Raw genomic sequence first — 70595 nt, 5'->3', positions numbered from 1 at the left:
TTCGATCGAGGAGTAAAATATGTTGATGTGGCGTTAGGCGCACTGCTGACTTCTTGATCTTGCGATTATGGCCGAGGAATGAACACATCTTGACCTTTGGGTTCTAAAGCCTGTAGACAAGGCTGCTAGTTTCTTTGAAGTTCACAAATTGTCGGCACTAGGTTCGGTCTCAGTAATTATATTCGTGAGAGTATAAGTACGCCGAACTGATACTAGACTGTACGGACACAAATACTTGAAAGAGATAAATGTCTTGATTGTAAATATAGTTCGGCCATCGGAATACCGAACTCTAAAATGTACTTACGAATATCCAATCATAAAATAAAACTCAGCTTTCAATGTGCAGAGCCTAGTAACTTGGTAACACCTCACTTTGCCGAGAAGGCTGATGAGATGACCCTACCAACAAGGACTTAGAAATCCTTGTTGACCGGGACTTAGATAAATAACCAGTCGGTCTCGAAGCAGTGTTGTCTATCCAAACTGAAGTTGCTCCTCGGTCGGCTGATTTTACGGCTCCAATGCTATCTATCCAAACTGAAGATATCGCTGGTTGCCTTCATAATGTTGTCTATCGAAACTAAAGATGTATTGGCAAGAAGAAATGGGGAGGGAAAAAATCTCAGGGTTGTTGAGAAGCTTTGCGCAGGGTAATTTATGTGTTGATTTGAATGGGCTTTGAATGATGCACTCCCCTCACTAGTTATAGCAGCGAACCCCCTTATGGCCGAACTAGAAATTTACTTGGATTAGAACTCCTCAACCCAATCTAATCAGGTTTCACCCAATTCTAACCCCTATAGGATTTTGAACCAAGCTCCTTAACGAACTAGATTCATCCCCTAATACTAAGCATCCTTAGCTTTAAGACTCCTTGTTGCACTAGGGTTCGACTACCTCACCCTTATCTAAACCAATCCTCTTCGTAATAAGATCCAACCTTGACTGGACAGCCCATGACAAGATTCTAGATGAATGTTACTGGACCGAGAACGACTCAAAGCTCGGCCCAAAATATTATTTTGGGCCTAAACAAATGTATAGAATGTTAATATAATAAGCTTATAAATTCTCTCACGTACAAGTTTATTTTTTCCTAAACAAGCGATATTATCTCACTAAGGGGGTGGGGGACTGGACTAAGGCTAACAATGGGCGAGCCATAATAATATGGTTCAAATTCGTTTTTGACGAGAATCGAACCTACGATCTCTAACTTACAAGTGAAGAAGAATATGATTGGATTGTAATATTAAAGAGTCACGTACAAGTTCATATCACTAAACCGGGCTTTTCGTATTTTGCAAAGGCATAAAGCAAGCGAAGCCCAAAATATTGCAAGTTGGGGCCGAAAAAAGCAAACTAGGAAACTTCGGCCTCACCCTCAGTGATATCTCTGAGACGCGGACGCGAACGCGAAACGCGTGTATCGCAAGTCCAAAACGCACAAAAGCTCGAGTCTCTTCCTCCGATCAAAAACCCAAACCCTAGAAAGTCAAATTCCCCCCAAAAAAATCCCCAAATTCCATCATGGGAAACACCGAGAAGCTGATGAACCAGATCATGGAGCTCAAATTCACCTCCAAGTCGCTCCAGCGCCAGGCCAGGAAGTGCGAGAAGGAGGAGAAATCCGAGAAGCTCAAGATCAAGAAGGCAATGGAGAAAGGCAACGTCGACGGCGCCCGGATCTACGCCGAGAACGCGATCCGGAAGCGCACCGAGCAGATGAACTACCTCCGCCTCGCCTCGCGGCTCGACGCCGTGGTGGCGCGGCTCGACACCCAGGCCAAGATGTTCACCATCAACAAGTCAATGGGCAATATCGTCAAATCGCTCGAGTCGTCGCTGGCCACCGGAAACCTCCAGAAGATGTCGGAGACCATGGACTCGTTCGAGAAGCAGTTCGTGAACATGGAGGTTCAGGCCGAGTTCATGGAGACCGCTATGGCTGGCTCCACCTCGCTTTCGACACCGGAAGGTGAGGTCAATAGCTTGATGCAACAGGTTGCGGATGACTATGGCCTTGAGGTGTCCGTTGGCCTGCCTCAGCCAGCTGCACATGCCGTGCCCGCCAAGGAAACCGAGAAGGTCGACGAGGACGACCTCTCCAGGAGGCTTGCGGAGCTCAAGGCTAGAGGTTAAATTAGCAAAGCGATCAGCTTGCATTGCGAATTAGAATATATATGATATGCTTTTGTATTTGTATTCATTGCTAATTATGAGTTATGGCTCGTGTTGGAACAATTTGCAACTTGATATTTGTGTATATTTAACGAATTTGAATTCGCTGCCATATACTACTACGGGGATTTTCTTTGCATTCGAGTCACTGTTTGTATTTCTTCATTATATGTATAATAGCTAAGTGCTGTGTGCCTGTGCTTATTGAGAATGAGCTTACAATTTTTTTGATTGAGTGAATTGGCCGATTGGGACTGGTTGGTGGATCTTGGATGTTGCTGCCTTTTTCTGTTTCGCTCGGGGAGAAACACCATTTGCTTAAGTTGCAAGTGCTGTTTGTGATGTGATATTATGAACGAATTTCTTTATGGGCACAAGGATTTCGATGTATGATTTCTGATTGTTGCTCACGGGCACTAGTGTTTCTAGATACTTTGGAGTACATTATAATTTCTGTTGATTGGAATTAGGATCAATGTTTGTTGAAATACATGTATGTTAATTGGCTGAATTAGCTTTTAGTCGTCTTATGCACTATTCAGGTTTTCTGAGGAAGGATGTGTTTTGATATCTGTTGCTCCATTTTGTGCTTAGTGTTTTTGACTATGATCATGAACTTTGACATTCTTGATTTTGGCGTATAAAAGCTTATATGTAATTGTACATTACAGTCAGAACTTTCTTCATGTTTTATGTCTGTTGAATCTGTTGATGCATTGCAATTTTTATGTCCTTGGTTTTTTAAGACATCCACCTTATTTTATGGTAATTAATTATTGCTTGTAACAATCTGGCATGAAATGGTACAGTGTCTTGAGAGAATGTCGTGCTTCGATGCTGATCCATGCACTTTTTTTCTGAGTGAACCTTTGTTAGTTTGTGTATATGCATGAAAACTAGTGATAGTTGCTTCATATTAGAAATGATACCGTCGATGAGTAGTTTCTCATGGATGTATGCTGGTTGGTTTGTAATCTGTGCGACTCAGATGCATATTTACTATCATGAAAGTTGGGCAAGAGCAAAGCTTTCTGGTCTGGAATTTATTTTCTCACATTCTGCAATTTAGTACTGCATTCAGATGAATTGCAAGATGTGATTTCGTTCTTGTGTTTATATGTTGTGATTTCGTTCTTGCATTTATATGTTGTGATTTCGTTCTTGCATTTATATGTTATGATTTTGTTCTTTCGTTTACATGTGACTTCGTTCTTGTGTTTACATGTTGTGATTTCGTTCTTGAGCTTATATGTTGTGATTTCGTTGCGGTTTAAGATTGTGGAATATGATTACCATCTTGTTAGATGTTATTGTTAGTCTTGTTAAAACACTCATTACTATCATGAATTGAATTCAATGGAGGTTTGTGTTTATAAAGGCTGATGGGAAAGCCACCTATCTAGTTTGTAAATTGTTCATTTGTTCATTTGTTCAGTTCTATTTGTGCATCTAACTAAAAGCATTTGAAATAACGTTAAAAATGCTTATAGGTTAAGGATGTATCACTTGCTTTACAGAAGCACCTCCAGTTTTCTTTTTTTCAGAAAGCACTTGGATATTTACTAAAAGTTTGAACGTGTCTTTGCTTCTAGTAAAAGCACTTTATATCAGAAGTGATTTTTAGAGAAACGTTTTCAAAGTAGACCTGAGAGAGCCCGCCTGCTCTGCAGGGGTTGTCCAAAAATCCAAGTCATTATTGGATCTGGGTTACACGTTTTTGACACGTTGTCTTATGTCAAAGATTATGTTTGCTAAAATTCTCCCAAGTCCGAAATTATTTGACTATTCAAATTAAATTTAGTGCTTATTTTTGTACCAGTATTCATTTATTTTCTTCAATACAAATGAATGTTTAATGATTGTTTAACACAAATCATTAAAACAAATGATACCATCCACAAAGGAAGTGGGGAAATGGATCAAGTCTTACAATATTCCAACTATAATAATGTAGTTTAAATTCGCCTTCAGCGAGAATCAAACCTAAAATCTCTCACTTACAAGTAAAGAGGAATATCACTAAACCGTAATATTAAGTGGCAAATGTGTTAATGATTTTATATTTGTTTAATTTTGTGCAAGGATGATCTAAGAATGATGTACAAAAATATACACAGTTCAAAGTAGACCTACAAAATAGGTGTCAAAATATTTGTCAAAAACGTATGTCTCTGGATTCTAAAAGCAAGAAAAGAGAAATGCAACTGAATTATCTGGATAGCTTAAGTATACATGAAAACAATCAATCAAAAGCAGAAAGACTAGCTTATAGTTATACATTCAAAATCCTTTAGTCTTGGGAGCAGTCGTTTCAGTTTCTCTGGTGCCCGAAGGTAACCAAGCTCCCGAGCCTTCTGAAACTCTTCTGAACTCTCCGAAAGAGTTTTGTAGGGGCAGGGGATACATGAAACCCAATGGCATCTATGTACCAACCATTTCTTCCCTTCAACCCAACAATTTTTCCTCCTTCAACGTTGTAAGTAAACGTTGTGCCTTCCTCTATCCCAAATGGTCCGAACGTTCTTCGATTGCTCTGAAATTTAAGCGAACGGATGATAGCTGTGCCGCCGTACGCCAACAGACAGTAGTTCCCAGTCACACTGACTAGGTGCTCATCCGGATACTCCAACTTTATCTGCAAGGCATGTCTTGAGTTCAAATCTTCATGACAATACTTGTCCAAATAAAATGAAAACTACGAGCTGCGAGGCAGACCTCCGCGGTCTGAGTGCCTCCGCGGCCTCCATGTGCATCGGCTTTGACAGGCTTGCCGTTTTTATCATACACCACGGTGATGGAGTCGATGCATTGGCCATAAACAACCGTGATTTCTCTCACGCCATTGTAGATGCCGTCGTCCCAAGGAGTTCCACCATTTCCTCCCCATGGTCCCACTACCGTGGTCTTCCTCTTCCCACCTTCCTACATAAAAAGTTACACCAGTTTCCTTGTTTCAAAGTACGTTGAAACAAAATCATAGTTTTAATAGGTAAATAAAGTTGATGATCAAGTGCATAACAACGTAGAAAATGGTGGAGTCGGCCTTCCTCTTTAACCGACTATCTTTTGGATTCAAACTCTTTCCTATTCTTTTGTGACGTAGATTAGAATAGTAATATCGCTTGTAATAATAAAACAAAGAAAGCACAACAACAAAGTAAGAAGTAGATGTGGAAAAGAAGAGCTTAATGCTTACCTTTGTGCTTAACGGAAGCATGATAAACACAGAGAAGAAGTAAGAAAAGAAGGCTTTATATAGAGAGAATATGTGAAAGAAAAGAAGGGGCTTCTTATTGAGAGTATATAAACACACACAGGGACAGATATATGGTTAAGGTTAGGGGACGCACACTTTTGACACCCGCTTTTACGGGCCTCACTTCGTAATGTATTTTAACGATCTAATCATTTATCTTTAATGTTTTATCTTTATCTACTAAAGTCACCCAAATCCTAAACATATGATCGTTAGAGTAAATTTAGTGTTTCTTTGTAGATCCATATTCATCTATATTCTTCACCACAAATGAATGTATTAATAGTTTTGGATTTGTCTAATTTTTTGCAAGAGTGATCTATGAGTGATGAACTAAATATAGATCGTTCGGATCGTTCAAATACATTACAAAGTGGACCCTATAAATTGAATGTGAAAACATATGTTAATTGGTGAGTGCTAAGTATGGTGGGGGGATAGTATCTGATTCTATTCAAGCAATTCTAGCAATACGCAGGAACTCGGAATCATGCTTTTGCTTTATACATTTGAGAACGGTTGTGGTGGTCATCACTCTAGTCAATATCGCTAGAAAAGCATATATTTGAATATATCTTGGGATCCTCAAATCGTGTTTGTTTATCGTATATTTTGCAGTCAGTTTTCGTCGAGTACTATTCATATTTAATTTTAAATAAAGTATTTAAAATAATTTCTAACCGCACGATATACGACGAACGGATACGATTTGAGGATCCTCAGGTTCCTCACAAAGAGGATCCGGAGAGGATCCTCATTCGTAAAAGATTTCAAGTGCAAAAATTAGCACTCTTAATTACTGAGTTACAAACTTCAAGTTCTTTCGACCGAAAATGATAAACATATATATTTTTCCTTCTCCTACAAACTTTTATCTAATTATGTCAAATTTTTTTTTTTTTAACAAAATTATGTATGTTTTTTCCGTTTAATTTTACTCAATCGATGACCATAAATAAAGAGAAAGGTGTAAAAGGCTAAGAAAACGTGTGTTAAAATCAGCTCGATTCTTTGCCAAAAACAAAAATGAGATGAAACCATGGTGACCGTAATAGCATCTAAATTAAAAAGTGCCACTTGGTGGACATCTAAAGTGGATGACACTGAAATCGAATTAGGTGTTGGGGTGATGCTAGAAAGACTATTTTTCAGATCAAATTTTCTAAACCACATGATATAGCGATTGATACTTGAATTCCTTGTTTAAATCATTAAAAATAGAACTTAACCATCAATTGTCACATCATGTAGTTTACAAAATATAGTCCCCCCAACATTTTCCTTAGTTGTTTACACTTCATATATATATATATATAGTCCCCCTAACATTTTCTTTAGTTGTTTACACTTCATATATCATGTAGTTTACAAAATATAATCCCCCTAACATTTTCCTGAGTTGTCTAAAGGAAGGAGGTGGGCTAAGTCTCATAATGGGCTTGCATAATATGGTTTAAATTTGCTTTTGACGAGAAATGAACCTAAGACCTCTCACTTATAAGTGAAGAGAAATATTACTTGACCGTAACACTAAATGGCAACACCATGTGTCACTTTCTACACCAAAAATAAATAAAAAAAATAAAAAGAAAACAAGAATTTATAATGCTTTTACCTAGAGATTAAAGATGAAAAGCATAAAATAATATTTCAAAGACATTAAATGTGTTGCTTTTTGTGTAAAAAGTCACACACAACATTAGATAAAGTAAGAAGGTTCAAATGCAAATGTTAGTGCAAGGGTTGCTAGCATTTCTCTTGTTCTACATTTTGGAATTGTAGATATCTCGGTATATTGTGAATGTGATCCTGTGGTGCTAAGTGTAGAACTTTTTCCGATTCCTATCCCTCTCTTCTCCACTTTCTGATTGTAGGCATCTGGGCTAAGTAATTCCTTGACAAAAGTAACATTCAAACAGAATAATCCCCTTTACACAAACCCTATCACCGCTTGTATACAACCACGGAGAGTTGTTTACCGTGAGGTTACAAAATAGGGTTACGTAGCTCAGCAAATCCCAATCGTCAAAATTGACGGTATACCTTGAATCCTCCTCTAGGAGCTAAAAATCATCCTAGTGTTGCACTGTTTCATAAGAACGAAAACCCCGGCTTCTTGTTCAAAAGTTCTAGTACGGGATACAAGCTTGTAACTCAAGGAGGTAAAAGAATCATTTACAAGATCCTACTTTCGTATCTCCCTCCCCTAGGATTGCTTGTATAACAAGAAAACAATGTTAGCTCTCGAATCAATCAATAATAAAACACTCCAAATATTCAACACTAACATAACCAGAGTTGCAAGTGTGCTTTTGTAGTTTTGGAAATCTCCACCTCTATTTATGGGAAGATAGCTCAAAAATAACTAAACTAAATGAAAAACTTTAAAGGATGACCGCACTCGTATAATCTCCCCAGAAAAATAATCTTCAAATTGGATTCCAAAATGAATCAATTCATTGTCACACAAAAGTAAACTTAAAGCTGAAATATAAGTTTTGATATTTAAAAGTTAAAATGTAAACCTTAGCGGGATGCCTCCTTACCATCTTTGTCAGATTTCCATTTCAATCTAAAACAAGTGATCTCATTAACCCTTGGATGTGACTTCAACCAAGCCATCCATGGAGCAACGTGTTTGGTCGCTTTCAAGTTCACCATCCTGGCGTCCTTTAAGAAGTGTCTCCAACACTTATTGGTTGAATTCATACTTGTGCAGCAGGTTGGATCCTCCTTTCTGGTAATCTTCTCACGTACCAACTGTAGTTCAAGTAAAAACAACGGCCGAGAAAACAAAATGTCACTTTATTCTTTGATGGCTCAATCTCACTCTACATGGTGGACTTAATTGAAGGATCCATGATCCGAAAAAGAATCCACAGTATGCAAATTGCGGATAATGTAATAGGTTAGCAATTAGCAAAATGGATGCAAGGAAACTACCATACCTTGAGGAATTCACTGCTGGAAGACGACACTATAGATAGGGTCTCCAGCTGCCGTTTCTGCAATGAACTATCTAATAGTTCTTCGGTACCCACTGATGATTGGATTAATTCAAATTTGAGACCACAGTTTGGAGGAAGTGAAATTTTTCTAATATTTTCGTGGATGATGACATTCTGGATTGGACAATGAAAGCATGTAAGATAAGATAAATTAAGAGAAGCAGAAATGAGTTACAATTGTTAATAACAAAAGGAAATTACCTTATTGGTGTAAACAACCAGTTTAAAGGCTCTATGATCCAACTTTCCAAGAAATTCTCGCATCTTAAGAAACCATTCAGGCTCAGATATGAAGTTTCTTACTGCTGCAAATGAAAGCTTGGCCTCCTTCAAACTTACAGGATTCAGAAAAGAAAAGGGCATTTCATCACCTTCATACTCAAATGAAAGAAGATTAGGAGTATCAATTTCAACATCCGCTAGTTTCTTGCAACCTCTTAATACTAGACTTTTCAGCCGATGGCTTGCAATTCTTATATTTTTCAAGTTGAGGCATTTATGTAGATCCAGTTTCTCCAGGAGAGGAAACTTAAAGAACCGATCACGAAATTGGTTGTCTGTCATTCTACTGTCCTCTAATGTCAGTCTTTTAAGAGACTCACATGCAGCCAACTTAATTTTGCAGGACATGTATTTCTTCCCGCAAAACCAAAATGTTTCAAGACTTGGAGCTTTGATTTCAATCATCGCTAGTCCATGGCAGTAGTGTACTTCAACCCTATAAAGTTTAAGGAGACTTGAAATCTGCAGATTATTTAACCCCGAGCAAAGTATGAGTCTCAAATCGTTAATTAGAGGGCAGCTGGTAATGAGATTTATAATTATTGATTCATCAAAATGGATTTTTCGCAGATACAGCTTTTGCAGATTAGGAAGCTTTATATTACTGGAAGTATCCACTCTACAGCCTTCTAGCCTTAATCCAGTTATGGTTTCCGAAGCAAAGACATTCCTAGGCACCATGTAGCGACCGCATATTTTCTTGTGAGCATGGAAACCAATCTCTTTTGTTTTATTTTCAGCTGCAAGTCTAATCCATTTTTCAATACGATGAGGCATATCTTGATCAAACGAGTTCACATGCAGCACAAGCTTATATATACCCAAATTACGGTCAAAGTGGCTCTGGAGAGATTTGTCAACAAACTCCTTAAACATCGCATTGCATTTCCTCTTATCTTTAACTCCCTCTGGTTTTTGAAACTTCCGCTGATCGAATGCCAAAACAGAGAATGAGGTCCACAAGTCCCTCCACCTCTTTGACAAGGTACTGGTTCGAGCGGCATCTTTTGTACTACGAAGGAGAGACAGGATGAGATGGATCACAGTTTCGGGCAAGTGCGAGATATAATCCACGCACTCAACTCTTATCTCCACACCATTCAAATTTACGGTCCCTTTCGTTTGTTTAAGCTTAACATTCTTGTCAATCATGCTTAATTCTCCTCTCTTTCTTTTTCTTTCAATTCCAGATGCTTCTGTACACAAATCAATACCTAACGCGCCAGAGACGCTTTCCCTTTTCCTCCTCTTCCTATCACGAGGTACTCCTAAATTTTTATGCAGGGCTCTCTTCAACATTATCTATCAACTACCTGAAAGGGACCTGATTGAAAATTATTTATCTGTTATCATCAAATATTTTATCTCCTTCAAAAAAAAAAAAAAAAAAAAAATTCCAATTTCCACAAAAAAAACTCAAAACACAAAGACATACATAGAACATGATTAAATTACTCAGCAAATAAAACCCAGATTAAGTTACAAGAAAAAAAAAATTAGGGTTCTTTCAAGAAAAACAAGCGACAAGAAAACAATTTCCACAAAAAAAATCAAACCACAAACACATACATAGAACATGATTAAGTTATCAGCAAATAAAAACCCAGATTAAATTACAAGATAAACAAAAATTAGGGTTCTTTTCAGAAAACAAGCATCAATCTTGGACCTGGAAATTGGATAGAAAAACAGATGATCGCCGTCGAATACCAATTGAATTTGAGCAAGGAAGATAAATTGAAAGGAATAAGAATTGTGAGGATGGAAATACCTGGTCCGGCGGTCTCCCCAAGAATAATCTGTACGAGAGTCGGAGTGTGGGTTAGGGTTTATACGGTCCTGCATCAGCAATTCAACCGGCATGGTGTACTGCTCGACTTCTCATCCGCTCTCAATTACGTTTCCACCTGTTTATCTTTATAGTTCAGGGATTTTTTTTTTTTTTTTTTTTTTTTTTTTTTTTAATTCACTCTTATGGAAAATTTTGGGAACGGCCCATTATTAATAGCCCACAACGAGTTTTGTACCTATTTTATTTTAGGATTAAATACCTAAAACTCTTTCCAACTTTTTAGTGTCAGTCCAAATTAGTTTTAACATTTTTAAACATTCTAAACTAGTACCAAACTTATTAAAAATGTCACATCCGTTGAGCCTTAATTACTTTTTCTTTTTCTTTGTTTTTTCAAACATGGATTATATTCAAACCCAAACTCGATGTACCATGGACAATATTAATATTAGTTGCCTCAAAATCTAAATTTGAAACATAAATTATATAAAATGAAACCCAATGATCAAATAGGTATTGAATTGAATTGAAAATTAACCCAAATTGAATTGCATGAGGAGGGCAATCTCTTAACGGAGAAGAGGGTTAAGAATTCAAATATGGTTTCAATGAATTGTTTCTACTCATGTGATTTCCTTATTTGCCGATTCTCGGCTCGTAAATCTTTCAGTTCTTCTTTGCAGGCGATGAAGATGGTGGTCATCACATCATGGCAATTCACACCATTTCAGCAAAGTCCATGACTTTCTTCTTGATGTTGGCGGCTTGAGTTGTAGGGTGGAGTTGGTGGACTTGCATTAGGTTTGGAGGTGATAGCATGATGCAGATGGTGGTAACCGTTGGTTGGTGGAGCCTATGCTTCCATGACCTTCTATGGATTTTGGAGACAAAGTAAGCCTAGTTAATGTAACAAATTTTTAACTGAGGCTTAAGAGATGTGACATATCCAATAGGTGGCATACTTATTTGGAATGTTAAAAAATGTTGAGACCAATTTAGAATAACACTAAAAGGTTGAGGGGTTTTAAGTATTTAATCCTTTATTTTATGGAAATTTTTTTGCAAATTTTTTTTTCTACTTTTACACACTTTTGTTTATATTTAATATTTGGTAATAATGAATTAAAGAAAAGTAAGATAAAAAATATGCAGTGTGTAAAAAAAAATAGTGTGGGGAAATCCATTCCCAGCATATATGGGCAGGGGCTACAATTTTGAAACCCAACCATGCCTCGACCCATAGAAGTCTTTAGGTTTGAAATGGTTTGCCCCAAACTTGTTTTGAGCCTAAAGTTTTAGGGGTGAATTGAGTCAGACAAACTCATTATTGACCATTATTCTTAACTTCGTTTTCTCTTCCCAATATTGTTTGTACATACATACATACATACATACATACATATATACTGAAAATAGAATTTATTATTGACTTTTGAAAACTTACAATTGACTAATAAAATTTACTGAAAGAACTTGATGATGGTGCTCGTAAGCATCCTTCTTCTTTTCTAGAATGAGAGTGTAATATTTGATTTCTTTGAATACAGTGTGAACTCAAAGAAAATTTGAACTGGAGAAAAGAGATGGAAATTAACTTGTTTTCTTTGCCTCAGAGACTTCCTCTTATAGACTTGGAGAAAAGAGATGGAAATTACCATTTTATGGACTCACTCTATTTCTGACTAACTAGTTTTGTAAAATGTAATTTTGCTCATAGTTTAAAAGTATTTTTAATATAACTTGTAGAAATTTTATTAAAAATTCATTTTCATTGCACTTTCTATTGATAATTATGATTATATTTAGAAAGCAAAAAATACAATGAAAACAAATTTTAGAAGAAATCACTCATATCTAAGTGGACATAAGGGAATAGGATAAAGCCCAAACCACACCATAGACAAAGGGGCAAACGACCCAGATTATATTCAACCCATAATTTGCAAGACATTCAACATCTATAGTTGCAAGGTCATGAAGAACCCGTTTGGGGGCCAGCTAGGATAGGTTATGACCAATTAAAATGGCTACAAATCTTAATCCTTGTTGGATGAAACAAAGTGTAACATGGACTGGATTCCGGATCTTGTACTTGTGTCCAAAATAGCAACGGCTATGTACCCGACCAAAGACATGGGTTATGAGTCTTGCAAGCCTCTTTTTGCGAATGTGAAGATGTAATCTTTCCCTTTCTTTTTTTCCTACTTTCTTCTTTGCTATGGTTCCTTACCTTATCTTCTTTTCCACTTTGTCTTCATGAAATACTAATGGATCTTTGTAATTCACATAAAACCCGAATCAATCTCAACCCAATAACCACCACAACATTTTGGTTGGCATCGGACTTTGCACCTCATTCTCACTAGAGAATTGAATTTTTTTGTCGCCACCAAACCCTAACCAAAACTAGGCAACACCAGCTAATCTAAAATCAAATTTGTAGGTTTGAAAGGGCCATGGATTATGGGTCGCAAGCAGGGTCTTGGGTGGATCGTCGGAGAATGACGTCATGGGCGAGTAACGAGCTGGGTGTTGAGTACGTCGTCGTAACAGCGTCATGAGCGACATGACGGTGTTGAGTGTGGGTCGTGAGAAAAATTGCCACTTTTACAAAGCAAAAATAGCAAAAAACTAAAAGTCGACCCGGATCCGACATGGCTGATAGTTTTAAATCCAAGCCCTATCTGATTGAGTCAATCTACACCAGACAATGGACAAAAAACCCAACCTATCAAATCTAATCCTAACCTAACAAGTCCAGAATAATTCATGTTATCCTGTCTAGCCCCCCAAACGTGCTTGAAAAATCTAAATCATAAGTTTAAGGGAGAGTGTTCAAATAAGATTTTAAATGATTTTGAAGGAGTTATAAATCTATAGAAATTCATTAATTTTGAGAGAGTTTTTGAGACTTCACATAGGTTTCAGTGAATTCTGTTTGGAATTTAATGGGGTTTGTGAGTCTTTATTATAGGCTTTACTGTGCTTGCATGTATTCTCATGAACTTTTAATGCCTTATTTAATGGGCATTTCACTAGTTTTAAAATTTTGAAATAATGGTAGGCCATCATGTGTGATGTTGGTGGTGGCAGTGATAGAGGTGGTGATGGAAGTAGCGGTGGGGATGGTCGTGACAAGGAAGGGTGGCAGTGAGGACAATGGTAGTTTCAGTGGTGATGGCGATGATGGTAGGGTGATGGTGAAGATGGTGCTGGAAGTGGTGGTGGTGATGGTGGTAGTGATAGTGGCAAGTTGTGTCATGGTGGTAGGGTAGTGACGGCTGTGACAAGGTGGTGATGGGGACAATGGTTGTTTTAGTGGCTATGGCGGTGAAAGTGGTAAAGTAATGGCATCAACCGTGATGAAGGCAATTGTGGTGGTTGTGGTGGTGGCGACATGATGGGCGTGAAAGTGGGATGGCATGGTAGTGGGAATGGTGGGTGGTGGGGGAAGATACTAGTGATAGTAAAGATGGTGTGATTATCCCATAAGAAAGGGAAAAATAAAATCCATCAAAATCTTGAAAGGAAGGCATAATTTGTCATGGCCTAAAATACACTACAAATTAACTAAAATGTACCAAAATCTTTCACTTTTTGAAGTACTTTAAAAACTTTCATAATAAAAAAGTACTAAAAAAATCTACCAAATTAATTGATTGCACCTATACTTTTATAGATTTCTTTAGCATCATTATTGAATACACTAGAAAAAATATTTGGACTTTACTATGCGGATTGAATGTATTAGTTGAAACAAGCATAAATAATTTTCACATAAAGTAAACGAAATTGGCGGCATGAACGGAATGATATCCTGAAATGTTGCTTAGTAAATTCAACAAGATCATGAATGAACATAGGAGTCTTCAAATAATATAAGCAACATATGGTTGATTGGGGCTAGTAAGATCAGCAGTTTAGTTTTTATATAGATTCAATTCAGCTAATGTGAAAAGGCATTGTACAACTAATTATAAAAGCCATGATCGCAAAACATACTCTGTTTCCATAAGAAACAAAAGCAGCATGTAGTTTACATATATTTTGTATGTGCAATCAACATGGCAAAATACATATCCTACAAGCTATGTACCTGTTTCAGTAGTTAACAAAAAAATATAAAAAGTTTTATGTTCAAGTCCCAACAGCTATTACAAATGTTTAAACCAAAATATATGCAGATTCCCTTGCACCAGTTGATCATGAAGACTTTGGCAGTTTATTTCTTTTAAGAGTGGACATCATTCGCACTACAACAAAAAACATAAACCATAATTTAATAACTGTCGTTATAATGGGTGCTATTTAGGCGTGTGAGCGAAAAACAAACTGTAATTTCCCTATCTTTCATTTTTTTAGTCTGAAATCTGCTTTTGTGCGTGGCTATCAATGTTTTGTCTGTTGGTTCAATTTTGGGGACAACCAATTTGGTGAATTATCCAGTAATTATGACAAAATTCGTTGTCTCTGCTTATTCCCTACGAGCCTTTTTGCCATGAATCAAGGTACAAAGGTTAGAGAGATACGTGATAAACACGAAAAAAAAGTGCTAAACAGTGATGTGAAAAGATTATTCAAGCCTTTTTTATGAGTAGCAAAACATATTCATTATACCCAAGAGAGGCAAGTATATCAAGATTTACACATAAGAACATTAATTGAGAGGAAAATTTCACCTGTTAGATTAGTTCGGTTGATTAGGGAACAACACTCTCTTCGAACTCTTACTAGACGTAACTTAGTGGGGTTGCTAATTTAATCGTTGCAAGGGCGTCAATGGGGTAAGGGTTGCTTCACCCATAATCCGTTTTCCTGTGGTGGCAGCAGGTGTCTGTGGTTCAATTGAGGTAATTATTGAGTTTAAGGGTGCCTGGTCTTCAAGCAGTCCATGACCTATGAAGTTCGTTTCCAAAGTCATTGTTTTGATTTCCAAAATGGACTTGAAATTTTTTTTTTTTTTTTTTTTTTGCCAACCAATTTTTTATTAGATTTGACGATACTCCTTGGTTAAATCGAATCCAACAATCGTTGCATGGCATGCGAAACTTGCACTCTGTTATAAAATTGCATGATTTTCAAATCATTAGAGACATTTAAGCATCATCTCGCAAACATGAAAGTATAAACAGACAAATAAACAAACCATAGGGCGTTTTTTATGAGCAGCAAAACATATTCATTATACCCAAGAGAGGCAAGTATATCAAGATTTACACATAAGAACATTAATTGAGAGGAAAATTTCACCTGTTAGATTAGTCCCGTTGATTAGGGAACAACACTCTCTTCGAACTCTTACTGGACGTAACTTACTTGGGTTGCTGATTTAATCGTTGCAAGGGCGTCAATGGGGTAAGGGTTGCTTTACCCATAATATGTTTTCCTGTGGTGGCAACAGGTGTCTATGGTTCGATTAAGGCAATTATTGGGTTTGAGGGTGCCTAGTCTTCAAGCAGTCCATGACCTATGAAGTTCATTTCCAAAGTCATTGTTTTGATTTCCAAAATGGGCTTGAAATTTTTTTTTTTTTTTTTTTGCCAACCAATTTTTTTTCAAATTTGACGGTACCACCAAAAGATCTTCATACTCGTCGTCTATACCAGACTGTGGCAAGAAACACCAAGTAGCTTTTTGGCTTGCTTTCCTATCATCAAGAAGTAGAGTTGGTTCGTTCATTTTGAACCTATGCAAGAGAAGATGATACTATGTTAGTCAGTTAAGTAATCCACAGTTGCAAGGAACACCATATTTATCGGAAAAAGTTATAAATGATGTAAAAGAACATTACCATGGTTTAGGTAATTTTTTTATGAAACCATGCTCATGGCACTCAAACGACCCAGATGCTTTCTTGACAGCTTTATGGTAAGACGGGCACGACTTATATCACCATCCCTTGGTTAAATCGAATCCAACAATCGTTGCATGGCATACGAAACTTGCACTCTGTTATAAAATCACATGATTTTCAAATCATTAGAGACATTTAAGCATCATCTCGGAAACATGAAAGTATAAGCAGACAAATAAACAAACCATAGGGCATTTTGCTAGCGCAACACAATACGCAACAACAAATAAGAGGCATTTTGCCAATTAATACTGACAATTAAGCAAGATGCAGCACAAAAATTCAATTAAAAAAAAATGATTTTTGTTAATAGGTTGACAAAAACGGACTAACCTTGTTCAATGCAGGGTTAAGCAAAAACAATTGTCAATTGTTTTTAACTCAGAATCAACATTGATAGCACACCCCATAAACATGTCAGCTGAGGTGGGTAGGATTTGAACTTGTGATTTTAGATGCTCAAACTTGTTTTGCGCATATTTAAGGTGAGATTTATTGAAAAAATATAAATGCATAAAATATTAAAGAAGGATTGTTGATTTACGGCTGTTTGTATTCGCAAAGCTATGCAATGTCAGGATTGAAAAAACAAACGGTTGATCATGTGCTTTCAAGAACATGTTTTCCTATAAATAAAACATAACAATCAACAAACTGAAATTTGAAGTAACTAAATAAAGTGTGTTGGGTTATAACCTTGGTTTTGTTTGACTTTAAGGGTAGTCAAAGCAACGAAGATGGGTGGCAAAAGTGATTGTATTGCACTGTTCTCAAAACTCGTTGCAATTTATGTCCATAAGGTGACCTTTACTTCTTCTCCTTTGTAATTAATAGGTAGAGTGATCGTTTTCTATATGTCATATATATAATGTTACATGTGCAAATTGCAATAAGAATTTAATACAAGCATAACTTACTTGATATTTTGGAGCTTAAGATTTCTTTCCTTCGTAATTCTTGTGCTCTAGATAGTGACCTCTTCAGTCGGTTGTATAGCCGTCAAGCAACTAAATACATCTACAGACGATATTTAGCAACCAGAATGAGGATAGACTAAAGTCAACAAAAAACTTAAAATCATATCTCAGATTTTACAACAGCACTTAAACCCAAATTTGTTACCTGTAAGCTCGGCATTCCTATCAACTCTTTTATAAAGCTGATCAAACTCAATTTAATTAAACCGCTGCATTGGGATCTCTTGGCTTGTTTTGTCAACAAGAACGATTGTGGTTTTCTTGTTCAATTCAACTATGGCAGCATGATGGACAACCTTGCTTGATGTCTTGTTGCGAACAACATGAAATCTGTTAATTTTGTATGTGAAGCCAACTTTCAGATGGTCCAAATAAAATTGGAGCCGCATCCCTTTTCAGAAGGAGAAAAACAAAATTAGACTGAATATTAAATCTGTGTTAACACAGATGGTTTAAGAATCACGTTAATGGCACGTAAAACGCAGTTCCAATTACAAAGATAACATTTAAGATCATATGTAAGACAACAATGGAGATTGTTTTCAGAATCAAACTGTCAGCAATTGAGGCAATTTTGTAAAAACATATTACTAATTAAATCAGGTCGACATTGATTAAACATTAACTGATGAAATATTATTTAAAATTTTAAATGGAAAACAAACTCAAGTGAACTTCAAAAAAAAAAGAAAAACAAAAAAAAACAAAAACAAAATAAGAAAACAAGTTGATAATTCATACTTAGTTTTGTTTGTATAACTCTAAATTCTTCCTTAAATAGAACATAAATTGATATTTCTAGTGAAAATCAAAGAGAGTAAAAGTGTCCATATCGAAAACTTTGAATCTTATCTTTTTAAAAACAAAATTTATTCTAAGTTATGCCATTATATCGGGAAAATGAAATTTTCATTTCTTTTCCATTTGCATGAAATTGTTAACCCAGCATAAAAACAAATTTCATAGTAGTTTGTTAATTGAATCTAGGAAAAAAATTAACTAGACAAATGTTAATTATGTGCAGGCAAAATAGAATTGGCCAAGGAAAAGCACAGAGTAGTTTGTTTATGAATTTTAGAATATATGTGATCACAAAAGTTTTCTGTGCTAACAACACGGTGTGCGCATCTGGAGATATAAAAATGCTGGTATCTAATGATAAGTAAAAGGTCTAAAATTCTCTCCTATTTATTAACGTACACACAATTGAGACTTGTAGCGTTTAGAGACATAAAAATGCTAGTAGCCTCGTAAAACAAACTGACATTGACTCCATCAATCTAGAGAACTGAAGAATTTGAAGCAAATTAAATTCAAAATTGAATAAGCTCATTCATCAAAGAAAAGATTGAGTCATATTTAGAACAATAAACAAAGAGATAGAAAAATAACTCAAAAGCATAAATAGAAACCAAGATACCTTTATGTAAATGTTTCAGAATATCTATATGAATTATGTTTTTTGTATAACCATAAGGCATCTCACTATCGTGAGTAATGACAATTATGAGACCCTTTTTTTGAGGTGACCTTGGATAGCGCAACATATAGTTGCCCATGAGAAAAAAATAGTATATGATAGAAACAACCCAACAAATTTCAAGGATTGTCTTTGGCTTTTTTTTATTGTCATTGCATAGCAAATTACGAGAGGAAATTGTTGCCTTTGCAGAGTAAAGGGATATTTATGTTGAGATGATTCAGTAATTATTCTTGGGATATAAACTTTTTCACCAATGTTGCTCCCCGTTATGATCTTTGCTTCCACAATTCCATCGCTTAATTGCATCACAACCAACCGTGTTCTGTTACACAACATTAATTTAAATTTCTAATCAACATCACGGGGGTACCAACTTTTAAAGCCAACTTGGGGTCCGGCAAACAAGCTAACTCAAGTTGGTTCAGAAATTCCATTGAATAAAAAACATCTAAATTTTCAGAATTTTCTGTTGAAGAAGACATCGGATCAAAACTGAGATACATACAACTTTCCCCGGGAACTATACCCAACATAAAATTGTTTGTTTCAACCACTGTATCATTTCGTGATGTCACAACACCTTTTTCTTCCAAATATGACACATCTCATAATTTGTTTCGAAATTTGTATACACAACTAAATTCATGGCTTTGATGGGATCTTCATCATAACTAATGAGAAATTGCTCAGCCCAAGAGCTTTCTTCATTAGCTGAAGATATAGATTTGGCAGCATCACAGTTTCCAAGTTCCAATATTCAACTTGCAAAATCAGCCAGCTCTCATTTTTCCCGTTCGTTCAAACCTATTATCGAAAGTCTCATGTTTTGCTTAAGAAAGAATACAGTTAAATAAGGCCAAAGGTATGAACTTGTCGATGAAGCTTCAACAATGTCAACCATACTTCCGTTCAGAACAACATGAAGAATTTTCCTAAAATCACCTCCGAAAAGAATTGGTTTATCACCAAATGGCAAATGGGCAAAACCTACTTTTGACCCTTTAAGAACATAACAAATGGACCTATCTGGAGTTTCAAAATATCGTTTATGATTCATTAGGCCTTCATCCCAAACAATGAGAGCAGCATCAATGATTAGTTTTGCAAGATGAGTTCCTTTTTTAATTTCATATATCAAACAATTTGTAACGTTAATGGGATTTTTTTAATCTAGAGTGAGTAGTTCTTCTACCAGGAAGCAAGAAGGAGGCAATTCCAGATGAAGTCATCGCCAAAATAATTTGATAGTGTGATCTAATTCTAGTTATAATGGTGGTCCACAAAAAGTTTTGCATGTTCCACCTTGACCATGCAAAAAAAAAAAAAAAAAAAAAATTGTAGCCAAACTTGTTCTCATTATTTCCACGACATTATCATAAACATGTTTTTACTATTTGCTTAAGTGAATGATTAGCAGCAAGTGCTTCTGTTTCAATGACTCAATATCGTAACTCAACATTTCTTTCAAACTCATTTTCTTAAGTATATCCATCATTAGCTTGTTTGGTTAAGGGAAATGATGCTTCGACAGAGAACTATTAGAAACTGCAAACGATTTTTCTAACTCATACAAAAGGGAATTCTAAGTTATCCTCATACTTAGAGACATCTTGCAACCCAAAATCATTAAGGATGTTTTTGGAAATTTCATCACACATTGTTTTCTAATGCGCTTCAAATAAAGCTAATGGATTAGCAACATCACAAAAGAAAACCAATGTAACAAACAACTGTCTCAATTGAAAGGATGTTGCAGTGACAACTGCTTCTAACATAGCGATATTCCATTCCCTATCATCTCCCAACAAACTAAGTGACATACAACTTGGAATGTAGGCTCAAGAACGCCTTTAACCGTCCTCAAATGATCAAAACTAAAGCTATCTTTCTAATAATTCAGCAATAACCTAAAATAATATAATTCACCAGCAACAGGGTGAACATACGCAACCCTACCCAGAGATTTACTAAGTTTTCTACAAGTCCACTGTTTCTTATCATTTTTCCAAACATACTTGGTAGGAAATTTTTAACATAAGACAATTTACATGCATCAAATTGAGCATTGGTTTCAAACCATAGTGTTAACATTGTGCTTTCAAGATTAAGTTGGTTAACAACATAGTTTAGATCATCAGTCTCCCTAAAAACAATATTTTGGTAAGATGGAAGGTGCACACACAACCTATCAACCAATGGTTCTCTAAAAATGAATATGAAATTGTAACAATCTCCAAATTGCTTCATAAGGGCATAAATATCTGCAATTTAGTACAACATCATCAAATCTTCATCCTCAAAAACAACTCTAGTCCTATCAGCGCCTTTAGTTATGTACTTAAAAGGATACTTGATTGATAACATGATTCAACATTTATATGCGCTTCATATTTCAATAAAACTCATGATTGTAAAGGACAACAAATGCATTATCAAGCTTGATTCCATTTTTCAGAGAAAAAAAAATGATTTTCTATATCTCGACGCTTATATGCAACATAACCATTAGAAACAAATGTTGCTTCATTTGTGAAAAGTTTAGGAAATTTTTTCGAATATTTTTTTTCTTTCATACAAAGCAAAAATTGATTCGCATACCACATGGGCCATGGACCATGTACTGCGACACTGCACCATACCCAGCTTTCTCACATTTTTCATTAGGAATCTTAACCAAAATGATAGAGTCCACATCATAAGGAGAATGATATTTATAATAGTTATTGACCCAGAGCAAGATATGACAATGATGGAATCCTCTTTTTTGGAACTCCACCATGTAAATTACTGGTTTTAAAAAAAAAAAATGCAGAGACATCCAAGAAAAACACTTCGGACTTACGGCAAAAAGATAGAGAAACAAATAAAGAAAACAATTGGTCAAAAGTAATGAACTAGCCAGATTCGACATGGCCAAAAGGTTTTTCTGATTTCATGTATTCAATCATATTGATCTTTGCTTTAAAACTTTTGGAAACTATATGTGTCCTATCTTCAGCCATACAACTAGGTTTATTACACATATCTTCAACAATTTCAGGCCACTTACCACTGCAGGTAAACGTGAAAAATAAATCAAGATTTCTAAAGTGACAACATGTAGCCATGATATCCTGATAATTATTTATTATATATCTAACATTGCCAGCAAACGAAGTTGGCAAAATAACATTTTTGGCAACAGTAGAACTGCTTGCATTTCCTTTTTTTCAATGCTTCATGAATTCTTTTAAGACCTTTTGTTCTCAAAGGAGCTTGATTTGCCCTAATGAAATCTAACCTATATTCTTCAAACGTTGCATATGCATAAACTAAATATTGTTGAAACAATATGCCCTCTTTCAACATGGTGTCATTGTGACCTGGCCTATCCTGAATTTGATAACCCAAAAATGCTCTCATAGATACCTTCCCAGTCTTCAGTGTGAAATTGGCTAATATCCCTAACTATCAAGCCACCTATCTTGTCCCACGCCAGTGGATTATATTGCACATCAAGGTTGCTCTGGGCACAGTACAAACGCAAACGCAAATGACTCGTGGACCCCTCATCAATCCTATCTCTGGTGAGCCCAAATATTATGTAGCATAGGAAACACATTGAAGTCAGAAACCATCAACGGCTTAAAAACAATCCAAATTATAGACAACCACAACTCCCTCGCCAAATAACCACTACAACAAATTGGTCCTTTAGCGAGAAACGTTTTAGCTAGGAAAATTTTAAGTTCTTGCAAAAAGTGAGCTCATTTGGTCTCCTTACATCCCTAAAAAACAGCGAGGAAAAAATAATTTTGGCGAGAAAATTATTTTGTTGCTGTACATAATGTTAGTGAGTCAAAATTGGTCTTCTCGCTCTAGGTTTAGCGGGAATTATATTCCCTTCCTACAAAAATATTAGCGAGGAAACTGTTGTTTTTCTTGCTGAATAAAATTTTTAGCGAGGAAAATGGGTTCTTGCTGTAGCATTCCCGCTATAATTTTCCAAAAGTTTTAAATAGGGCGCCTTTTATTCACACCTACAACGAGAAATTTTATATTTGGGTTGCATCTGTGTTCAACAAGAAAAATATTTCACGCAGACAACCCAAGTTTGTGAAACTCAATATTTTTCTAAGTGTTATAAGGGCAATACGGTGTTGGTATTAATTAAAGAAAAGAAAATGGGAGAATCTTCTAAAAAGTGGAGTGGGTGGAAAAAGGGGGAGGAGGAACCTGAATGAGGAGGAGAAGAGAATAGGGGAAAAGAAAAAGAAAGAAAAAGAGGAAGAAGAAGGATAACGAGGAGAGAAAACTATACCCGGTTTTTTTAGAGAGGTCGAAGGAAGTATAGAATACTACATTTGGAGAAGCAAAGAGAATCATAACAAAAGTATGGTTCCTTTTGTCGACCTGCAACATGGGTAAAAATTCCCAGCTTTCTTTGTTATTTCCATAGCTGCTTTGTATCAATCTTTCTTGTTACCTTTAATTTTATACATTGGGTGTGTTGATCAAAATATCATGTTTTAGGGTTTGGCTTAAAAAGTCAATTTTTGTTAATTGTGAGTATAATTGAAATCAAAGTTATAGACATGATTTTGGGATTGTATGGAAGTATTCTGAAGTTATAATTAGAAGAGTTTGGGTTCTAAGTTGCAAGGAATTTATGTTTCTGTGAAGAAAAACTATGTTTCAAGTAGCCTACTTTGGCTCTTGTTTTCTATGTCCTTATGGATTCCTTTTGATCCATTATCATGTGTTTTGAAACTTGACATGTCCATGATCAAAGCCTATCTGATTTCACATAATTCCGTTGAGTTTTGATATGTCAAAACCATGTACAAACTTGAGTCACAAGGCTGCCAGACAGCAACAAATTCTGGGTTTCTAGTTTCGGGGCTCTATTTTATATCTTGCATAACTCTCAACTAGGAATCCCGTTTCCTACAAATCTTAGATTCTTTTAATGTACTCAAAACAAGCTTCGAATCTCATGTTTGTTTGCATCATTTGGTATAGTTATGGGTGTTCAAAATCACGCTTAATCTTGGTTGGCTAAAACTGTTTTTCTGTGGCTTTTCTGTGACACCTTCAAGTAATACGGTTGTTGCTATTATATCGTCAGTCAATACCCATGGAAGTGCTAATGATATGCCTTTTTATGTTGAATGTTATCTATATTAGGTTGCTTAATTGAAGTGATTTTCTTTTCTATAGATTTGAATATAATATGTGTAAGAGTTATGACGTGTTTTATTAACTATTTGAACTTTTCATTAATGGATTAAAAGTTAGAGCAAGTTCTTTATATAAACCTCAAAAGGTGTTCTGTTTTATAGCAAAAAAATGTGGCCCGCTTCTTTTAGGATGTTATTGGTGTGTTCAATTGGTTTTTTATTTTTATGGTTTTCTTGGTCCTCGGCCTTCGTGTTCCACTTGTTTTGTATTGTCTTTGTTTCTGTAAAAGGTTCTTGTATCATATGTAAAATAAAATTTGCCTTAATGATGCTTTAGGTGAACCGAAAAAGAAAAAAAAAAGGTCAAAGACCCGTGGGAAGAATTTTGATAAACTGCAAGAGCAGCTTGGTGGTTTGAAAATACCAATTACATTGACAAAACTAAAGGGGAAGCCCACAGGTCTGAATTCCTCATTTCTTGTGAATGATATTGGTTTTGTGGTTCGAACCTATGCACCACTAAATGTGGAGCAATGGAGGAATGTAGAAAAGAAGGATGTGGATAAGATGATTGAAAGAATAAATGTGAGTAATATTTTCTTTTCACATTTTTGTTACATTCAGTATGTAAAAGTCTTCTTAAATTAGATTTATCATAAATTGAATTCCATGCAGAGCAAGTACGATATAGCTGAGGAAGCGTTACAAAGGCGGTTTGTTGATTTTCACTAACTCATGTTAGTACATATATTAAGAATGCGTTACAAAGGCGGTTTGTTGATTTTCGACACAAGCTGAGGAAGCATTTTGATTCCTTCCCTACTCTGGAGGAGACAAAACAAAACAAACATGAGGGTGTAACTAATGAAGAGGAATGAAATTTTCTTTGTGATTGTTATGCAAGTGTTCAATTCAAGGTACACGTGTATATTAAATGAATTGAATTGTGGTTGCCATGTGTGATGTTTATCTTCTTCATGTCACAACATTTATTTTGCTATGCAGGAACGCTTAAATTAAAATGCAATTAATAGGTCTCATTTGACTTACAATCATAAAGGAGGGTCAAAATCTTTTAGGGCCCACGAAGAAGAGATTTTAAGATGTGGTTTTCATAATTTTAATCTAGATTCTAGGTAGATAATAAGTTATTAACTTTAATTTGCGATCCATGTAGTAAGAAGCCAAAACTAGAGAGCAACTAAGTGCAATTGATTACGTTGAGGATATGCATAAAAACACCAAAAATGGTTGGGATGAAGGAGCTAAACTGAAGTGGGTAAGTTAGTTATGCACATGCTGGTTGTGTATATTTTCTATGAAGATTTTCTGTTTATGATATATATATATATATATATATATATATATATATATATATGAAGGAACCAAACATGATAAATTTTATGTTTGTGTACATGAAGGAGCCAAACATGATAGTTTATTTTTCATTCGGAGGAAGAGATGCTAAGTATGAAAAACGAAACAACTCTTCCAGATGGTACTGTGACATTGATAGATGATGAAATTGCTCTAGGGGTTCTTGGTCACAAGTCTAGGTACTTCAAAGGTCCTTCAAAGTCTGTCTCTCGTGAAGACACTATTTTGGACAAACATTTAGAAGAAAAACTTGAGACTCAACAACAAGAGCTTGTTGAAGCAAAACAAGAGCTTGGTAAAGCAAAACAAGAGATCCAAGAATTGAAGGAGAACCAAAAGAAATTTGAGGAACTCCTACACAAAATAATGGAAGGGCAGCAACCGCCTCCATAAGTAATCATTTTGTTTTGCTGGAACATGTGAACTTTTTGTGAAAACAATGTGAACTTTCATAGTTGTTAACATTAAGCTTAACTGATTTTGTAGACTACGAATTATCATTGTAAGCTATTTTGGTTTTGGACTAATATGAATTAACTTTAAGTACCTTTGATCATTAATTCTTGGCACTAAATTCCAATTACAGGGAGAAACCAACTTCTCGTAGTAGGTTACTTATGAGAATAATTATCTTCAACTTACACTGTGAAATTTTACTTTCGTTAAAGTTCTCGCTATAGACTTGCTACAACGAGGAATTGAGTGTCTTCTAGATACTTATCAACGAGGAAATTCATTCTTGCAATATATGATATGCAGTGACAAATAATATGTTCATCACTGAAAACTCACCTACAAATTCCTCGCCAAAAGATATTTAGAGCGGGGAATTTGATTATTTTTGCAAAGAATTTTATCCTCGCACAAGTTACGGAATGTCAATATTTAGGTTTTCAAAAGGTTTTGACGACCACATTCCAACCCTTTAAGCGAGGATTTGTCACCGCTCTAACTCAACTATGAGAAAAAGTTCCACTCTCGTTGTATCATTTCTATGAGGAAACAATTCCTCGCTGTACACATTTCCCGATGGGCCTAATACGAGAAATGAGTGAGAAATTTTTTTTCCTCGCTGAAAACCTTCAGTAACAAAACAGCAACTTTCAACGAGGACAAAAGTCCTCACCAAACAGCTATTTTGTTGTAGTAAACCATGCCAAAAGCATGAAATGAAACAACATAAAATAGATAAATCCCTGTCAAAACACAAAAAAATAAAAAATAAAAAATAAAAAATAAAAAAAATAGCAAATGTCGATTTTTTTTTTCTTCAATAAACACTAATGAAGTTAGAGAAAAGCCAAATTCCTGTTGATCAAGAAGCTTGGATTTTGGTAACAAACTCAATCACAATTCCTCTAAACCCAAAACTCATGCACACTAAATGTGATCACCCGAGTGATAATCCCCAACAAACATTGCAAAACTACAAACCATCCCCAAAGAAATAATGCTTACCATTTAGCTTTCTACACAAACACACAAAGAAGAAGACTAATTTGTCCTCTCATAAAACAAATTAACTTCATCCACAAACACACAAAGAAGAACACAAATTTGTTCTTTTTCAAAACAAATTTAATGGAGCCACAAAAAAATAAAAGGATCTCACTTTTTGACCACTTTGATAAAAAAAAAAAATTAAATAAAAAATCACACATTGATACAGATATTAATACAATTTTTTTTTTAAATACCAAGGCACAGATTGATCTATGTTCTTTGATTAGTATTCAAAGCGAAACCAGTAACAAGGAGACAACATAAAAGTAAATGGATGCAGCTACAGAGCGAGGACAAATAAACCCATGCAAAGAAAAGAACTTTGTAAAAAACAAATGGATAAACATTTGCACAAAGAGCCAGACAGCACCACATATTTTAAAATAAACAAAATCAAGTCGCACACGCAATTGGTTTCCTCATCCATCAATCAAAACTAAACCAAAAGGCTAAAAAAATTACAAATCATGTAAACGCACAAATAATGGCACTTTATTGTCATCTCTATGTTCACACGATTTGTATTATTTTTCCATTGATGATTTTGATTTCATCACTGGACATGGAAGTATACAAAAACCAGAAACCATAGTACACACAGTAATTTGCCAAAAACAAAACCAGCATATTCATCAAATAACCGCATTAAATTCCCAATAAGCACAATCAACACATTCATCAAATAAGAATACAACATAATAAAAATCAAATTACAATAATTAAGCAAGGACAACAACTACAAGCCAAACAAAGACCAAATAGAAATTTAAAAGGCATGAAATATTTAAAGGGCAAGATATCTAATCACTGCGAAAGTACAAGACCAACAAGACGCAACCGCAAGTGAACAACAACAAAGCAAGTAAATTGCAAAGAGAAAACCTACACAGAAAATCCAATTATTAAAATAATGCATGCAGCTACAAAAAAACTTGAAGGTAGAACAAAGACGCTCTCATGACAACTCATGAAGAACTGAAAATAACTTAATGCAATCATTAGTGAACAAAACATCCATGAAGCCACTCAGAAGAGCAATAACAATTATCCAATAATGGACAAGTAAATAAAAAACGACAATCCAAGCAAAAGAACAACCATCAGAGGCGAAAAACAATATACTTTCCCAAAAGAATAGCCCAAAACATAAGTATGCATGAAAAGACGCAGGCTCACCCTCACATTAACAAACAACATGACAGATAGAAAAAAGTTCAACAGAAAACAAAGATTCTCCTATGACAGTGGATTAAACACTGAAAACACATGAACACAATCAACACCAAACAAATAAATTAATAAAGCCATACAAAACCGTAACAATAATTAGGTAATCATGCACAAATGAATAAAAAAGCAAGAATATAACAAAAATAGCAACCATGTGAAGCAACAATAGTGTCCCAAAGAAAACCTCCAAAAATAAGCACAGATGAAAAAAATGCAGGATCACGACCAAAATAACAAACAACACGACCATGAACAAAAATGAACAAAGGCGCATACAGTGTAATCTCTGCAGAGGAACTGCAAAAATGAAAGAGCAGAACAGAAGCTAGAAAAATAGAAAATAAAAGCAAGGCAGCAATTAAAAGAACAAAGCAGAGTTCAGAAGATGAGGAGAAAAGCACATAAATTGTTGCAAGGAGGACCTCCAGCTGAAATAAAAATTCCAAGACTAGCCCTAACCCCCTCTTTGCCCTACCTTCTTTCTCCAGCCCTTGTCGACAAAACTACACACACTTATCGGCACCCCTACCCCCTTTTCGATCATCTTACCCTTCGCTCTCTCCTCCTCTGTCTGACATGTCCACACACAACCTTTGCTTTCTGTTGGTGTAACGACTTCACCTCCCTACCCTAACCACATCACTCTTCCCTCTTTCCTCCTCTCCCTAGCATCCCTATAGGAAGCCCTTAGTTTCTGTTGCTGCAACCAGCTCACTTCCTCCCCATCGATCCAAAGCAATCGCAGCCCCTCCTTTGCATCACTACAGCCACCTCACCTATTCCCCATCGATCCAATGCGATTGCAGCCTCTCATTTCGAAATGGAAATTTGGCGATAACCATAGCAGGGGCCACCGAGGCAACATGAAAAGCCCAGACGTAGCCCAAAGCCACAAAGCTTGGTCTTTAAACCATTGGCACAACCGTAAATAAACTGAAACCATCCCAAACACTATCCATTTGTACTGTGCAATTTCATCCCTTACTCTAGACTAAAGTATTTGGTTTTTTTTTTTTTTTAATATAGATTTCTTAATTTTTTTTATACAATGATATTCTACTCTAAGGCCTTATTTGGCATGTCGAACTGTATTGACTGTTTCAATAAGATAGACTAATTTGTGCATCGAACAATGTTGTGTTGGAATAAAAGATGGATTAATTTATATTGTGTTTAATACTATACTGGATGAGAGGTCTTTGAACTGCTATTATTATTACTATTTTATAAATATTAATGCTTACAATATGGCAAAGGAGGCATAGGGGGGAGTGAGACAACCCAATGGGCTGGACACCTAACTCTACACAAATATAATACGTTATCTTAATCCATACAAATCAAATTAAAAACCTCTACTTACAAGTAAAAACAATACCATTAAACGGTAATACTAATTGGTACCCATATACTTTTTATTAAATCCTTTAAAATCTTAATGCCCTTTAGATTTTAAAACTCCAACAAACTCCAACATTGAATACACTCTGTTAAACATTAAGTCTTTATTTGACACACCCCGACCGAGATCAGGGAGTGCTGGCCGTCACACGAATGTGATGTAGCCATGTGCGCGTGCGGAAGCTATTGAGAAGGTAATATAAAAGTACGAATAATTAAAAACCTAATAGCATACAAGGTACTAGTGTATGTGAGACACAATTCAGAGCAAGTCTACAACAGTCCAAAAGGAAAAGATACGACATATTTACACCCGAAGGTGACCCTACAATGGTGAGTGTCTGTCAGAAATGCCGGGACGCCCTCTGGGATAAACCACCGAACTTGCTAGACCACTAGAACCTGGAGGGGCGCAAAAACAAAAGCGTGAGTGGGCAAAAACAAAGTTCTTTGAAAACTCTTTAGCAAAACACATTCTAACCCCTCGCCGTAAAACCTGTATACTTCCCAGAAAATGAACATATATACGTATGTATAGATATGTCAATCATGCTCCATGATATGCCATTCATGCTCCATAATATGCCACAACATAATCTCATAATCAAATATAAATGCTCAAGCGTAATTCACATCAATAACATATAATCTGGCAGCCGGGAGTCACCTAACGTGACATGTACCGCTGCATATAGAGCTCCAATTTCAACTCAACATCTGAATCTGCACACAAGTCGGAGCCACCTAACGTGGTCTGTACGACAGGACTGGGTGTAATATATACGCTCTAGTGCTACGATCACGTGAAGACTATGCGAATAATCGCGGGTCACCTACGAGTCGGGACCACCTAATGTGGTCTGCACGACAAGGCTTGCACCTAACTTGGATCCAAGGCGAGCGTGTGGTGCTGGTGAACATACACGTGAAGGACTCTGCCCCTCTCTGGGCGGGAGCACTAACACCGGGGGTGCAGATTATGAGCTCTCTAAGCATTTCAAACTACTATTGCATAATAAACAGGAATGCATAACCACATGAATACCGCTTACCTGGCACTTACCTGTGCGTCCACAGCACCAAATACACATTTATATATATGTATGCCACTACTAATACATGCGATGATGCGTAAACAATATTCATATGATGCATGGCATAAAACAAATAACCTTTTCTATTCTATTTCTGGGAATTTAGATGTATATAGGTATATACGGAAAACAAAAGCCCACTCACTGATAATTAGAAGGGTCGTAGCCCCCCTGCCTCGAGTGTGTACGCTCGTCTTCGGAAAACGAATCACCTATACGCGACAAAGTTACGAAAACGTTAATTTAAAAGCACCTAAGCAACTTCTTGTAATAACTTCTCATACATTGCTCAAATTGGACAATTGAATATACCAACGTGACCTACACAACCTCAGGATCACGCCCATATTTTTAGAAAAAATTTTGGACTACGCACGCGCCCCCACGCGCCTGAACAGGCACGGACCTACGCGCCCCCCACGCGCGGCCACGTGCACTGCACACTGACGGTGTCAACAGACGCCGTCAGGAATATTCCGTTAACTGACGGAATATTCCGTCAAATCTAACCGGATACCGTTAACGGCGTCAGGAATATTCCGTCAACTTTGACGGAATATTCCGTCTCCTTCTCCAATCCGTTCCCGATGCCGGCGCCGGCGACCGTCGCCGGAAACCTGCAAATCACTATATCTCTCTCGTTTTTCCACCTTTTTCCACGTTTCTTGCACCAAAATGAACCCTAAAGCTAGTAGAACATGACCCAACAAGTTTTAAGGCCTAAAATGTCGAGATTATACCTGTCCAAATCTCCAAAACTCGGCCAACTTCGAACCTAGCCTTCCCGACGTCCAAACTCGTCCAACGAACTACTCCCAAGCTCCTGGGAACTTCACAAACACAACTACAAGCTTAGAATCTCCTAAAACAAGCTAGATTAGGTTTGCATGAACAGTGCATAATTCGGACCACTTCGAAACGACGTGAAAATGGTAGTTTTCTTACCTGGAATTGGTTTGGTTGTGCTCCTCACAACCTCACGAGTTCAATGGTGCAATTTGTTTCCTCGATGGTTGATGTTTTGAGTGTGTTTGTGTGTGGTCCGTAAGTTTGCAGAAGGAAGAAGAAGAAGATGGACTCGGGGAGAGAGAGAGAGAGAGACTGAGAGACAGAGTGACAGAAAGTGAGGAAAAGAGGGAGGGAATCCCGGAAAGTGATAGTGTGTGTGTGTGTGTGTGTGGGTGTGATCCAATACATTCCACACCACACCAACAACTAATAACGTGACAAAAACGATCTAGGGGTAAAATCGTAAATTCATACGTACGTTTTAATAAATCCCGGGACGGGATGTTACATTATTAATGAGAAATGACATTGGTATTCCTAAATTCTCATCGTGCGCTTTAAATTTTCTATATTTAGAAAAAAAATATATACTTGTGAGAAATATATCCAATGTATAATTACATATTTTAAATGTTAATAACAATTTCATTAAGAGCAGCTCCAGCGTGGGAGTTTGCTCGGGGGACAGACCAGGAAAAAGGGCCCGAAAGCTCGGCCTACACACTTCAGCGTGGGGAGCCCGAGGGACAATGAAGGCCCGAGCACCAGGCCTGTGAGGAATTGCCAGCCCACGAGCCCGAAGTGGATCTGATGCAGGGCTGACGTCATCCAAGTGTCAGCCCAATTTTTTTTTTTTTTTTTCTGTCAGGCGTGTGCACTCACCCGCGCATGGGGGTGCGTCACTCGACACAGTTTCAGCGCCTGGGGCCCGCGGCGCAGTTTCAAAAAGTTACTGTTAGGAAGCCACGTGGCTTCCCATGGTCCGTTGGATCTCAACGGCTATATAATGTGGACTGTCTGATTTGCAACGATAAAAAAAATAAAAAAAATCTTATTTAATATCAATCATTGGATCTGAGATCAACAGTTGATATATTCTTCTTTATAAATAAAAAAAATAGTTTTAAAATTTAGAAATGTTACCGTTGTGCCACATGGCAAAATCTTGAGTGTTGGAATACAATTTTTTTTTAAATCCAACAGCAGAGATTAATTAGTTGAATAAAAAAAAACTTAACTGTAAAAAAATGAATAAAAATCCGAAAAAAAAAATTGAAAAATTAAAAAAAAAAATTGTTTTTACTTTTTTATAAATACCTTCTCATTATCATCTACCTTACACCACAATTTCATATTTTCTCAACTACTTTCAACCATATTCCTATCTTTCTCTCAAAGTTTCAATCCAATTTTTTTTTTTTCAACAAAATGACTACTGATGCTGGTACGAATTGGATGCTTCTTGAAGATGTTGCGTTGTGGACTAGCTAGGTTGAAGTTACTCATAGTTTGCTTACGGGTAATGAGATGCACTTGCGAGAAATGTGGAGTCTTATTCATACCAATTATCTTGAGAAAATGGGTGGGAAAAGAACCAAAGAATTGATGTCCAGCCGTTGGAAATTACTTAGCCAATCGTTTAGTACGTGGAGAGACGCTTTGGCACAAACTAGTACTAATCTTCGAAGTGGGGAAAATTACGCGGATCAGGTAACAATATATTACTTATTTGTTTGTACTATACCCAAATTTTCATTATAATTATTTTTTTGTATTATTTTTTTGTTACCTACTTTCATTATAATTATTTCTTATCCCGCATTGTGTAGCAACTTCAAGCACAAGTTTGGTATGGTGCCAAAACCAAAACCCAAAAAAAAATCATTCAACCGGTGGGAATGTTGGAATATTGTCAAAGATTGTCCTAAATTCAAAGTTGTGCATGTCGGTCCAAAAGTTTTCATGAACAGCACCCTTCTACACTTTACACCCGATCATGCCTCGCATGTTCATGAAGATGAAGCAAAAGAAGTGCCCGAAATACCCTCCCTGAACAAGCGTCGAGATCGACCCGTTATCCAATTAGTCCTCAAGGTACGAAGGCTTCAAAGAGAAAAGGGAGTGCTTCGAAGAATGATTATGCAAAGTATATGGAAGAACTTGCTCGCCAAGGTGAATTGACTTTGGCGCGGGAAATGGCAAAATTAAGGCTGATAATGCTAGAGAGGAGGCAAATGCTGCAGCTGTTGAGAGAGCATTTCAAGCTAATGAGAGAGAAAGAAAGCTACTTAGGCAAGAAAGCGAACAGGTTAAAGAAGAAAGAATGGCTCAACGAGATCGTGATATTATGAACACGCCTTTAGAAGGGAAGTCTCCAAATTCTAAATATTTTTGGAAGTCGAAGAAAGCGAAAGTGGTGCGAAGGAGGCGTGCAAGAGAAGCGAGAGCAAAAGGAAATGGTCCTAGCACAACAAGCAAAGATCATCCTAGCACCACAAATTGGTTAAGTGATGATGAATATAGTACTTTTTGTAATCGGAGCCCATAATTTTCCAATCACTTTGGGTTGTAATTTCTTATTTGTTGAATAGAGTACTTTATTTAAACTAAGAGTATATTTATTTAATTTGGTAATTTATTTATACTAAGAGAAAAGACATTTAAACACACCAAATAAAATTACATAAACACCAAATAATAAAAAAACTCACTAAATGAACTAAAAAAAACACACCAAATAAAATTAAATAAACACATCAAATAAAATTAAATAAACACACCAAAAAAAAACAAACACACAAAATAAACTTAAGTATCTTGAGCTTGTTTCAATTCCCATTGGTGCTCTATCAAATTAATTTGCCGGGCATTGTGCATATATGGCCTTTGAAGTGCAGTATATCGTTGAATGATCAATTCATTGTAACGTCCATCCCCTTTGATAGGAGCATATTTATGCGACTTTGTTATCTTATTTCTTTGCATTTACTTAGTTAATTTCCATTTATTATAGTGATTTAGTTTATTTTCATATTATTGTAGGTTCAATTGGTGAAGATGACAATAAATGGCTAAAAAGAGCAATTTGGAGCAGTTTTGGATTTGGAATGGATAGCATGCATAGAGAACAAGTGGGATGGACGTTTTTGAGGTTTAAAAGGTGTTTAACATGTGTTAAACATGTGCTTAAGATCTGGAGAAATCATAATTGAAGCTTGGAAGAAAAGGAAAAGCATTATCTTATCCAATCTTATCCAATCTTATCCAGTCTTATCTTATCTTATCCCATATTATCCAAACATTATCCTATTTAATCCAACATTATCTAAACTTATCTCTAGCAGCAAAAGGAGTCCTTATCCTATTCTAAATCCTTTCCATCTGAATTTAGGAGTCTTAATCCATCTAAACACATCAATCATTTTCCTCCTTGGTTTCAGCTGCACCCTTGCCCTATAAATTGTATTGTGCCGCAGCATTCAGGGGTGTGCTGTAGGTTTTAGGATCATTCAAAGAAGAAATTAAGTGTGCTATGACCTACAATTAGGAAAATGAGAGCTTGTGCCGTGCAGAGATACACCCAAGTCTTGTGCCACAAATTGCAATCAAGCCTTGGAGATTTCCAGAGTTCTTTCTATCCTTTCTTAGTTTCAATGTTTATTTTATATTGCTTTTCAAATACAATGAACATGAGCAGCTAAGTTTTGTTTTAGCTAGAGGTGAATTCGAAGCCATGGACATGTTTTATATGAATTGATTTCCTCCAGTTATTGTTTCGTAAAGCATGAATGCGATTTACTTATCTGTTTTATAGAGAACTTATTCTTGTATGTTTATTAAGGAGGCCTACTTAGTATGCATGCAGGGATTTGATGCTAGAGTATAAAGGAATTTCACCTAATCGTTATGAACTTATATTCACAAGTAGTAAAAGTCACTAGTCATGATTGCGTTAAATAAATTCTTGGTAGGAGTATCATGCTTTTCATAGTTATGAATGCCTTGTCAATGCTTATGATTTTCATAGAACTTAATGATCTTTGATATGTATCTCTATCATGTTATTCATATAGGAAACTTGATAAGAATAATTTGATTGCATCGCTGAGTCCAATTCAATGAAATTAGGAAAATCTGAGAGTTAATTAGTGTTGTTCACGATTAATTTGGGGCATTGTCATTCATGGTTTATAGGAATAATAACTGGAAATCGATTTGTATGCATATGGTTTATGTGTGGAGAAGAATCCTCTAACTAGCCTTTCACCCAATTTTCATTCACAATTTACTTTGTTTGATGCAATTTACTTTTATTTCTTAAAATGCGTCCAAAAATCCCCATATCATTGTTTTAGTGTGTGTTAGTCAGTTTTTAGGGTTTTTGTGTCAAAATTTTGTTGATTAGCATCCCTTCTGGATAGAACGATCCCTATTTGCTCATACTGCAATTGCATTAAAAGGGTTTAGTTTGTGTGTTAGTTTTTACCACATCACCTTTCTAATGGCTCATGTTGCACGGGTTTTTCGGTGGCGTCATGAGTACAATATGTACGTGTTCTAGAATTGTTCATCGTGTTTGGCTCATATTCATCAACCGCATCATAATCGTACTCATCTTCCACAATCATGTTGTGAAGAATGATGCACGTCACCATGATGGATCGAAGCGACTCTACATCAAACAATTTGGCAGCACCCCTGATGATCACCCAGTGAGCTTAGAGGATACCAAAACAACGCTCCACATCTTTCCTGCACCCTTCTTAACAGCTTGCAAAGTGTTTATCGTTTGCACTTCGTGAACGTGATACTGTTTTGACAAATGTTGACCACCTTGGGTAAATGCCATCTGCTATGTAGTATAGCCCGTCGTACGTACATCCGTTAACGCAGTACGTGACTTTTGGTGCCTTTACTTGCAAGACATCATTGAACACTGGGATTGGGTAAGGACGTTGAGGTCATTTTGAGCTCCTAGAACCCCGAAAAAGGCATGCCAAATCCATGTATCAAAAGATGCCACTGCCTCTAAAATGATATTGTTTGCTCATTTTATGTCCCCATAAGCGCTTTGCCATGCACTTGGACAATTTTTTCACGTCCAGTGCATACAATCAATGTTTCCAATCATCCCAGGAAAACCTCGCATCTCGCCCTTCTTCAGAAGCCTTTGCAAGTCTATGTCAGTAGGTTTCCTGAGGTACTCTGCGATGTAGATAGATTCGATTGCTCCGCAAAACCTCATCAAGGACTCAGGAATGGTTGATTTCCCCATCCTCATTATCTTATCCACTTGGTCTGCAGATGCTCCATATGCAAGCATCAGCAAAGCAGCAGTAATTTTTTGTTGAGGAAAGAGACCCATAGCAACAAAAGCATCATTCTTTTGCACAAAGTAAGAATCATCATCCAAGAGTTCCGTACCTCGTTGTTGCCTGCTTCTATCAAGGTTTTCGGAACGGCTGGGCCTGCAGATCTGACCTACAGCTTGGATGACTAAACGGGAATGTGAGGCTCTGCCCATTCTTGCTTCGTCATCTCTCCTTCTACGCTCCTCATCCTCTTCCTTCTCATTTTGGGCCACCTGGATATTGAACATTCCTTCTGATTGGTTAAACAATTCTTCCTTTTGCTGATCAATTTCCCACAACATCCTTGAAGAAGAAGACTGTAAGATCCTACATCGCCCAAAGGTGAGGATCCTATAAGCCTTATATGTATATTAGCATTTCTACCTAGCACAAGGCCTTTTGGGAGCTCATTTGCTTCGAGTTCCGTAGGAACTCCGAAGTTAAGCAAGTTCGCGCGAGAGCAATCCTAGGATGGGTAACCCACTGGGAAGTTCTCATGTGAGTTCCTAGAAACAAAATCGTAAGGGCATGGTCGGGGCCCGAAGCGGACACTATCGTGCTACGGTGGAGTCGAGCCCGGGATGTGGTGGGGGTCCGGGCCGGGATGTGACAAAGACATTGTAAAAATGAAGCAGAAACTATGAATAATGATAAAGATTTTGGTGAAGAATGAAGCAGAAATTATGAATAATGATAGAGATCTTGAGAAAATTGGTGTGAGATTTGTGAGGATGGATGGTGGATTATATGGAGGATTCAGAAAGGATTAGGTTGTAGATAATGTCACGTGACATGCTGTCATTCGTTAAAAATATGATGGAAATCTATCCTCAAAGATTGTAAACAGATTATGATACGTGGCGTGACGTGATTGGTTAATAATCTTATCAAAAATCCATCACCAATAATTGTATTTTCGGATAATGACATGTACCGCAATGAGTACGATTAAAAATCTTATCGGAAATCCAGCACTAATAATTATCTTTTCGGATTTTATGACACATGGCGCAACGAGAATGATTAAAAATCTTACCCGAAATTACAAATAAAATTATTTTGTATTATCTTATAAATTTTCGGATAATGACACATAACGTAACGAGAACGATTAAAAATCTTATCTGAAATTACAAATAAAATTATTTTGTATTATTTTATAAATTAAAAAATAATATTATTTTATTACCTATTACCAGAGCTATTGAAGTACAATGATAGAGATGCAAAATAAGATTACTGTTTATTAAAGATAATTACTGTCCACTAAATAGATAGCATAATGTACTGCCTGATTGCACGTTGGACTGCTTTAAAGGTAAAGAGATCCTCCATCACGCCAAGGAAGTAGAAAAACTTGATTTGATGGCTGCCTGATATTTTATGCTAAAGCAAGTACAGATACATTTGCCAAAGACATTTAAATCATTACTAAATTGTGCGCAAATTGGAAAATTCAGCAGGTGGGGGTGTCCTGTTTTGACTGTACAACCTGGTCAGCATAACAAGGCAGCCATCAATTTTCTATGCTCAGCTACTTAGCACAGCAGACTTCTTTCCTCTTATATTTGGTTTTTTTTCTTCACCTTCTCTTCTGCTTTCAATCATGGAGTTCTGCATGCAACTCTCTCTGGTTTTAGTTCTTTCTGTGTTTGTTGTTCCAGCAGCTGTGCTGTCAGATTCCTCTCTGAGCTCAAATGGGGTCTCAGAAATCCCCAAGAAGCTGCTCAATTGTGCCCAGAGACCCCAGGTGTTTGATTGGATGGTGGGAATCAGGAGGAAAATACATGAAAACCCAGAACTGGGTTATGAGGAATTTGAGACCAGTGAGCTGATCAGAGCAGAATTGGATAAAATGGGTATTAAATATAAACACCCAATTGGGGTTACTGGTGTTGTAGGCTTCATTGGCACCCGAAAACCGCCTTTCGTCGCAATCAGAGCTGATATGGATGCTCTGGCTATGCAGGTTTGGCTATGCAAATTCTGTAGGTAGGTAGAGTTTTTGTTGTAGATGTACTAATTAGTTTGTAATTTGATAGATGGGATTTGGTATTTATAGGAAATGGTGGAGTGGGAGCACAAGAGTAAAAATGCAGGGAAAATGCATGCTTGCGGGCACGATGCTCATGTTGCAATGCTTCTTGGTGCTGCAAAGATCCTTAAAGACCATGAGAAAGATTTGCAGGTTTGTTTCTTTGATCTTAGTTTTCATTCATATTATTGTTGTTTACTAGTTACTACTGCACTCCTTTCTGTAATTGGTAACAAATGAACAGGTTTTTGATGTCTGTGGTGTATGATCTGAGTATGCATATATGAGAATTCGTTTGCGGGACTAGACAAATCGTTTGCCCCCACATTTCCGTTTTCATGTTTGGTTTCGTAGCCGGAAAGCATAATGTGGCTTTTATGATTCTCATAAGATTGTAACCTTTTTGTGTTGTTGTTTCAACATCAACAGGGAACAGTTGTTCTTGTATTTCAACCAGCGGAGGAAGGAGGAGCAGGGGCTAAGAAAATGATAGCTGGTGGAGCGTTAGAGAATGTTAGTGCTATTTTTGGGTTGCATGTTGCTAACCACATACCTGTTGCTGAAGTGGCCTCCAGACCTGGTCCCTTTTTTGCTGGGAGTGGCTTCTTTGAAGCGACAATAAGTGGAAAAGGCGGTCATGCAGCCCTTCCTCACCATGCTGTTGACCCGATACTGGCAGCTTCTAATGTGATTGTCAGCTTGCAACATCTTGTTTCGCGTGAAGCTGATCCACTTGACTCGCAGGTAAAACCCCTCATTTTTTTTCTTTCCGAAGTTGTGACCTTTTTGGCGCATGCTTTGAGCCCATTTAGAATAATGCACTCAAATCTTATTACAATCGGTAGATTCCTTGTTTGGTTTTTGTACTTGGGTTATTTACACTTGTCTTCTCACTGAAAATCTACGCTCACCAATTTGAAATGTAAAGGGCATCCCTTGCTGCTCGTTGCTTGCTTGTGTTAAACAATGACAGTTTAGTGGGGAGTTTTAGATCCATTCCTTTATCAAATGACTGCAGCACTACTAAGTGCAGTGGTGTTCTGCATTTTTGTTGTCTAATATGGTGGCTGCCTGATGGTTACCTACAACTGCATTGCTTTCCAGCATTTGGTTGTCTAGAAATAAAGTAGCTTGAAGCAAGGACAATCTAACAGTATTTAAGGATATTGAAGTAGATTGAAATCACAGAGTTGCCAGAAATGAGATTAATTAGAGAGAAAATTTTCATTTTTATTTTCAGAGACGAGAGGCTATGATAGGTGACATTAATATTTAATTCCTTTCTGATGAGGCAAGCGTATTATCATAAGTTATCGAACTTCTCTGGAAGAAAATTGAAGGACCATATACACTAATTTCATCTGTATATAACAAATACAGAAATGAAATATCAACTCTGATATTATCAATGACTCAGATTACCATCAACTTTCAAGTATTTTGTTTACCATTTTCTTATTTATGCTCTACCATTCCTATCCTTTGAAGAGTTTAGGATAACTTACTGCTTATGTTAGAACTTAGTGCATTTGCAGAAAATTTTGGCTGGCTTAATTCATGTTTAGTAAAGTTGTTTTTTAAGTCCTCTCGTCAACTAAGTTGAAAGCATATATTTTCAGGTAGTCACCGTTGGAAAGTTTCAAGGAGGTGATGCATTCAATGTTATTCCAGATTCTGTCAAAATAGGTGGTACTTTCCGTGCATTTACAATGAAAAGCCTAATGCAACTCAAGCAGCGGATTAAGCAGGTAAAACGGTTAAATTGCTCATATAATATGGATGTTATGAAAAAAATATAAGTTAAAAGGCTGATGTGCTTAATTTTTATATATTGATAATCTTTCGAGGGCAATTTAGTTCATCACTTCCATTTGAGCATTCTGTTTGAACTTACTTTGGCAACAAAAGGCTGATGTGCTTCTTTTACCAGGTTATAACAGGACAAGCATCCGTACATAGGTGCATCGCAGCTGTCAATTTCTTTGAAGATGAGAAACCTATTTCCCCCCCAACCATAAACCATAACGACTTGCATGAACACTTCCGAAATGTAGCTGGAGATATGCTTGGCTTCCAAAAGGTCAAAGACCATCAACCGTTGATGGGATCCGAGGATTTTGCATATTACCAAGAGGCAATACCTGGATACTTTTTCTTGCTTGGAATGGCAGATGACGCACTTGGACCCCTGCCTACACCTCATTCACCTCACTTCCGAATCAATGAAGATGCACTTCCTTTTGGTGCTGCGCTCCATGCTGCTTTCGCTGTTAGGTATTTGCTCGAGTTTCCACAGGAAGTTCCTTCGCCAGCGCAAGAACACCACGATGAATTATAACAAGCTCATTGATTAATTTGTTGGTTCGAACGTTACCTAGTCTTCATATTCACCGGAGGATTCCATATTGCAGCAACTGTGCATTGTATGATTCGTTCCTTGGAAAAATATACATTCATGTATCAACATTAGGTTATGATCAATGTTGTAATTTTCGGATAACATTTGCCAAATAGGTTAGGTGATGTTTAGTTATACAAGCATTCTTGGTAGTATGATCCACGGTGTCTTATGCAGCACAAAAATTAAGCCGGAATCGCATCAGAAGATTTTCGAAAGCAAGTGCACGAAATCTTTAGAGGGGAAAAATAGATCATTATTGTACCAGCCGTTTATGTAAGATCCTAATTTTAAGCCCTATTTCTATATACATGCAATATGCTTTAACATTGAAGTCAAAAACCCTGCTGAATTTGGGTAGAAAGTGATCAGTCTCAGCAGATAAGTCCGGGGTTAACTCAAAACTACGATCACATGCTCCGATCAGCACTTCTCCGGACAGGCAATTAGAAGCCGATGATATGTCAAAACCCAAATACTTTCGATGCTAATTCTAAAAGGGGTCCCAGAGCGCTCGGGGCAAACTTTCGTGCAAAAAGGAAACAGAGTGAGGTTGGCTGGTTGTTGTAAAGACATGTATCACTTCCGGTCTTCTTGAAAAAATCTTCTGTAATATCTGCTTTGCCGAACGTAGCCGGATGAGCACCGCCTCTCGACCAGTCTACATAGGTAAGGGTCCTGTTTGCCAAAAGCTGCGGGGTCTCGATGCTTAGCATTGTCTGGAAGTAGTGCTCATCCACATAACATGCTGGTCTGCAAAAGTCCTTGAACTTAGGGTAGTAACTTGTGTCTCCAACAATCCTAACTGCAAGTTTCCGATTAATCTCAAACCACTGAGACCCTTTACGCCAATCAGAGAGATTGACCAAAGGAGCCATGCGTCTGTCATAACGTCCTCTCCCATAGGGCCCGATTTCATCAAATGAACCCATGAAGCTGTACCTGGATCTTGATAGGTAGTGATGGACAATGCTCAAGTTGTAGAGAGGAATACATGACTCGGAAAGGAGGATAAACCATTCATTTGAGATGTCAAGCAACGCATTAGCTAGGAGTCTCCTCTCAGCATCGCACATACTCATCTCTCCCCACTCGGCAACCTGAATCATAGAATATAAATGGTCACAGGTCTAAATGCATGAGAACAAGTTCCGAAAATTATGCTTAAGCCACAGAGAAATAGGGATTTCCAAGTGATAAAAGAATTATTCCATTGAACATTCTACATAATCGCGTTTTTCAGTTTCAGTTTCAGACAGAAAGAACGAAGTGCCCAAATCTTGTCAAAGAACTGGCTGACAAGACAGTTTTAACAACTAACCGAGTTCAAAAACAATGTTCCAATGCTATCAATAAAAGTGCTAAACAAAGGCAAGAGGAGTGACAGAGAACTGTTATTTTTTATGTATGAAGGTATAACCAACGGGGGAGACAATTTAGAACCACAACATGTTCCCTATTGATCAATGCACGTGTTATTCAAAGTAGATACTCGCGTTTCGGTACTTAAGCATGGATCAAGGTGGAAGCAAAATGCACGCTGTGCAAGGATGATCACGGAATGCTCCTAACCAACACCATAACACGGCAAGAATTGGCAGACGATTTGTGTGAGGATTTTTAGTTGATCATGGTTGGGAAAGTTAATAGCTTACGGATTTAAAACAACATAAGACTAGCAATAAAGATTGCAAAATCATATGGTACAATGGGAAGGTCCAATCCAACATGGGTCGGAGGAGTTCATCTTTCAATACCTTTTAGATGACAAATTCAAATTTACTATTTTTCGACATACAATACAAATTCAAAAGTACGAACCCACAAGAAGAACGCCAAATGAATGAAACAAATTCAATCAAAGCAAATTCATATAAGAAATCTAGCAATAATTATTAGGGTACCTGGCTTGGGATTTGTCTCTTGTAAAACACTGATGTAGATGAGAAATTGGCATTATAAGATGGCAACGAATGAACATAGATCGAATACATCCCCTCGTGTCCTCTAAAAAACCGCTCCCAAAGAGGCTCCATTGGCAATGGTCCCTTTGTCAAGAACATGAAGGCAATTTTTGGAACTCTCTTAAACGGATACTCCTTTATTTGAGTAGTATGTGAGGCAAGCCACAGCAACTCGGTGTCATTCATGGCGTGCAACAGATTAGATGGAGGTCTAATCCGACTTTCTAAACTACTCGGCTCTTCGAAGCAAGGCCTAATGGTGGAAGGTGCTGTTGGAGCCACATGTTGAACACCAAAAAACCTAATTGTGTGCATACTCAAAATCGAAACCCCAATACCCAAAAGTACAAACATGACAAGATATTGAACAAGTCGCAACGGCAAGGCCCTGGCATGGCTGGACTTAAATGTACTTGTAGGATCCTTGCCTTCCTCCAATGCCACCCCCCTTGATTGCATCTTGATTCAAATCTTAATCAAATCGAACTGCCACAAACACAACAAAATTCAATTCAAATTCAAATCATGAGTTATGTAGTTTTCGGAATTTCGGATTGAAAAAAACACTTTTTTGGATTCAAATCATCACACAAGGACACCCCAAATTTTGAAAAAAAAAAAATCACTTTCCAATGTGAAGCGTGAAGAAAGTTTGGATTTTGGGTTATGGGGTTTCAAATTCGTGGAACAATGGACGCCTATAACGTATCCAAATCCAACAAAGATCGAGATCACATCGCAAAGTCAGGAACAAAAGTACTACTTTCCAAATGGGATATCTCCAAACAACGTAACTTTAATCAACAAAAGGAAAGTTTTGGGATCAAAATTCAAATCACAAAAGCTTGTATTCCCATTTTCCTGGCAAACATGAAAAAACATGCAACATGTTTAGAGAGAGAGAGAGGAGAGAGAGAGAATCTAATACCATGTGCGTTGCAAGAAGGAGAGCAATATGTGGATGAATCAATGTCGGACACGTTTGAGGAAGCGAAGCAGATCGGTTCACACTTTCCTCACTTCAATTGTTTCTCTCGAGTTTGCGCCGGCTTTCATTCATTGAACGAAGGAATGAAATTTAAAGAGAGAGAGAGAGAGAGAGAGAGAGAGAGAGAGGTTTAAGGGGCTTTCATTGTTCCTCTGTTTTTGTTTTTGGTTTGTCTTCGTGGGGTGTTACGAAAAGTAAAACTGAAGAAGCATTCAAGAGAGAGAGAGAGAGAGAGAGGGAGAGGGAGAGGGAGGGAGGGTGTGTGTTGGGGATTTTGTTTGTTTGGTTTGATCCTTCGAGCTGGTGCAGAGGAAAATGGAAAATGGAAAAGCAAAGGGAAGGGGAAAGCAAAATTATTTCAATTGCTTCCACTTTCTATGTTTTTACCTTTCAACATTTATTTCACTCGTGATACATTTTGTTGAGTGGTCTAAAAAATTAACAGAAATATTTTGCATGTAGGAGTCTAATAGTTTTTTTTAACTATTATATTTTATATGTCTGTATCATTGAGTGGAACGTAACTTTATAGTTGCACTCTTTTACATTATTTCATTGTTTTTCTTTATTTTATTTTATTTACATTTTTTTGGCTTTCACTAAAAACCTTGGGGATTTTTAACAAATTTAAGCACAAACCTTTATGAGATAATATAGTAAATATGGTATGTGGCCCCTACATGTTCACCAACTTTATTGGGGTAATGTTAATGTTTTGATTCATATATTTTTGGAGTTTTTCTTTCTCATAATCTATCCTAATTTTTGGCTTGATTCTTTTTTTGATGATCTAGATGCCGTTAGATTTATAATCGAGCACACAATCATACAAGAATAAAACTAATAACGGTGAAGATTTACAAGTTGCCAACGTACACATCTTAATTAGGTAGACATTTAAGACAATGGTCGATATTCACATCTTAGCAACACGCACATCTTAGTTAGGCAAACAATTTGACTTAACATGTATAACATAGGGCACCTATTTGGAAAATAAATTGACATGTATATCCTAATTAAATTTGACAATTTAACATAGGACCTAGAGTCGAGGTGTAAATCTTTTAAACGCTTGAGCGGTTAGGGCAATTATTAGTCAACTTTAACCTAAAACTAAGAATACAACAAAAGGTATACAACGTTAAACCGAAGGAGGACATTGAACTCGAAACATCGTGTATAAAAATAAATGTTGTTAATTAACCGAGCTACAAACGCTCACATGTATTAACTTCAACAGACATGGCGTTTCCGCTTTGCAGGTGTAAGCAAGGCATTGGCAACAAAATCATAGCATAATGTTTGGTTCTCTATTTTCTCAATCTTTACGAAACGGCCGTCGGAACAACGTGACAGCAATTGGCCGGCCTCCAACTCCAACCTCAACCTTTTGCTTTCATTTTTTGTTGTATGTCCCGTCTTCCCTCTGTTATTAAAACGTATTGACTCCCATCGGAATGGAGGATGTGTGAAAAGTAAAAAAATATTTTCGGATAGCATATCCCATACAATAATTGTTGAATACCGAGGGCCCGTTAGGTGGGCTCAATGAGATTGAGCTTTAGTGATAAAATTGGATTGGCAGGGACTTGACCATGATATGTTGTCTCCTTAACCACCTTCAGGCTTCAGCTCCCATCCACAAGACTTACTTATAATGGAATCAATCCCTTATCAACATCCAAACCTGTCTCGCGCTGCTACGATGGAGTTCGATCCTACTCACCTCTGCTATAGCATCTCATCAAAATCAATCAATGTTTGAATCATTGTGCAGAGACGAGTCCCAGCAGTCATGTCCGAATCATCCTGCAAAGTGTTTGTCACTCACTGCCACACTATCAGATACAATCATACAATTGGAACACTCAACTCCACAGGGTCTCCGATTATCATGTTCAAGGAATAATTATGCTTCTGCTTTCATCCAGAGTATCATTACGGATTTCCCCAACTTTGTTCCTCGTATATACTCATCGGTTCAATCCCATCTCTACCCTCCAGTCATGTAATGCAAAACCCCACCAACTCTTAAACAGATTTCAAACTAATGTAAGCGCTCGATAATGCACAGAACATGCTACCACCTGCTTCGTAACCACATTCAAACTTCAAAAGTGAAGTCCTTTACCTTTCACTCAAGAGCATTCCCCTATTTACATACAACATCAGGAACTGAGTTCTACTCTACATATAGGGTCTCTCACAAAGCTCAATTTTGGAAGGCTGCCGGTTTGGTGCAACCCTAGCTCTTGTACCAGCAAGGAGAACCTAATATGGGGAGATGGGTTCCCCTACGAGAAAAGGGTGAAACGGGGATGCCACTGCCTACCTCATAACCACATTCAAACTTCAAATTGAAGTCATTTTTACCTCTCATTAATTACAACAGCTAGACCTTCGATGTACACTCGTGGTCTCTTCCAAGTTCAATTTGGAAGGCCTATGCTTTGGTGTGACTCTAGCTCTTGTTCTGAGAAGGATCACCTAATATAAGCAGACGGGTTCCCCAATGAGAAAGGATTGAGACGCTGATGCTGTCTTTTTCTATGGTTTAAACTTTAAAGGAGAATGGTTTGAAAGGCTTGTGGGTTTACGGGAGGGGAAGACAACCGAAATCTAAACACATTATCACTTAACTTAAGATTTCTAAACAAAGAAACAACTCCTTAATCTCTTAACTCTCTCGGAAACGAGAATAACAGTAATTTCCAGTAGGATCATACAACGGTAGCACCAGAGATACCAAAACCAATTCTAACGACAGAATAACGAGACATGAGCAAATCGGAACTTAAAACGAAGAACAGTACCAGACAATCATGTGGTCAAAAGTAAAACATATTAATAAGCATTTCTGAATCTGAACATCATATACTGCGCTCCTAAAGGGTACAAATTAAACATAACCATAATCTAAACCATTAGTTTGGCTACAAAATGTCATAATCCATACTTCAAAAGAAAATAATGCCTCATAAGAAACCAGTAAAAGTCCTCAAACAGAAACCTTACTTCTCGGAAGAGTTCGGCCCCCTCTTCTTCCCAAACCCGACAACTGCAAATCGAACAAAAATCACAATCAGTACCACCCAAATTACCAACATTGGCCTCCCCAAGTCACATGCTTAGAACAAACATTTTTACCCAAAGCTACAGCACAACAATGTCAGGATTAAAAACCAATGTCAAATTTCAACACCCAGAGACTTCAATCGAACTAATTTATCAAATCCAAAGAAATCCAAATCCCAAAAAATCATGAAATAATTAACGTGTGCAAGTGAGACTGATGAGCTTACCCGCCGTGACGAATCTCCTGTTGTACTGCAGCCTCTTGTGCGCGCGGCCTCTGGGCTTTTTCTTCTTGTCTTGCTTGGCCACCTTCGGAGTCTGACCTCTAACCTTCCCGGCACGTGCAAGCGAACCGTGAACCTTGCCTGCAGACCAACTCACCCAGCGTCACAGACCAATCACAAATCGCGAAAATCCATACAAAAAAGGGCAAAAGTAAGATCGGGATCACATACCCATGGCTGACCGTTGATGCTGATGCTGAAGCTACGGCTGCTGCTGCTCTGTGTGTTAAGAGCGCTTCTCTTTGCGAGTTAGGGCTTCGGCAGAGGAGGAGACGTGGCACCATTTAGGGTTAAGGTCGTTCTGTAGCGTGACCGACGTTTCTGAACGACGTCGTATGGTTGAGCAAACTTATTTATTCATTATTATCCTTAGACCATCTCCAATAGTTAAACTAAAAACCAAATTTTTTAGCTCAGAAACAGTTTTTCTGCTCTAAGCGTTCTGGATTAAAATTTTAGCCCGAAATTATTAAAGAATGAACTTAACCTATTTTTTTTCCTTAAATTAAATTTTTTAAAAATTAATATGTAGACTACTGTAAATTAATTTTATGAACATTTTAATCTAAAAATATTTAAATTCCGATAAATATTGAAAAATCACTAAATTTTCCACAAAGCAAGCCTTCAACTTTCACCAATCTTTCAACCCTGTGCTAACTTTCAATTCACCAACCGTTCAACACCAAATTTTCTACATCAAAGTGTGGAATAATAAGTACAATAATTATTGAAAGCATCTAGATTAATAGAAACAATAATTAATAAGACATAAATTTAATAAAGTACATAAACCACATAGGTATTGATAGAGTTTTTGGGTGAATTTTGAGTTAAATAATTTTTTTTAATTATTTCAGTCGTTGGATTTAAATTTGGGCCGTTAGATCTCTTTTTTACTGTTAAATTTGACTATATTCGATCTCAGCTGTTGAATTCAATGTATTTTAAAATAACATATTCTAAAAAAAATAAATTTGAATTTGGACCGTTGGATCAACGGTCCTTAAACCCTAGCCATTGGATGTCAATTATAGTCGTTAGGATGATGATGTTGGTCGACAACCAGCTGATTGTGGGGCCCACCCCTGTCGGGAAAGCATTGCAGGCCTAGTGCATAGGGCACGCACGAGTGTGGGCGGGCCGAGAATGGCCCAAGTTCCAGCGAGTCCACTCGCAGGGGGGATTTTTGGGGGGTGGGATGGGTTGGCATTTGGCTTGGATTGGAGTGGGTTTGGGGGGGAAATAGAGGGGGGGGATTTGGCTTTTAGCCCATTTTTGGAGATGGTCTTAGAGGTCTAATTTAAGTTTAATTATTCATTTTCCCTAAAACAAAAGCACCATATCACTTCAACTGAAAAATCGTCACTAAATCTGATTTGTGCCTCCCATTCAGGGTGTTTTCAATTAGATCACAACCGTTTGATATGGGAAAGTTTTTGTGAGCTCTTATTAAGTAAAATAAGTTATGACGTTTAAATACTCAAAATTACTTTTACCCCTTTGATATCACGTCGATGGAGACTACAAAGATTGACCAATGTGAGAAATGAATATTATTTCTTGAGGAGTAAGTTACGAGTGTTTATCAAAGCTTGAACATATATTTTTTGGATAAAGATAAATGATTACCAAAACAACAAACTTAACACATAAAGAGGCCCAGTTACAACATTAAGCTCAAAACATAGCGGTGGACCCTAAAACCAATCCCAAACAGATCCCAACAACAATATTTGGAGCCTAAAACAACAACTTCTATGGTCGCGGCTAGACTTTTCCAACACCAAAGAAGAGGTAGAAGTCTCGACAGAAGATTTGTAAAGGATGGTTTTGTCGCATTCTACCCGAGCCATCAATAAGCATCATCCTTAAGTGAACAAAGAGGGGGACAACACATGACCCACAAACTAAGGCCATCTCCAACCGGAGGGTCCAGAGGATTAGAGGCCCGAAAATAACCCTAAAACCGTCTCCAACTGAGGGCTAGGCCAAATGGCTCGTGGAATCTGAGAGGGCCCCACGGAATCTGAAAGGGTTGGAAGGCTGGTTGCCAGAAAACTAATTAATCTTGTCGGTTATAACCAACAGGAACTCTTAAAAAGAATTTTGAATCCAATGGCTAGCTGGCGCCAGTTACCGTTGGATTCAAATTTATTATTATTTTTTTTTGTTTTTTTAGGTTTTTTGGGGCTTTTTTTTTTTAAAAAAAAAAAATTCTATTTTTTCCCTATAAATACTTAAACCATTCCTCACAAAATTTTCACCATTCCTACACCATTTCAATTCTCATATTTTCCTTCCTCTTTCAAAAATCTATCCTTCAATTTTTTTAATAATTTTGAAATGGCCTCGTTTGCAATGAAAGGTAGGGTTTGGACTTGAAAAGAAGATGAAGCTCTTTGCAAGGCTTATAGATGAGTGTCGGAAGATAGTGTGAGGGGGAATTGTCAAACAAATGACGGTGTTTGGACTCGTGTGTCCAAAAAATACTTAAAGTTCTATGAAGGCACCACTCTAGTGAATATTCGAAACCACGAGACTTGTTCCTCAAGATGGAAGAAACATCTTCAGCCAAGTTTGAACAAATGGCATCAAGTATTGTTAGCAACCGCAAGTAGACATGAAAGCGGAGCTAATTACTACGACGAAGTAAGTGTTTTCACAATTTATTTTAAATATTTAATTATATTACATTTAATTTCATAAATTAATTTACTTTAATTTTTTTCTAGGTACGCCAAGCGGAGGAATTGTATATGGACAACAGCTCGAAACCCTTTCAATTTCACAGTTGTTGGGAAATTTGTAAAGTGTGTGTGTTATTTGAAGATCCACCACAGAGAGCTCCTACGCCGGTGCTCGGAACTGCATCCTCAGCTGTAGATATGGATGAAGATGGATCTCTAACTATTCAACAAATAAGGGTAGAAAATCCGTCTTTGGGTGAAGGTTCCATACCCAGGGCTATGAGACGAAACAAGGCGCGAAGGTTGAAGGAAAAAGGCAAGGCAAATGATGATTACGCCGCTCAACATGAAGTGGCGGCCTCATTGCGATTATTGGTGGAGCAAAATGCCCTTGAGGTGGAAGAAAGGAAGTATAGGCATGAAGAACGGGCCAAACAAATACAAGAAGAGATGAATGATAAGAATATGAAAAGGAACATTTCAAATTACACTCCAATAAGTGAGACCTATTTTGATAGGAAAAAAAAAAAAAGAAATTATGAGCCGACGGTAGCTGTTTACCTCTAACTATACTCCTACGATGGCGGATGATGAAGATGATGTTGATTATGAATATTAAATTTAAGTTGTTGGAATTTTTAAATTTAAGTTAATGTTGTTTTCGATTTTAATTTGTAGTTTTTAAATTTAATTTGTCGTTTTTAAATTTTAGTTGTAATTTTTAAATATAAGTTGTAGTTTTTAAATTTAAGTTGTTGTAGTTTTTGAATTTAAATAATAAATTATGTTTGGCTCTATGACCCTCGATTGAAGACGGTTTTTTGTAACAGGGCTAAAACAAGCCCTCTAGCCCTTTGACCCTCGTTGGATACAGAGACAAATATGAACCGGTATTGTTCATTAAAATATTAATATTTTTGAGGATTAGAACTAAAACAAAACCTCTGACCAGCGCTCGATTGGAGATGGCCTAACGAACTCGTCACCGCAAACATGAGACCGAAGAAGGGCACTAGCAGCAAACAAAGAGAAGAAAACAGCAAAACCATTAGAATTGCGAGATGTAATATTTGCTTAAGGGAAAGGAGGGTGGCGGGGAAGTAAATGGGAGAAAAGGAAGTAGATTCAGAAAATTGATGGGAATATGGAAATGTTGGGTTGAAAGGCAGGAGCTTCAAAGTTGGTATTGGAGTTTGAAAAGCAGAAAAACCGAAGAAAAGAAGAAATCAACAGTGAAAAGCCGGCGGAGACGCCGACTCTCAAAATGGCAAATAGAAAGAAAGCAAACCAGATATAAGAAGAAGGAAAAAGGAAAGAGCTCTCACAAAGGGAGAGAAAAGATGTCACAAACGAGAGAATTAATTAGTTTGAACATTTTTTAGTTTTAAAATTCTAGTATATTATTCATACAAGTGATGAAATAAAATTCTAGTATATCTTCTGACGAGTTAGAAAGGTCAAAAATTCAAATTGAGACCGGCATAGAGTTTCAACTTCTATACATGTAAATAAGCCTATAATAAAGACTGGTTTGGTATTGTTGTGCTTTGAAAAAAAGTTACTTTTGCTATGTTGTGAGAATAAGCAGCTGTGAAATAAAACAGCAGAGTATTTGGTAAACTTTTTTGTAAAAGTGCTTTTGAAAAAAAAAAAAGCAGTATTATAGTGTTTGGTAAACTTTTATGTAAAACAGATGTGAAAAAAACCGATTTTTCAAAGCTTGGTTTTGCAGCTTCTTGTTTTTGGCTTTTTTTCATCCAAAATTGTGAAAAAAGTTGAAACTGAATGTTTACTAAACACAAAAACAGATTCCAACCTTTTTTTATAGCAATTTTTTTCAGAATGACCTCAGTACCAAACCAGGTCTAATCCTGGTCCATAATCTGCATGGCGAGAGTGGAATACCCAGAATGCCCTCTATCCCCAAACGATAACCGTCGTCTTTCTCTTTCCCTCCGAGACACAGACGGTACCAGCAGCAAGACTATCCCCAGCAAAAATGGTGTACGTGCCGTGTCACGGACTGAGGCACGTCAGCGCCATTCGCCCGTGGCTCCCCACCTTCCGTCGCTCCACCTCCCTGGCTTCTCTCTCCTCCCCTTACACCGAAGACTCGGAGCATGCCCAGCCCAAAAGCGGCGACAAGCCCAACTCGTACTTTCCGAAGCGAGGGCAGACTCTGGAGCTGGTATGCGAGTCTCTGGCTTTCAAAGGGAAAGGTCTATGCAAGGTGGCAGAGACTGGGTTCGTCGTCATGTGCGACCGCGCGCTGCCCGGCGAGCGGTTCGTTGGGAGGGTTACTCGCCGGAAAGGGACCTATGCTGAGGTACGGGTTCTGGGTTCTCTTTGGTTACCGAGAAAATTTTGGGATGGAGTGGGAAAATTGAATCATTGGGTTTTGCTTATGTGATGATTTTGCTGGTATCATTTGGTTCCGAAAATTGATAACGTGAAGTGGTCTTTATCTGTTTGCTGATTTTTGTGGACAAATTGGGGTGAATTCTAGCTTTTAAATCATTTTTTTTTTCCCGAAATTGTTGGGTTAACTTTTGAGACAAATGTGATAGGAGGAGGCATGGAGATGGAGTAGTGAATTAGTCCAGCTTAATGATCTGTTTAAGTAAGTCCTTGTACAAATTGCTAAACCGAATGAAGAAGTAGATCACATGAGACTGCCGAAAGGAATAAAACAAGGGTAAAAGAGATGAGTTGAGGCATTGCTAAGTCTGGAGGTTGTTGTGACCGATGTTGAGGCTTGGACGAGAAAAACAAATGACGTTGCTAGAACTAGAAGTTTCAGCTGTATACAACTTGAGACATTACATGCTACCTGTATTGGTTTTGAATTTTATGTGATTGCCCTTACACAATTCGTAGTCTAGTGCGTGTGATGGAAGCTATCATTCATTTCAAGAACTTTGCAAGACAATAAAAATATCTTTTTCTTGGGTAAAAAATGCAGGTGACAAAGGTTGAGACAATTTCTCCTCCTTGGGACTTTGTGGACGCTCCTTGCGAGTATGCTTCTTACTGTGGAGGATGTAAAACACAAAATTTGATTTATGAGGCGCAAGTCAAAGCTAAGGAGCAGCAAGTTCATGAGTTGATTATAAACTTTGGAAAGTTTTCTCACACAGAACTGGAATCTTTAAGCATCATGAAGCCCATCGTTCCCTGTGAAATCCAGTTTCATTACAGGAATAAGGCTAGTGCATACTGTGAACCTTGTTAAATTTGAATGTTCATTCAGTTTTGGTACATACAATTTCTGTATTACTTTCCTCTTGTTTTTATCACATCAGAAAACAGTTACTCAATTTAGCTAACACAACCTACTTGCTCTTTGTCATTTGACACCTTTTAAGAATCAAAGTATCAAAGTACTCTTCTGGTGTAGTGTATACATATATGCATATTCTTAATTTTACCTGGAAATCCACTGTAAAATAAATTTCTAAGAATCTGTAAATCCTGTGCACTTTGTAATTATTATTTTTTATTTTATCGAGGTGTATTAATGTTAAAAAGTAGTTTTTGATATTTTCTGGCATTTTTGCAGATGGAGTTCTCATTTGGTTCTCAAAAATGGTTACCCAAGGAAAAATTGATGGAGAGACAAGATGGAATTGAGAACTATGCCCTGGGATTGCATGCTCCTGGATTCTTCGATAAGGTTCTGAATGTTGACAAGTGCTTATTGCAAAGTGAGCCGGCGAATATGGTATTTCCTGTGTAATTTTGTTTTCTGAGTTCTTTGTGCTATTAAACACAGAAACTATACATCACCTTTGGATTTGTTCTCACCTTGAGACTCCTTACCTTGCATATACCATTAAACTCAGGATCCCTTTTTCCAGCTCTTTTATATTTTTATATTGTCACTCGACTACTGCATGGTGCCTAAAGTTGGCGTTTAATTATATGAAAAATCACTATTATGAGTTGGTAATGCTCGAGACCTAAATGTTGCACTAGAGCCTATTACCATATCACGTTCATGAGGAGGTTTTGGAAATAATTGCCTTCCCATAACGTAACTCTCAACAATTGGAATTTATGTGATTAATACCTGTAAAAAGATAATGTAGTTTTGTAAGATTTATTCCATTGTATCTTGCTAGCATAATCTTAAAATAGTAATTTGTATGTGGGCACAAGCCCAGAGTAATTCCCAATCAAGGATTCCTTGTCCTGTTTTGTTGTATGTGTTAAAAAGTCTCCACATTGTCAAGCCAGCAGGTTGTAATTTGTAACATTGTCCGTGATGTCACAACTTTTCTTTTTCGTCTACCCTATTGCCAGTTTATTTTAGTAGTGTCAGGAAATTGTACTATTCTGCACCAATGACTTCCATTGCTGATGTGCAGGTTCTTGCTGTAGTCCAAGACTGTTGGAGAGATCCACAATTAGGTCTCTCTCCTTATGACGTTTACTCTCATGTTGGATTTCTTAAGCATCTAATGCTAAGAACTGGAAGGTACTGTGAGCTATATTGATGTCCGTAATTTATTATCCTTATAAATGCACATATGTGAATGTGTGTAAGCAAGCTGTAACTTGTTCTCAACTTGCAAATTATGGTTCCTGTGCAGCTGTGAGTTTGCTCATCCGTAAGCATGTTGTAGTTTTCATACTCACAAAAGAAGCCACAGATATGCATGAATCTACCAACTTATGAATCGTTTTCAATAATTCACTAATAACTTTTCATACGAAGTGGTAGGAAGAAAGTATGGAGAAATAAACTAGAAAATACAAAGATTGAAAAATCAGTGCGGGTTATGAACAGATATTTGTACCTTTGAAACCTTTATGTGGCTTAACGAGATAGTCTGGGAAAATATCAAGTTTTGGAAAATAGTTGGAAATGTTGAACATGCACTGTTTAGTTGTCAACTCAACCCACCGTCATGTAGTCAAACAAGCAAATGAAGAATGGAAATTCTTTATCTCTCTTTGAGTACATATTTTGGAGGCCTAAAATTGTAGATGTCTTACAAGAAGACATAGTTGAAAACTAGTTCAAAAATGAGAAACCAAACAATAAAATATCCCACATAAGTTGTCATGATAGCTTGAGCATTTCTGTAGTTTACTTGTAATTTGTGCACAAATTTGATCATCGTACAGTGATTTGATTATATGTTGTCCCCCGTGAGCTCATGAATCAAATTTTCATAGTAAGCAATGTCTTTGATTGTGTTCCAGGAATGCGGAGACTGGTCTTCCTGAACTTATGGTTAATTTTGTGACCTCATCTAACAAGCCAGAGCTGCTTAAGCCTCTTCTTGAAAAGATATCAGCTATCCCTGAAGTGGTTAGTATGGCCATTTCTATTTTAATTGGTTCCGGAGTATAACCTGAAGAAGTATCTGGAGAAGATTATCATCTACCCCAGCTTCTCAACCTAAACTGAATTAATTGATACACATTTAAATTTTTTGTGTCATTGCATATTTTCTATTGTCGTCTATTGGGTACCCCCACATATTTACTTCTATGGTTGTTTAGCTACAACACCAAATTAGATACCTAGAACATTTGCAGCCTTTCATTTTAGCAATCTCCTAAAAAGCTGTTTCTGACGGTCAAGTTTCCAATTCTAGCTACTTTTTGTTAAAAAGAAAAGAGATAGAAAAATTTAGGTGAAAATGTTGTGCATGTTACTCCTAATTGTGTTTGCATTTGTTCTTACTATTATTTATTTGTTTTCTACTCATCATTTTGTATTAGTTTTGAATTACTTATTTTTATTTATCTCTTAAATCATCTTTTTTTGTGACTGATAGGTAAGTGTCATGAACAATATAAATAGTTCTGTTGGTAACACATCTCTTGGGGAGGTGGAATACAATTTGTATGGAAAATCCAGCATCACGGAGAACTTAAGAGGGCTAACATTTCAAATATCAGCAAACTCATTCTTCCAAACAAATACTCACCAGGCATGTAATGTGACAAAAGTTTAACCCCTTATCCGCCGATGCTTACTTTCAACTCATTTTATCTTTGTAGTTAAATTCTTGAGGTTTTCCTGGTGAATACTAACTGTGAGATTAAATGCTAATTTTTTTAAATGCTTAGGCAGAGGTTTTATATGAACTCATAGAAGATTGTGCTGGTCTCAGAGGAGATGGCTCAGAGATTGTTCTTGACCTGTTTTGTGGAACCGGCACCATTGGGTTGACACTTGCCAGAAGGTAATTCTCGAATTTTCATTTGTTTTACATTTCTTGTTAAAATCTGACGTTGTGGTTGCCTTTTGGTGCAGGGCCAAACATGTTTATGGATATGAAATAATTCCTCAAGCCATTGCAGATGCTTGTCTAAATGCCGAGCTGAATGGCATCCAGAATGCCACATTTGTCCAAGGGGATCTTAACAAAATTGATGAAAGTTTTGGGAAAAATTTTCCTAAGCCCGACATAGTTATTTCAGGTTTTTTTCTTTTCTTGATCCTATAATTCATCTAGCTTCACTAATCTCTTGGACCTAATAATAAGCATTCTGTTCTTAAAATGATTTTGAAGAGTAAGAAATAGGTCTCAGACCCATGAGTGTTTTGGTTATTGGATAACAAATGATTACAAATATTATAGGCTTCTAGTTAAAATTTTGTTTTCAATCCTACTTTTTGGAATCTCTAGTTTTTCTTATTCATATCTTTCTATAGATCAAACAGGCATTTGAGGCAATTTCATTTTGCACAGCACAATGATGTTTTTTTTACCTCTTGGATGTGACCATCTTTTCATAGTAGTGTGAACTTGTGTTCTTGATAAGTGCGTGGATGTTAGACTAATTTTCCGTTTTTAAATCAATTATTTGGCTAAGTGCGTGGATGTTCTTGATAAGTGCAGGAGGAAAAAATGGTTTGGTATGTCTGAATTGTATCGTTAGGTTGAAATATGTCTAACATGGCTTAGATTTCAAAAGTTGATTTTTGTTTAACAGAAGGAAAAAGAAAGGTTAATTGCTGCTTAATTTCATATAACTAACTTTTAATGAGAACGTACATCAGTTTGCCTCTTACCGTGTTTGATGTGTTGAATCATACAGATCCAAACCGTCCAGGAATGCACATGAAGTTGATAAGATATCTTCTAAAGCTTAAGGCGCCACGGATAGTTTATGTATCGTGTAATCCTGCCACATGTGCACGTGATCTTGATTATCTCTGTCATGGTGTGGTATGTGTCTCCTCTTTCACCCTTGTTCATTAAGACTTCATTTGATACTCAGTTGTATGACCCACTGAAAATTTTATGCAGACTGAGAAAGGTATAGAAGGCTGTTATAAGCTAAAGAGCGTACAGCCAGTAGACATGTTCCCTCACACTCCTCATATCGAGTGTGTTTGCCTTTTGGAGCTTCGTTGACCCCCGGCCAGTTTCGGTTGTGATCTTCATGCCAAAGGTTCAGAATTCTCTTTGCCTTGTTCACTTACGGTACATTTGAATGGAACTTTATTTCCGACGGTCCTGTTATTTTAGTGTGCTTTGAAACACCTGCTCGAAATGTTTGTTCCAGGATTTTAAAAGCTTTGCCAGGGAACTGTGGTAACAGTTGTGAAAGGGTTAATTTTTTTGAAGTTCGTCCCACTCGGAGTAAATTACACCCCACCCCACCAAAAATTGGCTCTCTCCACTCCAGCGGCTCCCAAGACAGCCAGTTTCTAACCCGCACACGATCGATGGAAATGAATGAAACATTATAGCCCGCCCCTAGGAAATTGATGGTTCAGCACTTGGTAATGGCGGTGGTGATGGCCGTGGTACCGGTGGTAGTGGAGGTGGTGTTGATCGTGGCGGCGGAAAGTTTTTATATATTTTGTTTTGCTTCTTTGTAAATCTTTTGCTGAAATTTAGGAAGGACAACTATTTAGACGAAATAGTGCAAAACTGTGAAAATAACTTGTGGGATTACATTGTTCAGTTAGGGGATTGAGTCATTTTACTCACTATATTTTTACATCAGGCATGTTTTAATTAATTTTTACACTTATTTACACTTATTTAGAGGATAATTGTTCAGTTAGAGGATAATGCTATTTACACTTATTTTTTTATCTCTCACACACCTTTGTTAATTTTTGACAATTGATCTTTTTCAATTCTTTAGATGTGCCTGACACAAATTGAGAAATGCGTGTGACAAGTAAAATTAGGTGTGTGGATGACACTACCATTTTTTAAACAATAAAACATGTGTTTAAAATAGAATAGTGTTATTCACACATCTATTTTCATCTCTTACACCCTTGTTAATTTTGGGCGTTGATCTTTTTCATTGCAATTTTATACATCGATTAGTTAAACCATTAATTTGACTCTTAAGTGATGACGCGAAAAATATAAAGGCCCACATATTATGATGACGTGACAATGAAAATAATTAAATATTAAAAACAATTTAAGAAAAAAAAACCGTTTCTTCCGATTTTTCTTCTTTCTCGACCCACCTGGCCATAATGGAGCTCAAGCAGAGAATCCTCACCTCCCTATCGTAACTCTCCAGCCCTGAGACACGTATGAAATCGCCTGCTCGCATTGATCTCTGCTTCCCACCCCGATTTCACATCCACCTCTTTGACCAAAATCATTGCCCACATTGAGATGGGTGTCGACCTCGTCGGCACCGTCAATCATGAGATCAAGAACAGGATGCGAATCGAGGTCCCGCAACGAAATTCCAAGAGACGGGAGAGTTGTTGTGGAGGGAGAGGTGGGTGAGGTTAGGCATGTTGTGCTGGTCTCTTCAGCTCCCTTCGCGTTTTGTCGACTCGCAGAACCGAAACAACCGATTCCGAGACGTTTCATCGGCGAGCTTGTTGCGGAGAATTCGACTGCAGCATGACTCGGCTGAGTCCTGCCCCGTTATCCTGCACCTAGGCACGTTTCTTCCAACGACGCTCAGTTAGGCTCGTTTTCGGAGAAAAACAAAGTTCAGGTGCCGAGTTTCGTTTAGTTTATCACCTAATAGCGTGTCAAAGTTGTGGTGGTGATGCTCTTTGGCTCTGGCTCTCTCTTATGCGGACCGTATCGTGATGTCGGTGGCGATTATGCCATTATCTTCTGGGCTTTCTGGGATTTTGGGATGGTGGCTGAAACTAAATGAGGCCTAAAGAGAATTTCAGGGAGAAAGTGAAGAATTTTGGTAATGACAAGTTAAGATTTTTTTGTCTGCTTATAGAATGGAGAAGTTAAATTTGAGAAGCTTAAGACCCCAGATCAAAATCTTGGGCAGTCTTGATAATGAGAATTTCTACAATACTTTCTTTGATTGTTGAAATTGGTACCAGACGGAATATCCTGCAAATAAAAATTTAACTTTGCACAGTAAACTAGCCAAATGAGCTGGTCAACTAGTTACAAGTTAGTCAGTGATAGAAAGTGTAGAAGCAAGAACAAATCTTGGTTGATCAATACGACCAACTACTCAGAGTTTGCCTAGATCAGTTTCACAACACCAAATCCTAAACTTGAACACATTTACATATCAGTTCATTATGCAAACAACAGTGACAAAGCAATTATGAATTAAAGTATGTTGGATTGACTAGTTAAACTTATCAGTTAACTAAGTATAGATTCGTCAGTTAACCAAACACAAATCTATGAACCAAACTTAGTTCACTACAAGTTATCCTAGTCAATAAAAATTTACTTCATAGCTCATAATATGTAGTGTAAATATAGTCACAAACACATATCAACTAACAACTCATAGAATGCATGAAATGTATCCTAGTAAATAAGATATGTAAACAAGTTTAAGCGCAATAAGTTTTAGGCCGAAAAACCCACCTATAGTTAAAAAAAGGGGGATTCTCCACTGAGTCCAATCCACTAGTGCAAATAAGGTTCTTACAAAGATCCACACAAAGCTCAATTCCTAAATCTAATCTTCCAAGTAGCTTTACCTTTGTGCAACCTTACTTTGCACGAGTTGAGGATTCCTTTGGTCTTCACGAAGTGCCAGCTCCTTCTAACCTCTTCACCTTGTGACACCGAAATAGAGTCGTCTCTAGCCTTCACAAGATAAAAGCTCCTCCTGAACTCTTCACCTTTTGGCATCGAGACCAGCACCTACAAATGCACTTGATATGATAATAATGATAGTGTACAGTCTGAATTCAATGACTAGTCAATTTCTTTAGTCAGACAGTTGAAAGAATAAATTGATGAGAATTCAAAAAACTAGTCAATAAGCAAATATGAAACTTGAAAACTTGACCACAAATTTAATGCAAAACCATGAAGAACAATGCAACCCTATTATGCAATGATTGGGTGTTTAAAGCATAAACATGGTTTTGTGGCGAGGGTTTCTAACAAAGAACACAATAGGAAACCCAAGGCTTTAAAAACACTCTTTGAAAATGTAAAATTTCCTAGCCAAAACAATTGAGAATATAAGGAGATTTAAACAAGCATTTTTTAGAGATAGATTTATAAATATTTAAAGAAGAATTTTACCTAGAAAAAATGCTTGATACTCCTAGGGAGATCTAAGATGGAGAGGAAAAATCAACCCTCTAAGAATTGTAAACTTTCTCTGCAAAGAGGAAATGAAATCCTCTATCCCTATTAAAACAAGACCTTTGGTTGTTGTAAACAAAGTACAAAGAGACACTTGTCAAATGTAAAAGCAATTTGAGCAGATCAATGGTGAAGACCTCAATCTTGTATAAAAGGTGTCAGTCAGCCCATATGGGCTGCCTTAAATAGTGTGCCCAGCTTGCAGAAAGTCAGCGCGCAAAACTAACGAGACAACCAACTAATCAGAATGCAACAAGAATTTAGACATGAAATGCACATGCATGAACCAACCTCTGAGGAGACGAGCCATAGCCTTGAACGCATAATTCCACCAATACAACCCCTTAAATAGAGTGAAGCTTAAAACTGGATTGAGCATGTGTGGTACAATTACAATATTGACAAGGAAAACCAAACATAAAAGTCTAGACTTTACAATTGTAGAAAGGAATGGAAGTGCCTTGGCACTTACACTTGATTCTGACCTCTATGTGCCCCTTCCCCCCATGGCACTGAAATTGTAATAAAAGTGGGTATCCATCTCTCTCCTCCATTACCTCTATGTTAAGGTACCTTGAGAAGAATGTGGGTGGGGCGCACTTCGTTTTAATTTAGGTTTTTTTTTTCTTTCACTAAATTGTTTTTTTAATGTTTAATTATTTTTTTTTTCCACGTCACCAAAACGCGTGGGCCTTATATTAACCATGTCGTCACTTAACGGTCAAAATTGATGGTTTGACTAATGGATGTATGAAATTGCAATGAAATGATTAGTAAATGTATGAGATCGAAATGTTTTAAAGATGTTGTATAAGGTTGTAACTGCACCCAAACTTGAAGGAGTAAAATGTGAATTACCCAAAATGTTTGATAAAATAAAATATCTTGCTTATTTTAAAAGTAATGGCCTCCAAACAACATCTTTTATAAGTAGTATGTAGGTCGCTTTAAAATCTGCTTTTATAAAAAATGGAGTTGAGTCTTTAAGGAATATTTTCAATGCTTGTTATACCCTCATTAGTTTTAACAAATGACATTTTTATCCTTCTATACACATTTATCCCTTGGAGAACAAAGTGATCGCCCGCCCATGTCACTATAAACACCAACTTACACCACCACCACCACCGCCGCCATTACCATACCATTGTTGCCACTACCACCACCACCAATATAACCACAACAGTCGTTGCCGCCGTTTCTACCACTATTGTTACCTCTGCACCCCGACCACCATAACCCATTATTGGCATCACCACCATACCCCACCACTGCTGCTACAATCATCACCACCATCACTGTGGGATCATGATTTTTCAAGGCCAAGTAAGACTGATCCAAATATAGTTACATCAGAAGTTCAGTAATGGACTCACAAGCTCCGTTCAGAGCTATATTAGACGGAGCTGAGGTGCCACCATCACCCTGTTTTGGGGCAATAGGCGGAGTCTTTGTGACTCTACTGGATGACAATGTTTGTTCTGCAAAACACGCAATCTGATTCGGATATGGACATAATAAGATCCTATAAGTCTTGGAGTTTTTACAATCTTGGAATTGATGTGCGCCACAAGTAATCACAACTCTTAAAAGGGGCAATATCTATTTTTAGATATCTTCTAGGATTCTCCTGGCTTAGAATGAGGATTATATCTTAAAAAGGTCTCTCCCATGGTATAAATACACCCATCTAGGGTTCATCTCTAAATCTAATAATGCAATCTAAACACATGAATTCTCTTGCCTACTGCTTAAAATCATTCACTAACTTGACAGTTGGAGAGCTTTTGGCTGGTACACCACCCCCCTGGTTTTAGGCTTAGTGATGGTTGTTTAATATTTCGCACGTTGCTTGAGTTTGTGCATAGCCACCATTTCATGGTTGTAGCCTCCACCACTACTCCCCCCACTACCATCGTCGTCAACACTCCATTACCATGTCTATTTTTGTTATTATATACAATTATTTCACTTTTACATTAAAATTTACCAAGCGCTTTTACACTGCTTTCCATACTCCCAACACTTTTGAAAATACAATCTATTGAACACTCAACTAATTTATTTTACAACTGATTCTTCTTAAAGCACATCATAAGATTTTTTATTTATTTTATTTTTTTATAAAAGGCTTGCAATTTCAAATTGGCCCTTTTCACATGTGAAATAGAAAAATTTTATGGGGTTAGATATTTCATTTTACATGTAAAAGTGTGGGTTTTACATTTTGTGAAATCGAATTTAGAGAAAAGGATTTAGGTTTTTCAATTTAGAGAAATTGAAAAACAAAACACCACACAAACACACCTTTGCCACTGCATCTGTTAGAAGTTAAGAACCAAGTAATTCGTCGTCTTCCTGCTTCATTAACCGAAAATGCATTCATGTGGATATTAGTAGAGGGCTAACTATTGGAAGCCTCAACAACAAATTCATCTTCATATGAAATCGAAAGGTTGGAATTCTAAACTTAATTTAAGTTTATGCATGTGTTCTTAAAAATATTTTACAAGAACACAAGCACGCCAGTTCACCTAGATCATGTGGATTAATTTAATAAGGTTAAACGGAATCCAAAATTCTGCTAACCATGCATGTAAATTGGATTATATATGCTTACATCACCTTGCCACGCTCACACACACATGTACTAATGTAGTCCACCACCCAACACTATAAGGGGTATGAAGCTAATGAGTCATATAATTTGTTAAAAAAAATGAGTCATATAATAAAGCTTTATGATAGAGTAATTGAGTATAGACTAAGACAAGAGACATGGGTCTCAAACAATCTATTCGGGTTCATGCCAAGACGTTTGACTATAAAGGAAATCTATCTCTATGAAGATCGATGGAATGATATAGACATATGCAAAAGGATTTGCAAATGGTGTTTCTAGATTTGGAAAAAGCGTATGATAGGGTCCCAAGAGAAATTTTTGGAGGAGTACAAGTTGCATATCCAAGCAATAAATATATTGTAGGATGAAGTAAGAATTGTAGTAAGAATTCATGAAGGACAAACTAAAAGCTTTCCATAACCATAAGTTTACACCAAGTCTCAACTTTACGTCCTTATCTTTTTGCATTGGTAATGGATGAGTTAACGAGACATATTCAAGATGCTACCCCTTGGTGTATGATCTTCTTGGATGATACATTGTTGATAGATGAAATTCATAAGCGAGTAAATGTGAAGCTTAACCTTTAACGGGAAATGTTGTGATATAAAGGTCTTCACCTAAGTAAGTCAAAGCCAGAGTATATGAAGCAAGTTCAGTGCGGATAGATGTCCAAATGAGATAGGGGTGAGTATTGAAGATCATGAAGTAACAAAGAGTGAGCAATTTCATTATCTTGGGCCTATCTTAAAAAAGAACAAAGAATTGAATGGAGATCTCAACCATAGAATACAAGTTGGATGGATGAAGTGGAAGAGTGCATTGGGTGTGTTGTGCAACTGACGTATGCTACTAAAGCTCAAGAGAACATTTTATAGGGCGGGAATAAGAGCATCAATGCTTTATGGCACAAAATATTGAGTGGCCAAGCATCAACACATGTGAAAAATGAATGTAGTGGAGATGAAAATGCTTCGTTGGATGTGTGGGCACATGAGAAAGGATATGATTAAGAACGAGGATATTCGAAGTAAAATAGGAGTGCCCGCAATTGAAGATAAGATGAGAGAAAATCGATTAAGGTGGTTTGGACATGTGAACTATAAGCCTACCTATGTGTTGGTTAGAAGATGTAATTATGAGACAGAGGCTCAGGGCAAAAAGGGTAGAGGAATGACCTAGAAAGACTTGAAATGACATAGAGTACTTGGAGCTAACGGAAGATTTGGTGCAAAACCGAGAGCAATGGCGTTTTATGATTCATATAATTGATTCACTTAATGAGATAATAATTTTTTTGTTGTTGTTGTTGTGGAAGCATGTTATTATGAATTATCATTAGTCTAATTTAGAACAAAGTACAATTTGTCTAGGTCCCATATGGACCCAGCTTAAGAACTCTTTGAGACAAGGATACTTCCACTTGAGAGCCCTATCTCATGGGTTTTCGACCTTTTCTGAGTTGTTGAACTAAGGCCATCAGATTGGACAAAACTTTGTGTACACGTGCAAAGGGATCAAATACTCCATGTTTTGGGTGAGCTTGATTGTGTTTTAAGTTTTGGCCTGTAGAATTGGACATGACCTATGATCTATGGCCCATCGTGCCACATTTTTCACAAGCAAAAAAGTTCTTCTCATCATTGAGGGTTTTGCATAGTTTCCATTTAAATCACCGCTTTGTTGAAGATTTCTGGAGGGACTTTAAGATGGAATTTGGTGTTATAGGACTAAAAATTCACATATGGTAATAGTATATTGTTTGGCAAGTGACAACTTTAGATGTCCGTTACACTCAACAACATGCAAATCAGGTTTCAAGTTGCTTAGCTTCGTTTAGATTGTCCCTTGATACGAAAATGATTTATTTTGGTGAACTTTTGGATATTATTTGTAACAAATTACTTGTGGATTATAACCACACATATAGCTTATATGTTCATTGGGGAATGGATGGGGGAGAAGGGATATGTTTTATTGACCTCTTTCAATTTCTTTGCGCAGGGGAAACGGTAGGTTGCATGAGCAGCCTTAATCTAGGTATAATGCTACAAGTTACAAAAAGATAAAGAATTTTTACATGGGATTTGGAGAAGCCAAAGTTCACCAAAATAAGTGGTAATTCTGCTACAACTAAACTATGTGGAAAAGAATACCATAACGTGACATCAAGGCTATCTAAGAGCTCGTTTGGATGTGCATTTGAAATGACTGAAACCGCTTTTGGTGAAAATGTTTTTAGAACCAATCATTAGTAAAAAAGGAAGTAAATCCTGGAAAAGCACTTAAAGTGCTTCTTGGAAGAGGCACATAACTAGTGCTTCTTGCAAAAAACACTTTAAGTGTTTTCAAAATCCAAAAATATTTTCTCTAAAAGCGGTTTAAGTCATTTTAAAAGCACATCCAAATAAGCCCTAATACGCAAGACCCCATCATAGGTACTTGTGATTTTTGCGAGGATGTGCAATGTTATCACACATTGGAAAGTTAAATAACCTTACATGTGTTTATTTGGAGGTATATTACTCTTTTATTGCCAATTCATTTTTGGCTAGGATCTTTTCCTTCGCATGCTAAAATATTCAATGATGAGGTTAACATTTACTTTGAGATATTGATGTAATGCCAAAAAGATTGTGAAAGAGAAAAATTCCAGTACACCACTGTTGATGCAAATTTCCGCTGTCTTTAGTCTTGATGAAAATGCACCTGCAAAACAATTAACACCTTTGGTAAGAGATCTAAACCTCACGCGCCCACGAGGTGGGGGGTGGGGGGGGGGGTGGGGGTTAGGTCAACGGATCTCCGATGCCTAAGTTAGTTTCTCTGAGAGAGTAAAGTGTTTAGGGCTTTTTAAGGGTTGCAAAAGCTATCAAAATTTGGTAGAATATGGCGTATTTATAGGGTTAGTGCCAGCCATATAGTGTTTAATGGAGAGATATTCTCTAAATATTCCCAAGATATTTAATAGGAAATAAAATCTTGAGATAATGGAGTAATTATCCCCAATTGATTTAAATTAGGCTTACTTACTTGATTGGAGTCAATCTTCAATTGGGAATGTATTAAAGATAAGATTTGGGTAATTAATCCTTATCTTTAATTCCTTGCCAAGGGCAGGTGAGCTGTGGGCAATCGTATTTATCTATTGAGATCTCCAGGGGTGTGAGTTGTGCATGGGAGCATTTGAGAAGCCTGCCCATTTATTGAGGGCAATCTTGTCTTCTTTGAATAAAAGTCCACGTGTTGCCTCTAGAATTTTTGGGATTATTTTAGGTTCCACAAATGCCCCTACACCTACTTTGTTGCACGCTGGAAAAGGATAATAGGTGTAGGAATCCCAAGCTGCTTAGGCTTGTAGAATTGCTTCCCAATTTGAACTTGATCTTCTTTCTTGATTTGTAGATAGATTTCTTCTAGGAAAAAGAAAATGATTGCCCCATGATAGGAGCATATTTATGCTACTTAGTTATGTTGTTTCCTTGCATTTAGATAGTTAATTACTATTATTATAGTCTTTTATAGGTCCTAATGGCAAAATGAGCAAGAAAGTGCGTTTTGGAGCCATTTGGAGCAGTTTTGGGCATCAATTGGATAGCTTATGAGTGGAGCAAGGTGGATGGATGAAACTGAAGTCAAGACAGGCTAGGAAATGCTACAAATCTGGAGAAAGAAGTTCAAATACAAAGAAGATAAGGAAAGAGCAAGAAATAAGGAACATTATCCAACCTTATCTTATCCTATCCTAACCAACCTTATCCTTTCCTAACTCTAGCATTATCCTATCTTATCTTATCCAAATCAGTTTGTGCCTTAATTCTAGCTATTTAGAAGGGATTAGTTATACATTTAAACACATAACTCAGATTCTAGAAGCCTAATCCCTTATGTGCCGCATATATGCCATTCCTTGGAGGTTTAGGAGTTGTAATCCCTCTCCTACACCTATGCCGTGTGTCCTTGTCCCTTTAGGTCCAGAAATTTGCCTTAAATACTCTTTCTAGAACACCCTATCTGTTCCTAAATAGGCGCCGAACCCATTATCCCTTCTAGAAGTCCAATTTCTGCCACAAAACACATTGTTTCTAGAATTCCTAGAAAGGTGGCGCATTTCCCTCTTCTAGAGCACTCGAACCTGCAATCCTTTTCCCTTTCTTCCTTGGTCTTTGTCATGGAACCTTAGTCCTTTTTCCCTAGGATTATGCAAACCTTTTCCCACCTGATTTCTACCACAACCTAATATGATTTCCCTAGGGTTTAAGCCGTGTAACACACACACACACACACACACACACACACACACATATATATATATATATATACATGCTTATGCCACAGAAAATATCCATCCATTTACTCTTTCATTCATTCATACATTTAGCCATCAAACACCATAATTCACACCACATCACCCTAGTGCCGCACGCAAGGAAGGAAGGAGAAGAGGACTTGTGCAATCTGCCATCCAAGGGAGTGCTGTGCATGCCATTGGAGTGTGGAGAGTTTCTTGGTTCTTTCTATCCTTAGTTTTAGTTCAATGTTTATGTTAATTTGGTTTTCAATTATGATGAACATGTGGAACTAATTTTTTTTTAGTTCGAGGTGAATTCGAAGCCATGATTATATGTTTTATATGAATTGATTACATCCAATTATTGTTTCTTAAGCCTTGAATGTGATTTGCTTATCTGAGTTATCAAAACATGTTTATATATGTTGATTGGGGGTCGACACTTAATTTGTATGCATGATTTGATGCTAGAGTATAAGGGAATTTCACCTAATTGTTACGAACTTATATTCACAAGTAGTGGAAGTCACTAGTCATGATTGTATTAAGTAAATCCTTGGTATGAGTATCATGCTTTTCATAGTTACGAATGCCTTGTCAATGCTTATGGTTTTCAAAGAACTTAATGACCTTTGATATGATTTTCTATCGTGCTTTTCATAGTTAGAGAACTTGATAAGGATAATTTGGTTGTGATGCGTATCCCATCCAATTCAATGAATTAAGGAAAATCTGAAAGTTAATTTGTGCTATCACATTTAATTTGGGGCATTGTCATTCATAGTCTAAAGGAATAATAACTGGAAATTGGTTTGTATGCATATGTCATGTGTTGAGAAGGACCCTCTAGCTAGCCTTTCACCCATTTAATTCACCCAAATTCGTTTTTACCAAGTGTTTTATGCAAAGTTTCTGTTTTAAGTTTTAATTTCGTCAAAAACAATCCCCCTTTCGTTTGGTCTTGTTATTTGAGCCAAAATCTGTTTTCTTTTAGTCTTTTGAGTCAAGTTAAGTGTTATTTTCGCCAAAATCACTTGATAGGTATAGAATTGAGTCTTTTTGATTGTTTGTTGCTGTTTTGAGTGTTTTAAGTTAGTTTTGAGTCTATAGAATCTAGTTTAGTGTTTTTGAGTCTTATTTGTGTTGATTAGCATCCCTAGTTAATCCCCGGTCTAGAACGATCCCTACTTGCATATATACTACAATTGTCACAAATACAGTTTAATTTGTGTGTCGAAATTCGGGAGAAGAAAGGAAGTGAAAATGTGGTGGTGATAGGAGCATATTTATGCTACTTAGTTATGTTGTTTCCTTTCATTTAGCGAGTTACTTACTATTTATTTTAGTCTTTTATGCTATTTTCGTATGTTTTTAGGTCCTAATGGCAAAAGGAGCAAGAAAGGGCATTTTGAAGCTAAATGGAGCAGTTTTGGGCATGGATTGGATAGCTTAACCATGAAGCAAAGAGGATGGACGAAATTGAAGTCAAGAAGGGCTACGAAAGGCTACAAATCTGGAGAAAGAAGTCCAAATGCAAAGAAGATAAGGAAATAGCAAGAAATAAGGAACCTTATCCAACCTTATCTTATCCTATCCTAACCAACCTTATCCTTTCCTAACTCTAACATTATCCTATCTTACCCTATCCAAATCAGGTTAGGACTTAAATCTAGCTAATTAGAGGGGATTAGTTACACATTTAAACACCTATTTCAAGTTCTAGAAGCCCTTATTTCGTGCATTAAGTTTATGCCACATGTAACCCTTCTAGAAGTTCTAGAATCTGCCACAAGGACCATTCCTTGTCCTCCTTGGAATCTGATTGAAAGTATCCTTGTTCTTTGGTGATTTGGAGTCCTAATTCCTCTCCTTTTCAGCCCAAATTCGTGCCTCCCCTTCACCCTATAAATACTTGATGCCACAACACTAAAAAACCACCACCCTCTACCACAAATTCACACCACACCATCCACCACACCTCAAGAGCCTAAATTCACACAAATCCTCATTGTTCGCAGCAAGGAAGGAAGAAGGAGCCACCTGGAGCGTTTCTAGGTGTATTCAATCTTTGTTTTCAATGTTTAATTTATATTCTCTTTGTTTTGTTGTAAACATGAGGAGCTAAACTTGTTTTAGCTAGGGGAGACTTTGAAACCATGATTATATTTGCAATATGAATTGATTAATTCCAGTTGTTATTTCATAAATTGTGAATGCAATTTACTTAACCGTTTGATGGATAACTTATTCTTGTTTGTTGATTAAGGGTGCACACTTAGTTTGCATGCATGAATTTGGGGCTAGAATATAAGGGAGTTTCACATAATCATTACAAACTTATATTCACAAGTAGTTAAGGTTGTTTTCACAATCATGTTAAGTAAATTCCTAGCATGAGTATCATGATGTCATAGTTACAAGTGCTTTGTCAATACTTATGATTTTCATAGAACGTAAGGATCTTTGATTGCATCTCTATTATGATGTCATGTAGGGGACTTTTGAAGAATGCTTTGGGTTGTCGTATGATGTCATCCGATCCAATAACTTAAGGAAAATCTGAGGGTTAATTAGTGATGTCACGGTTAATCTGGGGTGTTGAGGTTCATGGTTTATCGAAAAGCAACTGGAAATCAATTTGTATGCAAGTGTGTCATGTGTGGAGAAGAACCCTCTAGCTAGCTAATCACCCATCCATATTCCCCAAATTCGTTCATAACTTTGTCTAGTTTAGTTTCTGTTTTGTTTTAATTACAATTCGTCAAAACCAAAACCCCCCTTTGTTTTAAGTGTCAATTAGGTTAGAATCTGAGCTATTGTGTGTTTTTAAGTGTTTTGAGTCAAAACTAATTCAATTTTCGTCCAAAGTAAGTCCTAGAGTCTAGTTTGAGTCTTTTTTATTGTTTTGTGTTGTTTTGAGTCTTTTGAGTTTGTTTTGAGTCATATAAGTTTAGTTAAGAGTT

At 36.9% G+C, this 70595-nt stretch overlaps 8 protein-coding genes across 8 annotated transcripts; 3 read left to right on the top strand and 5 right to left on the bottom strand.

Annotated features, from left to right (window-relative positions):
- Positions 1-1376: 1376 nt before the first annotated feature.
- Positions 1377-2388, top strand: LOC137707494 (ESCRT-related protein CHMP1B-like). The gene has a single exon (XM_068446370.1). It carries the CDS (start codon positions 1534-1536, stop codon positions 2143-2145), a length of 612 nt encoding a protein of 203 aa, XP_068302471.1. The 5' UTR covers positions 1377-1533; the 3' UTR covers positions 2146-2388.
- A 1958-nt stretch (positions 2389-4346) lies between these two features.
- LOC137707618 (jacalin-related lectin 19-like) lies at positions 4347-8120 on the bottom strand. Its single transcript, XM_068446528.1, has 3 exons — positions 7987-8120; positions 4900-5106; positions 4347-4819 (listed from the first exon to the last, which is right to left on the bottom strand). The coding sequence occupies exons 1-3, from the start codon at positions 7987-7989 to the stop codon at positions 4496-4498; spliced, it is 534 nt and encodes a 177-aa protein (XP_068302629.1). The 5' UTR covers positions 7990-8120; the 3' UTR covers positions 4347-4495.
- On the bottom strand, positions 7818-10645 carry LOC137707617 (F-box/LRR-repeat protein At2g42730-like). The gene is made up of 4 exons (XM_068446527.1): positions 10502-10645; positions 8650-10054; positions 8389-8562; positions 7818-8200 (listed from the first exon to the last, which is right to left on the bottom strand). Exons 2-4 carry the CDS (start codon positions 10027-10029, stop codon positions 7967-7969), a joined length of 1788 nt encoding a protein of 595 aa, XP_068302628.1. The 5' UTR covers positions 10030-10054; positions 10502-10645; the 3' UTR covers positions 7818-7966.
- A 25234-nt stretch (positions 10646-35879) lies between these two features.
- LOC137708993 (uncharacterized) lies at positions 35880-36754 on the bottom strand. The gene is made up of 2 exons (XM_068448142.1): positions 36489-36754; positions 35880-36087 (listed from the first exon to the last, which is right to left on the bottom strand). Exons 1-2 carry the CDS (start codon positions 36752-36754, stop codon positions 35880-35882), a joined length of 474 nt encoding a protein of 157 aa, XP_068304243.1.
- Positions 36755-38157: 1403 nt separating this feature from the next.
- Positions 38158-41483, top strand: LOC137708209 (IAA-amino acid hydrolase ILR1-like 4). Its single transcript, XM_068447232.1, has 5 exons — positions 38158-38709; positions 38803-38928; positions 39205-39519; positions 40395-40523; positions 40706-41483. Exons 1-5 carry the CDS (start codon positions 38347-38349, stop codon positions 41111-41113), a joined length of 1341 nt encoding a protein of 446 aa, XP_068303333.1. The 5' UTR covers positions 38158-38346; the 3' UTR covers positions 41114-41483.
- Positions 41484-41621: 138 nt separating this feature from the next.
- On the bottom strand, positions 41622-44407 carry LOC137708210 (glycosyltransferase BC10-like). The gene is made up of 3 exons (XM_068447233.1): positions 44066-44407; positions 43078-43623; positions 41622-42273 (listed from the first exon to the last, which is right to left on the bottom strand). The coding sequence occupies exons 2-3, from the start codon at positions 43594-43596 to the stop codon at positions 41638-41640; spliced, it is 1155 nt and encodes a 384-aa protein (XP_068303334.1). The 5' UTR covers positions 43597-43623; positions 44066-44407; the 3' UTR covers positions 41622-41637.
- A 2546-nt stretch (positions 44408-46953) lies between these two features.
- LOC137708663 (small ribosomal subunit protein eS30z/eS30y/eS30x) lies at positions 46954-47798 on the bottom strand. Its single transcript, XM_068447785.1, has 3 exons — positions 47659-47798; positions 47431-47568; positions 46954-47186 (listed from the first exon to the last, which is right to left on the bottom strand). Exons 1-3 carry the CDS (start codon positions 47660-47662, stop codon positions 47140-47142), a joined length of 189 nt encoding a protein of 62 aa, XP_068303886.1. The 5' UTR covers positions 47663-47798; the 3' UTR covers positions 46954-47139.
- A 4269-nt stretch (positions 47799-52067) lies between these two features.
- LOC137708361 (uncharacterized) lies at positions 52068-58297 on the top strand. The gene is made up of 11 exons (XM_068447417.1): positions 52068-52503; positions 53140-53382; positions 53737-53898; positions 54545-54654; positions 55386-55494; positions 55967-56122; positions 56262-56377; positions 56449-56615; positions 57237-57367; positions 57449-57593; positions 57708-58297. Exons 1-10 carry the CDS (start codon positions 52177-52179, stop codon positions 57554-57556), a joined length of 1629 nt encoding a protein of 542 aa, XP_068303518.1. The 5' UTR covers positions 52068-52176; the 3' UTR covers positions 57557-57593; positions 57708-58297.
- Positions 58298-70595: the final 12298 nt, after the last annotated feature.

This window comes from Pyrus communis, chromosome 11 (genome assembly GCF_963583255.1).
Source record: "Pyrus communis chromosome 11, drPyrComm1.1, whole genome shotgun sequence".
In the NCBI taxonomy this organism is placed as follows: Eukaryota; Viridiplantae; Streptophyta; class Magnoliopsida; order Rosales; family Rosaceae; genus Pyrus; species Pyrus communis.
Note: the sequence above shows the minus strand (reverse complement) of the source record. Positions and strands in the feature narration are given on the sequence as shown.

What these genes read in the sequence shown, in the direction of transcription:
- LOC137707494 (XM_068446370.1), top strand. Translation starts at nt 1,534, where the DNA reads ATGGGAAACACCGAGAAGCTGATGAACCAGATCATGGAGCTCAAATTC.
- LOC137708209 (XM_068447232.1), top strand. Translation starts at nt 38,347, where the DNA reads ATGGAGTTCTGCATGCAACTCTCTCTGGTTTTAGTTCTTTCTGTGTTT. An exon ending in ACCATGAGAAAGATTTGCAG is followed by an intron (nt 38,929 to 39,204) that starts GTTTGTTTCTTT and finishes CAACATCAACAG; the next exon opens with GGAACAGTTGTTCTTGTATT. An exon ending in CTGATCCACTTGACTCGCAG is followed by an intron (nt 39,520 to 40,394) that starts GTAAAACCCCTC and finishes ATATATTTTCAG; the next exon opens with GTAGTCACCGTTGGAAAGTT.
- LOC137707618 (XM_068446528.1), bottom strand. An exon ending in GAGGCACTCAGACCGCGGAG is followed by an intron (nt 4,820 to 4,899) that starts GTCTGCCTCGCA and finishes CATGCCTTGCAG; the next exon opens with ATAAAGTTGGAGTATCCGGA.
- LOC137708210 (XM_068447233.1), bottom strand. Translation starts at nt 43,596, where the DNA reads ATGCAATCAAGGGGGGTGGCATTGGAGGAAGGCAAGGATCCTACAAGT. An exon ending in AGAGACAAATCCCAAGCCAG is followed by an intron (nt 42,274 to 43,077) that starts GTACCCTAATAA and finishes TCTATGATTCAG; the next exon opens with GTTGCCGAGTGGGGAGAGAT.
- LOC137707617 (XM_068446527.1), bottom strand. Translation starts at nt 10,029, where the DNA reads ATGTTGAAGAGAGCCCTGCATAAAAATTTAGGAGTACCTCGTGATAGG. An exon ending in TGGTTGTTTACACCAATAAG is followed by an intron (nt 8,563 to 8,649) that starts GTAATTTCCTTT and finishes TGTCCAATCCAG; the next exon opens with AATGTCATCATCCACGAAAA. An exon ending in CCAGCAGTGAATTCCTCAAG is followed by an intron (nt 8,201 to 8,388) that starts GTATGGTAGTTT and finishes CTTGAACTACAG; the next exon opens with TTGGTACGTGAGAAGATTAC.
- LOC137708993 (XM_068448142.1), bottom strand. Translation starts at nt 36,754, where the DNA reads ATGGGTCTCTTTCCTCAACAAAAAATTACTGCTGCTTTGCTGATGCTT. An exon ending in ATTGATTGTATGCACTGGAC is followed by an intron (nt 36,088 to 36,488) that starts GTGAAAAAATTG and finishes GGTGATCATCAG; the next exon opens with GGGTGCTGCCAAATTGTTTG.
- LOC137708663 (XM_068447785.1), bottom strand. An exon ending in CAGGAGATTCGTCACGGCGG is followed by an intron (nt 47,187 to 47,430) that starts GTAAGCTCATCA and finishes TTCGATTTGCAG; the next exon opens with TTGTCGGGTTTGGGAAGAAG.
- LOC137708361 (XM_068447417.1), top strand. Translation starts at nt 52,177, where the DNA reads ATGGTGTACGTGCCGTGTCACGGACTGAGGCACGTCAGCGCCATTCGC. An exon ending in GCCCGACATAGTTATTTCAG is followed by an intron (nt 56,616 to 57,236) that starts GTTTTTTTCTTT and finishes TGAATCATACAG; the next exon opens with ATCCAAACCGTCCAGGAATG. An exon ending in ATTATCTCTGTCATGGTGTG is followed by an intron (nt 57,368 to 57,448) that starts GTATGTGTCTCC and finishes AATTTTATGCAG; the next exon opens with ACTGAGAAAGGTATAGAAGG.